The 66,521-nt window shown below is 40.1% G+C and overlaps 1 protein-coding gene across 3 annotated transcripts; it reads right to left on the bottom strand.

Annotated features, from left to right (window-relative positions):
- Window positions 1-32,502: 32,502 nt before the first annotated feature.
- On the bottom strand, window positions 32,503-62,704 carry LOC143648621 (interferon alpha/beta receptor 1-like). Of its 3 annotated transcripts, none has more exons than XM_077118869.1 (11): window positions 62,509-62,695; window positions 56,963-57,086; window positions 50,800-50,978; window positions 45,414-45,571; window positions 45,150-45,291; window positions 44,146-44,260; window positions 40,177-40,376; window positions 39,916-40,070; window positions 37,479-37,629; window positions 36,753-36,898; window positions 32,503-35,522 (listed from the first exon to the last, which is right to left on the bottom strand). In XM_077118869.1, the coding sequence occupies exons 1-11, from the start codon at window positions 62,579-62,581 to the stop codon at window positions 35,295-35,297; spliced, it is 1,671 nt and encodes a 556-aa protein (XP_076974984.1). In that variant the 5' UTR covers window positions 62,582-62,695; the 3' UTR covers window positions 32,503-35,294. The 3 variants fall into 3 exon arrangements, with proteins under 3 accessions (XP_076974984.1, XP_076974985.1, XP_076974986.1); XM_077118870.1 differs by lacking the exon at window positions 62,509-62,695 and adding an exon at window positions 62,247-62,369; XM_077118871.1 differs by lacking the exons at window positions 32,503-35,522; window positions 36,753-36,898; window positions 37,479-37,629; window positions 39,916-40,070 and having other exon boundaries at window positions 40,364-40,394; window positions 62,509-62,704.
- Window positions 62,705-66,521: the final 3,817 nt, after the last annotated feature.

The following is a 66,521-nucleotide window of genomic DNA, read 5'->3' as shown; positions in this document are numbered from 1 at the left end:
AAATGCTGCTGTTTGCCCCACCTTCTGCCCGATTCTGTATCCCTTCCTTCAAGATATGTCACTCATTAGCCACCCAACTGTGGCCAAGTCCCTGACGAGCTGCAGTTTGCTGATCTGTGAAATGGACTCATGCTTATTAACTGCCCCGAACAGGGCCTGGCTCATGACAAAGGCTGGTTTCCCATTGTCTCCTTCATCTTTCACCAACGCTGTGGCTAAAGAGTGCAGCGCTTCATGGAGTGACCAACCGTCCCGGTGTGCTGAGGACAGAGGGGATTCCTGGGGTGCAAGACTTTCAGCACTGAAGTGGGAAAGTTCTGGGCAAACCAGGCTGAATCGGCTGCCCTCAGTCAGGGGCAGTTCTTGTGGCCGGACTGGGAGGGAGGCCTCTCCTATTCTGGGAGGGGACAATCCCAGGCTCTCGTGCCCTGATACAGACTCCCCTTGCAGCCAGCATGTAAGCGGGTGCCTAGTAACTGGGGTGGGGGGAGTTTGGGCTGGTGGTAATGGGCAGATGGAATGTGAGATCGGGAAAGCTGGAGCAGTCATAGATCAGGGTTCCTAAGCAGTTTCTGTTTCTTTTCCAGGGCTAACCTCCTGAGTGGTTCCATCAGTTTTATACATGCGAGGCAACCTTACAATATCATACCAATGGTGGAGGGGAGCTGGTAGCTAAAGAGGACGTGTCTGGCTGGGCTAGTTGCCCTCATGGTTGAAATTAGGTGATGCCTTAATTTCCAAGCAAATAGACTAATATATGGAAGTGTCAAGGCAACCACTGGGAAAGAGTAATTAGAAGGTTCTACTCTTTGGCTTTGAGGGTCAGTGTTATTGAAACAAGCCTGCTGGATGAGGTGTGGCGTTAGGGTGACACAAGAGGGGGATCTCTGACCAAGGCTGATGGAAGAAATAAACAACAGGGGCCCGAATCACTCTAAGCACCAGATGTCAGATGGCATTAGGACAAAGGGGAGTCTGAACTGTGGGCTGAGAGCAAAATGACCTGGGAGGAGGGTTAGTGTATCAGCTTGTTAAGCTGCTGGAATGCAATATACCAGAAATGGAATGGCTTTTAAAAAGGGAATTTAATAGTTACAAGTTTACAGTTCTAAGGCTGAGAAAATGTCCAAATTAAGGCATCAACAAGAGGTTGCCTTCACTCAAGAAAGGCTGATGCCATCCAGAACACCTCTGTCAGTAGGGAAGACAGATGGCTGGCATCTGTTCTTTCTTGTTCTCAGTTCCATTGCTTCCAGCTTCTGATGCCAGTGGTTTCCTCTCTAAGCATCTGTGGGCCATTGGGGACACAATTCTGGGTTCTGGATTGCTTAACCTCTCACAGGAAGGCACATGGTGATACCTGCTGGGTTCTGCCTATGTCTAGGCCTCTGCTCTTTCTGTCGGCACCCAAGCATCCCCAAACATCTCTGTCTCTGTCAGCTCTGAAGCAACTGTTCTCCAAGCGTCTGCATCTGAGGTTTCTCCAAAATGTCTCCCCTTTTAAAGGACTCTAGTAAACTAATAAAGACCCGCCTTACATGGGCAGAGTCATATCTCCTTCTAATCAAAATGTCATACACACAACTGAGTGTGTCACATCTCTATGGAAGTAATCTAAACAAAAGGTCACAGCCACAACTGAATGTGTCACACCTCCATAGAAACAATCCAATCAAAGTTTCCCACCCTAAACAGTAGGTCTGGCCCCACAAGGTTAGACCAGGATCAGGATTAAAACATGGCTTTTCTGGGGTACTTAGTTTCAATTCAGCACAGTTTTTCTGTGTCAGCCTGGGAGGTTGATGATTCCCAAGTAATTTTGGTGCTGGGTGCTTTTGGGGAAGTGGCAATGGATATGTGAATCCAAAGTAGACAGCTCAAGCATTATTTATGATAGCCCAAAAGTGGACACCACCCAAACATCTGTCACCTGATGGATGGATAAACAAAATGTGGTATATCCATACAATGGAATAATATTCAACCAGAAAAAGAAATTAAGTGTTGAGATTTACTGCAGCATGAATGAACCTTGAAGACATTGTGCTAGGAAGCCAAACACAAAAGGTCACACAGTGCAGAATTCCATTGGCATGAAATGTCCAGAATAGGCAAATCCACAGAGACACAAAGCAGATTAGTGGCTGTAAAAGTGACTTGGGGGAGTAGGGAATAGGGAGTGACTACTAATGGGTACGGGCTTCTTTTGGGGGTGATGGAAATGCTCTGTAATTAGATAGTGGTGATGGTTGCACAGTGTTGTGAATCTACTAAAAGCCACTAAATTGTACACTCTAACCTGGTGATTTTATGTTAGATGAATTTCTTCTCGATTCCCCTAAGAGCTGGGCAGCTCAGAGCTCTGGCACTGTGGGTTTGGGCCACTCTGTGGGGACTCCCCTCGGGCTAGGTTCGGGTAATGACAGTACTCACTAAGTCATGGCAGCAGGTGTCCCCAGATGCCCCTGGAGAGCAGATATTTTGGTGACTGCTTCCACAGGTGTGTGTGTCTGATTCCTATACTCCAGGTAGGTGTGGGTTAAACAGGAAAAGACCAGAATTCTGGATGACTGGGTGTGGGCTTTTAGACAAGTGATAATTTGGAAATAGAAGGAACGATGTTCTTTTTCTATAGTTGCTGGCTGCTGCTGGCTTTGGGGAAGTGTCCTGCTCATTTCTGGGGTCACATCCGCTGCCATGTGCCCTGGGATCTCCTGTTTAACCTTTCTGGGCCCGTTTATCCATGATGGGCTTTACTCTAAGCAGAGGATCTCTGAGGCATCAGGGGGTGGGGGTGGGGGAGAGAGGGACCAGGCAGTCCCTGGCTGAGGGAGGACCAAAGAAACAGCCCACGTGTCAGTTCCTCTCCACCACACGAGGGTTTTCTGGGTCAAGGAACTGGTTGTTGCCTTGGGGTTTTGGCTTCCTGCCTCTTTTCAAGATGCGTCTGCGGCCATCCTGTTGTGTGAGTCAGAATACATCATAGCTGGAGGCGTGGGAAGCCTCAAGATTGCACAGTTCTCAGCTCTGGCTACGCTTCGGAAACACCCAGGCACATTTAAAAACAAGCAATGCCCAGGTGCTATTCCCAGAGCTTTGGCATTTCAGAAACTTGTTTTAGGCCTTGATGCTTTAGACGCTCTCCAGGTGGTTCTAATACATAGCCAGAGGGAATCACCTGGGGAGCGTCAAAAGTATTTATATGAAAAAAATCATAATTTGTAAATGATATCACAGAATTGTTCTCAGGAAGAGGAGATCAAAGGACAGGCAGCCTAAATGGAGGGAGAGAGATGTGAGAGAGCTGTGTGGGGCAGGCAGATTGGTATTATGTTGTTCTCTTGGATTTGGCGATGTCTGCGATAGGTGACCCCTTTTTGAAATTTGTAATTTTATTTTCTTAGAGAGTCTCCCGACCTTGGATAAGCATTAGTGCCCTGCAGAACTTGGATCTGCCCCTCAGCTAAAGTCTTGTTTAGGTTCAGGTCAGATATTGTGGCAAGAATTTTCCATAGCCACACTTCATGTCAGTGTTCACTCCGTGTCTGGGTGTCCTACGTTTAGGGGCCACTCAGTTAAGGGGTGACAGCCAGATTTTCCTATTGAAAAGGGACATTTTCCCCATTGTAATTATAGATACGTGTCACCACTGTGCAAGCATCCTGTTTCCCAACAAACTTTCACTGAATGATGAGCCTGTCCTGAATCAACTATTCCACTGGGAGCCCCAACACACTGATTTTATGATTCTTTCATTCTTATTGACTTTACTGGCTGGAATTAGTCTTCAAAGAAAGTGGTGTCGCATCAATTTCACAGGTGATTTGAATGTTAACCAACTATGGTTTAGAAGCACTAACCAGTCCTACCTACTCACTTACAGATCTGGATTAACAGGGGCCAAACAGGTAAAAAGATTTGCTCAAATCACACTGTCTGCAAAATTTATATTTTCTGTAGCACTGTGTCTAATTTAACTTAGGTCAGTTTATTCTAACACCATAGCTACATGGAAAATTGAATAGGGAGTGAGATCTTTTTGGTTTGTACAGTTTGGTGTGATGCCCCAATACATCCCAGAGTAATCTGGGCATAATATAAAATAGTATCTGCAAAGTTCCCTCACGGTACTGGGAGAAAACGTGAAAATATTAAGCTTCCCCGTCTGGGGAATTTCTGATATTCTCACAAGCATTGGGGACTGCCAATTTAATAGGCCGAGCCTTCAATCTTGGGTTTCACCCCTATGAAACTTTTTCCTGCCAAGGAAAAGCTAAGCCTACTTATAATTATGCCAAGAGTCATCCCCAAAGAACCTCTTTTGTTATTCAGATGTGACCTCTCTCTTTAAGTCAACTAGGCAGGTGAACTCACTGCCCTCCCCCCTACGTGGGACATGACTCCAAGGGGTGTCAATCTCCCTGGTGATGTGGGACAGGACTCCTGGGATGCACCTGGCCCTGGCAATGTGGGACGGAGAAAACCTTCTTGACCAAGACGGGGAAGAGAAATGAAACAAAATAAAGTTTCAGTGGCTGAGAGATTTCAAATAGAGTCGAGAGGTCATTCTGGAGGTTATTCTTATGTAGTATATAGATATTCCTTTCCAGTTTTTGATGTATTGGAGTGGCTGGAGGGAACATGGCTGAAACCATTGAACTGTAATCCAGTAGCTTTGATTCTTTTTTTTTTTATTTTTTTTATTTTTTTATTTTTTTTTCTTTTTATTTGCATATGGGCAGGAGGCACCAGGAATCGAACTTCAGACCTCCAGTATGGCAGGTGAGAGCTCTGCCTGCTGAGCCACGGCAGCCTGCCCTAGCTTTGATTCTTGACGAGGATTGAATAACTATAGAGCTTTTAAGGTGTGACTATGTGATTATGAAAACCTTGTGACTGACACTCATTTTATCCAGTGTATGGACAGATGAATAAGAAAAATAAATAAATAAATAATAACGGCGTATGGGTAGTATAGGATGTTTTGGGTATTACTTTTTACTTTTATTTTTACTTTTTTTTTCTCATTTTGTTTTGGGAGTAATGAAAATATTTAAAAATCGATCATGATGATAAATGCACAGCTATACGGTGATACTGTGAACCACTGTACAATTTGGATGACTATATGGTATGTGAAGATGTAATATATTTCAATTAAATTGCATTAAAAGACTCACACCATAAAGAGCCATGAAAGGCTATTTCTTAATACCAAAAAAAAAAGTTTATCTTGAAACTACTCTGAATACCAGAGCAGTGCATCCCAAACTGATGTACTTTTAGGATACCTGCCAATATTTCCTAGAACAGGGAAATAAGACTCAATTTGGAAAATACAGTTAGACTTCAGGAAAAATTAGAAGGCTGTCAGCTTCAGCCAGTAACTAAGCTGGCCACCTTCTCTCTCACTGCAATTTAATGTGAATCTGGAAATTTTGGAGAATAAAACTTAAGATAAGTAAATAAGACATACAAATATAGGAAAGAAGAATACGAAATCATGACTATTTGCATATATGACAATCTTTCTAGAACACCAGTGCTCAGATCTTTTGGTCTCAGAGTTCTTTATCCTCTTAAAATTTACTGAGGATCCCAAAGAACTACTGTTTATTTGGGTTATATATATATTTATATTTATCTTATTAGAAATTTTAGGAGAAAATTTAAAAATAGTTACTTATTAATTCATTCAAAAGTAACAAATCAACAACATATTAAAATAAACAACATATTTTGGGGAAATAAGATTCTATTTCATGAGAGAAGTGGTGCTGTTTTGTAGTTTTTCAAATATCTTTAATATCAAGCCAGATAGAAGACAGCTGGGTTCTTAAGTCTGTTTCTCACTCAACAGGTGCAATATCACACATAATGCAATTGCTGAAGAAGTCTGCTGCACACTCATGAGAGAATGAAAGTGAAAAAGGCAAATAATTATTATTCTGAAAATGATTTTGACCTTACAGACCCCTGGAAGGATTTTCGGAATCTTCCCAAGAGCCCTTGGACCACACCTTGGGAACAGATGTTCTAGAACAATGACAAGACTTGGCTAAAAGTTCTACTAGTATCAGTTCGCTCAGTAAAGTGACTGGATAAATGATCCATATATAAAAATTTCAGCTTTCTCTTGTATTAGCCTGTTTGGAGTGTCCCAGGTTTTATACAGTGTGTATGTGCATGTTCTGCCACCTCCCAGCAAATTTCAAATCTCAACAATCCAGATGTCCGTTGGCTTGTTGCTGGCAGTCTGGGCTTGCCAAGAGCTCCTTTCCCCTAGCCATTCCTTTTAGGACTTCTGGGTGGGAGGAAGAGGGCTGATGGGATGGGAAAGGCAGAGGAGTGCCTGCTGGCTGGGTCCTGTTGCCCTCCCCCCAAACATGTGCTCCTCTGTGCTGCCCACAAGCTGCTGCAGTGACAAATACCCAGACTGGTTGGCTTAAGCAACAGGAATTTATTGTCTCTCAGTTTTGGAGGTTAAAAATCTAAGGTGACTGTGGGTGGTTCAGCGGTAGAACGCTTGCATTCTTTACTGGAGACCTGGGTTTGATTTCCAAATCATGTACCCCCCACCTCCCCCCACCCCCAAAATGCAAGGTGTCTATAGGCTCAGGATTTCTCTGAAGTTTGTGGTGTTTTGGTGGTGGCTTGTTGGCAATCAGTAACTCAACCTTGCTTTACTATAATGCCATCTGCCTTCTGCTGTCTCTTTCTCTGATTGTGTCCAAATCTCCTCTGCTTATAAGGGTTCCTGTCATACCGGACAAAGGCCCACCCTGATTCACTTTGGCCTCGTCATAATAGTATCCTCAAAGATCCTCTTTACAAATGAGTTCGCGTCCACAGGACCAGGCTTAGGACTTGACCATGACTTTGTGGGCATGGGTTAGTCCACCACACCCACGCTGCTGCTGAATGCCCTGCCTGGGCCTTTCTTCCTATGTCCCCTGGGCACTGGGAGAGGTGGAAGATGGTTGGCCAAGGATGGGCAGGCGGCACATGTCGTCAGGGAAAGTGCCAGCGCCTCCTTCAGCTTGGCCGACCAGCAGATCTCTGCATTCATGGGGCATTTCTCAATGGGGTTGTGCTTTCTCTTACTCCAGTTCATCTCCCTTCCAGGAACCATCATCTGAAGTGGGGGTGCTTGGGCCTGGGATCTCACGGACATCAGAGGGGGTGATGGGGTCTGGGTCTCTCATGCAGCTCAGAGCCTTTAGTGGGGTCCACACATTTGGGTAGTTGAGCCCCCAGTGGTCTTAGTCTACAAGTCTCATCTTGCACCTGGCAAAATACTGAGATAACCTCAGACACCACCATGAAGGTAGGAAACTTTTGAGAGGTGGGAAATGATCCTATTTATTCCCCATATAAGAGGAATTGACAAACTTACTTGGAGACAGAAGAGAAGGGTGGTGTAGAAGGTAGTAAGGAGGAGACTCAACAAGGAAAAGGGCAGGTTGAGGAGGATGTGATTGTTGGGAGAGAACAAGGGAGCCTGAGGTGAGCAGACAGTGCCCGCCTCCTTTAAAAGACTCTATTCCTTCTGTGGGGTGAGTTGGGCTGGAGGAGGCTACAGGAGGTAGGAAGTAAGTTCCTTCCTCTCAGAAGTGTCTAGAAGCCCAGTACAGGCATCCTTCTGACCATGAAGGGAAACTCAGTCAACACTAGGGCCCTAGCAACCTCTTGGCATCTAAATCCAAAGGATGTTTTAGCTGTTTTCTTTTTTGACTTTCTAAAGTAATTGACATTTTCAGCATTATCCAAATATGCAACAAAAAATTTGCATTACCATCATAAACCAAAAAACAGAACAAAACAAAACAAAAGTGATTTTCATAAAGTTTATTTTCTTAGATCTGCTCAGGATTTTATCTGTGGCATGATTTTTCAAGTGTCCCCAGATTTTATCTTATGATACTAAACTGTCTAGTTTTGTCTCAGCCCCAGAATTCTCTCTTGTTGGCATGTGTTTCAGGAAATAGAAATGTTTTTACACTATTAACAGCTCATTTATTGCCCATTTTATTTTATTTTTTAAATGGCTTAACTGAGGTATAATTTACATATCATAGGGCTCACACCCCCCACCTTCAGGACATTTCAATAATTTTTAGTAACTTTATAAAGTGGTACAACCTTTAACATCCCAGTTTTAGAACATTTGCTCACTTTTTTTTCAACTCTTAGAAACATCTCAAATACAACATGTCTACTAAAAATAGAAAAACATCCTGAAATTTGAATATTTTTAAAAGTTGTATATTTGTTTAATTTCAATGCAAATAGCTTAAATTAAGTCAATAAAACTCTTATTTTTAATGACCCAATCAACTGTCCAATCATTTGTTGAGCACCACCATGTCCCACCTGCTCCACGGACCATGGAGACAAAATGAAAGTCTCTAGCATTGTCTTTACTCTGGAGCTCTTAAAAGTCACATTATCTCTTTCCTCTGGGTTCCTTTCATCTGTTTATTTTGTTCTCTCTCATCTATGTTGAAGGTTTTCCTCAAAGGTTTAGTGATCTTGGATTATCAGTTCTTATTTAAGAATGAGGCACTGAGGATATATCCAAAGAACTGAAAGCAGAGACTTGAACAGAGACTTTTTCCAGTGTTCATAGCAGCATTATTCACAATAGCCTAGGAGTGAAGCCACCTGCTTACAGGCACTAAATAATTAGGGAGCAATCAGAGAACAGATTTGATTGTATAGCCTAGAATGTCCGCAGAAAAGGATGTAGATACTGGTCTGCTCTGCAAACTCCTGAGAGGCCCAGGACTTGTAAGCATCAGTCTCCAGGCTAATGCTCTTGATATGGAATACTCAGAGTCCAAGTCCCCCAGACCTGCCTGCAGGTGCCATCTCCAGACTAGAGGCTTAATCGAGGGAAGGGTTGAGATGGACAGGCTGAGGATGCACAGATACCAAGCACCAGGGAGAGGGTGAGACCTGCCTGTGATGGGACTACTCTCCATCCCTGTGCCCTACTGCTCATTTGCCCTCCCATCTCCCCACCCCCACCCCACTGGCACTCTGCTCCCCGAAGGCCAGCAGCTAGTCCATGTCCAAGCAAGAGTTGGCAGGAATGTTCCCTGGGAAAATGGAATTGAAACACAGAGGAAACACATCCACACACTGACCCTTGGGAGTGACCCAATGAAGCAGTCAACCATTCACCGGCACTGAAGGCCACCAATTCCTAAGCCGACTTTACCCACAGTGTATCCAATCAACTGTATGCAACTCACAATTTCCCATTTTTTACCACTTTCAAGTGTGCAATTCAGTGGTGTCAATTACATTCACAATATCGCACCACCATCACCAACATTCATTTCCATCTGCTCAGACAGGAACTGTGAACCTGTTAAACAGTAATTTTCTCTTCTTCTCACTCCCCCAGGCTCTGCTAACTGCCTCTATGAAATTGTTTGTTCTAGGTATTTCATATAAGCAAGAGCATACAATAATTGTCCTTTTGTGTCTGGCTTATTTCACTCAATATGATGTCTTCTGGTTCATCTGTGTTGTGCATGCATCAGAACTACATTCGTTTTTGCAGGTGAATAACATTCCATCGTGCATAAACATCACACCCTATTTTCTCATTCATCTGCTGATGAGCACTCGGGTGGCTTCACTTCTAGGCTATTGTGAATAATGCTGCTATGAACATTGGAAAAAGTCTCTGTTCAAGTCTCTGCTTTCAGTTCTTTGGGTATATCCTCAGTGCCTCATTCTTAAATAAGAACTGATAATCCAAGATCACTAAATCTTTGAGGAAAACCTTCAACATAGATGAAAGAGAACAAAATAAACAGATGAAAGGAACCCAGAGGAAGGAGATAATGTGACTTTTAAGAGCTCCAAGACAAAACAATTAAAATGCCCCTGGTATTTTAGAGAGATTAAAACAAGAGTAGGAAACCATAAGAAAGGAATAATCAGAGAACAAAGGAGCTCTAAGGAATTAAGGCTAGAATAGCCAAAAAATAAGTAATTACATAAAGTAAATAAATAATAAATCAATCAGTGAGTGTATTAGCAAGGGTTCTCTTGAGAAACAGAATCAGCAGGAGATGTCCATAAATATAAAATTTCTAAATGTGTCTCACGTAGCTGTGGGGATGTAGAGTCCGAGGTCTGTAGGGTAGGCTGTAAGCTGGCAGCTCCAATGAAGGTCCTCAACAAACTCTCAGGAGAGGCTGGCTGGCTGAAACAGAAAGAGTGATTTCTCTTCTGAATCCTCCTTAAATTAGATTAAGCATCACTCATTGCAGAAGACACTCCCCTTAGCTGAATGCAAATGCAATCAGCTGTGGATGTAGCCAACGTGGTCATGATTTAAGTCCATGAAATGTCCTCATAGCAAAAGACAGGCCTGTGCTTGCCCAACCAGACAACTGGGCACTGCCACCCGTCCAAGTTGACACGTGAACCTGACCATAACAATCAGAAAGATAAAGGTGAGGACTCTCCAAGAAAGTAAAACAGAAAGACCAAGAGATGGGAAATAGGGGAGAAAAGAGACCAAGAGAATCAACCCAGGCAATCCAAACAGCAGGATCAACCTAGGAAGTCCAAATAATAGTTCAGGAAGAGAGAACAGGGAAGACTGCATTCCAGGAAGACCTGGTGGCAAGTGCAAAGGCCCTGAGGCAGGAGAGTTCCTGTCGTGCCTGAGGACCTGCAGGGAGGCCAGCATAGCTGGAATGGAGGGAGCAAGGGGAGTGGGTGAGACCAGAGAGGCTATGAGGGTCCAGAAGCAAGGTACCTTGCAGTTCATTAGAAGGGTTTATTCTGAGAAGGGAGCTGTGGAAGGGCTTGGAGTCGAGGAGTTACATGAGTTGGCTTACACTGCTGGAGTGTGACCTAAAAGGCATGAGGGAGGGCATTTTCAAAATAAAAGACACTATAAATATGAGGAAGTGGGTAAGCCAGCCAACAAAGCATGCCAGGAGCTAACGCTTCTTCACAAATGTTTGAAACGAAAGGGACAATACGAAGCTGTACACATCCTAAATCCATACTTAGTCAAAGCTGATGATCCTTAAAAGTGATGAGGAAGAGAAGAGCCGCGTGGACCTACAGGGTCCACTCAGCATTTGTAGAGGGGAGAGCAGCTAGGAAGCGATGGCGATTATCTGCCAAGAGATGGAGCAGGGTGCTGGCTGTGGTTGGATTATGGAGATATTTGGAGGTAGAGGTTGCAGATAGGATGTGGAGTTAGAGGTTGCAGACAGATTATGGGAGTTTTCAACCTTAGCCACGGGAAAAAGGGATCCCCGTTTACTGCAACAGGGCAGACTGATTTGGTTTTCAGTCATTATCAGCAGTCCTTACTTGCTAACTGAAAACATCTGTTTTAAGAGACTGCGTCCAAAGCACTTGATTCAATATTTCTTCTGGATCATTCTGCCAACCATGAGCCACTCACTGGGCTGGAAGCGTCCATGGTGGCTTATCCTGGCACCAGCCCTGTGATAGTAAGTGCAAGCAGGCAAATTTTATATCTATGATACACTACTTTATCCTGATGCTATAACTGTGATGGTTAATTCTTAGGGGGCACTTCTTCTGTTTGGAGGCCCAGAGGAGTGATGTTTGTCCAAGCTCACACAGCCTTTGGATGGCTCGGACTTGAACCCAGTTCCTGCACCTCACAGCCCCCTTTTCTCTTCCAGATATTGTTTTGTGCCTAACTGCAAAACCGAGCACCGTGCCGCCTCTGGAAGACGTGCTTGGTGATACTTCTGACTTATCCATTCCCATACCCTCCAAGATGGTGAATTTAGCAATTTCCTTTTTCTTATGGTAGTTGAGTGCTTGCTTTTTAAATTTAACACATGAAAGAAATCAGCTCCTCCGCCTGGGAGAGGAAGTGTAACCAGACGCTGCCGGCCTAGCCACGGGGAAATTTTCAAAATAAAAGACACTATAAATATGAGGAAGTGGATAAGCCGGCCAACAGAGCATGCCAGGAGCTAACGCTTCTTCACAGATGTTTGAAACAAAAGGGACAATACAAAGCTGTACACATCCTAAATCCGTACTTAGTCAAAGCTGATGATCCTTAAAAGTGGTGAGAAAGAGAAGAGCCGAGGGGACCTGCCGGGCCCGCTCAGCATTTGTAGAGGGATACATGTGTTCAGCCTCTCCCCTCCCCGCTCCTCTTTCTCTTCTTGTTCTTCTTTTGCAACTTCCTTTCCCTGAAATGACAAACAACAGCAGAACTAGGAAGACTCAGGGCTGGGCTCACAGATTTATTCTTGGTGACTGCTGCGGTGCAGACATGAGTTACAGTAAGAAGATGCAGCAAGAGCTGGTGCCCGGCCAATGTCAGAAGGCAGCTCGGGGGGCCAGCCCTGGTTAGTTTTGGAGGAAAATGAATTTGTAGACAAATGATTCATTTTACCAAATACCTTTCGCAAAACAAAACAACAACAGCAAAAACAAATCCAAACTCATTTATTATTTTCCATACACGTATACAATTTTAGTGAAATCGAATGAATCTTTTCAGTTCAGGGTAAATATATATATGCAAGCTCCGTAAGTAATTGGTCATTTCAGACGAATTCTCCCAATTTCTAAGCATCCTTGTCCTATGAATTTAGTTACTATGAAAGGATAATCAGTATTATAGATGTATGATACTTCTGAAGGGCAATTTGACAATATGGATCAAAAGGCTTAAAAATGTATATGCTTTTCTAGGAGTGTATCTTAAGGAAATACATAGGAGAGATGCAAAATTAGGTACTGGGAAGTTCATTGCAATATTACTCCAAAAAGTAAAAAATTGGTGATAAACTACATGTCCAAAAAGAGGGGACTGGCTGAATATCTTTGCACACATCTGAAAAGCAGTCTGTGTTGGGTACGACACTGTGGGCAGGAAAATGGCATTGTAGACATATTTTGACATGAAAAGATCTTCATGATATCTTGTTGAGTGAAACTATCAATTTGTGAAATAGCATGACCTATAGCTATTGTTTCTTCTGGAGATAATATGAAAAATATTTAACCAGTGTATGTGCAGGTATGAATGAGTCTGAATCTCAGCTTTGAACTTACCTTCTGTCGTCATAGCCATGGCCAGACTGTGTACGTGTATCTGTCTCTCTATATACACATCCATCAGTCAGTTACTTATCTTGGACAGGTTTCTACTATAACGTCAACTCTGCCTCCTAGTGGTGTAATTCTGGTATTTTTTTCCTTCCTTTTTGTTATACATATATATTTTTTTCTTCTGATCTTTCTCAGTGAACATGTACTGATAATAATTTAAAAAAAAATACATTCTCGAGTGATCTGAGAACTTAATGCTTCTACCAAACTGACTGTATCAAGAAACAACAAATTACTGAGAAGCTGAAATTCTATTATTTTCTTCCTTACCCCCTGGTTTTAAGAATTTTATACACATGATAGTGGCACATATTAAGTTCTAAATGCAACTGCTGGTTCAATATAATGGAAAGACTAGAAAATATTTGCTCAGGTTCTTTGTTATGATTTATAAGAAATCCATTGGAAACTCACTGGAACAAACAAAACATTATTATTATTTTTAATTAGAAAATTAATTCAACCTTTCTTTGGAGAAATTGATACTACAAGTGAGGCTTTGTCTCATGAATCAAAAGTTCTAGATAAACTAGATCACTGTACTTCCTAGCTTAGCCCTTACCAATCTGTGGCAGAAAAACGAGGTCCCATTAATTTTTAGTAGTCACATTACCATAGCTGGAACCCGCTCCCTGGTAACTCTCTGGTAATCAGTCTTACTGCAGAGTCCCCTTCCCCCAATATTCTTGGGGTTCTCCTTGGTGCTCCATGCCCCAAAGCCCATCTTCGGTTGTCCCTCACTGCCTGGACCGGACACCCAGGCACAGAGCCTGCTCTCTGCCCTCCCACCTCTGTGGGCCACAGCTCACGTTCAGCAGGTCCCCCCGCTATCTGCTGTACCATTTACCCGTTCAATTGAATGTGGGAACAGACCTCTCCCTTAGTTTTCCAAAGAGAAAACTGAAAGAATATTGCAACTTCCATAGGACTTGGTGGAAGGGAATCCCAGCCCAGGTTGTAACTTGTAATGCTACTAGATGCTAGAAGCTCTTCAGCACCTACCTTTAGGCTGCTAGTCTCTAACCATCTTGTTGGGGGGGGGGGGCAGCCCATCTCCTGAGAATCAGAGAGCCCTTGAGCAAAGTCTTCCAACCTAGAGGGCAGGCACCCACACATCTTAAAATCAGAGGGAGAAGAGCCTCCCTGATCAGGTTTTAAGGATTTCTCCCCAAGTCTTCATTTTCTGCTCAAGAGTCACCATTCCCTGAGAGTCCTGACAGCACATTGCCATTCCCTCCAGAAAAGGTCCACAACCCCTCCGATAAGGCAAGACCTGGCCCCATGGTTCCCCAAAGCTCCCTGCTTATCACTCAAGCCAGTCCGTCTAGAGTTGTCCCAAGCCCTGCTGGGACCTACTCTATCTCCTTCAGCACAAAATAAAGATGTCTTGCAGCAGCCCTGGGGCTGCCGGCCTCTATCTGCTGTGACCAGAAGTGAGACCATAGCCTTCTGCCTCTCCAGGAATTAGCAATCATTTTTAATAACAGTAAATTCTAAATTAATGTGTTATAAAGAGAAATTTCTCCCAAAGAAGCAACAAAGTCAAGGGTTTTTAAATTTATTTTTTATTATCAAACCAAAGCAACATATAACATGAACATTCTTAACATACGAACATTCCATGTATGGTGTGCAATCAATGACTCACAATATCATCACATAGTATATTCATCACCATGATCATTTTTTAGAACATATACACCACTCCAGAAAAAGAAATAAAAAGAAAAAAACTCATACATACCACACCCCTTACCCCTCCTTCTCATTGACCACTAGTATTCCCATCTACTCAATATATTTTAAACTTTGTTCCCCTTATTTTTTTCTGTACCCCTTACTGCTCCCTTTCATTGTTCGCTAGTGTTTCTTTTCTTTTATTTTTTTTTTTCACAATCACACAGTCGCATTGGCGAAGGCTATATCATTATTCAGTCATCTTCAAGAAACATGGCTACTGGAGCACAGCTCTACATTTTCAGGCACTTCCCTCCAGCCGCTCCATTACACCTTAACTAAAAAGGTGATATCTATATAATGTGTAAGAATAACCTCCAGGATAACCTCTTGACTCTGTTTGGAATCTCTCAGCCACTGACACTTTATTTTGTCTCATTTCGCTCTTCCCCTTTTTGGTCAAGAAGGTTTTCTCAATCCCTTGATGCTGAGTCCCAGCTCATTCTAGGATTTCTGTCCCATGTTGCCAGGAAGGTCCACACCTCTGGGAGTCATGTCCCATGCAGAGAGGGGGAGGGCAGTGAGCTTGCTTGTTGTGTTGGCTGAGAGAGAGAGGCCACATCTGAGCAACAAAAGAGGTTCTCTGGGGGTGGCTTTTGGGACTAATTTTAAGCAGGCTTAGCCTGTCCTTTGTGGGCTAAGTTTCATATGAACAAACCCCAAGATCGAGGGCTCAGCCAATGCCTTGGTGGACTGGGACACTTCTAAGGCAGGGTCTCTTCACTTTGAACGATTGGTAATTTGGACTAGATAATACTTTGTTGTGGGGAGGGAGCTGTTTGGTGCACTGCGGCATGCTGAGCAGAATCCTTGGCCTCTACCCCACTAGATGCCGATAGCACCTGCACTCTCCCCATCTGAGCTGTGACCCAAAAATGTCACCAGACGTCGCCAATGTTCCCTAGGAGCTGGGGTGGGGAAGATCGCCTCGGTTGAGAACCACTGTTTTAAGGCAATTAATTCTCAGTTTCTCAACTTCCATGAATGCTCTTTCCTAAAACCCCTCTACTGAGGACAGAACAGTAGGGATTCACACTTCTGTTCGCAAGCATCCTTCTCGCAATTCATAAAGAAAGCCACATCAACCTTTCTCTAAGCCAAACTCTGTAAGTGAAATCATTGCCCTCCCTGACATGACATTCAGGGATGACAGCCTTCCTGGCGGGCGTGGGAGATGACTTTCAGGGATGAGTCCGGCCCTGGCACCATGGGATCAACAATGTCATCCTGACCAAAAGGGGGAAAAGAAGTGTATCTAATAAAGTTTCAATGGCTGAGAGAGTTCAAATAGAGTCGAGAGGTTACTCTGGAGGTCACTCTTATGCAAGCTTCGGTTGGACATTGCCACCTACCATAACTTGCCAAACCCAACCAAAATCATTCCTACCAGTCCTAAAGAACACCTAGGGCAATATATAGGATTCTGCAAAGGTCCCATGCAGTAGGGTAACTTTCCGGAAACCTACAACCTCCAGATGGGTCCCTGGACCAGATAAGTCCTGAAACCTTGAGGGTCCAGCCTCTCTAGAACATCAGCTAGTTCCATCTCCCTGTCCCATATTAGTGACAGCCCCTTCCAACATGAAAAAGTTAGAATGGCCAAAGCCCAAATACCCCTAAAGAGGGATATAAAGATCAAAGGTGATGTTGGAATTCTGAAGGTAAGGTTTAACAAGCAAATATGATTGCTGAATCATTAAGTTGATATCTCTTTTAATCTCCAGTCTCTTAGAGCAGCTACAAGTAAAAACCTAAAATGGTAGAATTGTAACCCATACCAAACTCTGAAATCTGTTCTATAACTAATTGTTGCTCTGTGCTTTGAAATTTATTGCTTTTTTGTATATATGTCATTTTTCACAAAAAAGAAAAAAAAAGTCGATTGTGATGATAAAAAAAAATATTTATTCCTTCTAGTCTCCTATATTCTGGAGCAGCTAGAAAGGAAATTCTGAGATGATAGTATGGTAGCCCATGACAAACTCTGGGATTTGTCCTGTAACTACTTGTTGAAGAGTGCTTTGGAAACTATTACTGTTTTCTTTCTTTGCTTTGTATACATGTTACAGTATAAAACAAAAAAAGAAGTTAATAAAAAAAGGAAAAAAGGAAGCCACATCTCTTTTTCACACCTCTGGAATCTCATTAGAGTGCCCTTGGCTGTGAAAATCTCTGGGGCACCATGTAAGGGACAATTTGAAATGTAGCTGCTCCTATTGAGAAACCGAATGCCATGAGCAGTTGGGTTTCAAATCCTTCCGGAAGGCTGGTGTTAATCAGTTACTTCCTTGCAAAGATATGGAAGAAGGACCTAATCAAAGGTCATCAAACAATTTTTGAAATTTATTATTGTGGGAAACTTCATATGCTCATTATTAGAAAAACAGTCTCATGAACTCATATTACTCATCACTAATGTTGCTTAAATAAGCAACATTAAAATTAGTTTTTTTTTTTCTTTAACATGGGCAGGCATGGGGAATCGAACCTGGGTCTCCAGCATGGCAGGCAAGAACTTTGCCTACTGAGCCATGTGACCAGCCCTAAAATTAGTATTTTGAACTTTTATTACAATTATGGGAAATTTCTAACATGTACAAAAATAGAGAATAAAGGGTAGTAAGTGTCCATGAACTCATCACTCAGTGTATTAGCTTTTAATTGCTGCTCAACAAATTACCATAAACTTAGCTGCTTAAAACAGCATTCATTAGCTCAACTCTCTGTGGGTCAGAAGTCCAGCATGGCATGACTTCCCTGCTCAGGATAATAGAAGGCTGAACATCAAGGTCAGTGGCTAGACTGACTTTTCGTCTGGAGGCCCTGAGGAAAAATCCTCTTTCAGGCTCATTCTTGTTGTTGTTGAACTCAGTTCCTTGTGGTTGTAGGACCGAGGACATCTTCCAATCTGACTGCTCTCAGCTCTACAGTCGGTCTGCATTCCTTGCCAAGCGCCCACCTCCATCTTCAAGCAACAACAGTGCATCGAATCCTTATGCTTCAAATCTCTGAATTCTTCTTCTGCCAGAAGCCAGAGAAAACACTTCGCTTTTAAAGGACTCAGGTGATTAGATCAGGCCCACCCAGAAAAATCTTATCTTTTAAGGGTGACTGTGCTACATAACACAACCTAATCTTGGAAATAAAATCCATCATGTTCACAGTCCTGGGAATTATACAGAGTGTCTACACCAGGACCCAGCAAATCTTGGGGCCCCTACTAGAATGCTGCCGGCCACACCCAATTTTAGCAGTTCACAATCCATGACCAATCTTGCTCCATCTCATTGAAGACTGGGTTTGCTGGGAAACAGGCTCTGAGACAGAGGCTAGTATGGAGGAAGTTTATTAGGGAGAACTGTCCAGATTAGCCTTGTGCAAGGGAGAGGAAGAAAGCAGGGCTGGGCAGAGGGCACTCTACCAGAACTCTTAAGTTGGGGCGGGCTTCAGAGGTGTCTCAGAGTGCATGGCATTTACTTCAGCAGCCAGAAAATGAAAACTCTCCCTTTTCTCCCCCTTTCCATTTATTCTAAAGAGTTTGTCTTGTAGAATTTCTCACACTCTGGATTTTGTTGGCTGTATGCCTATGGTGTCACTTTTTCTTAAAAAAATATATTTATTGACAAATCTTGGCTCACAATATGGTCACATAGTTTTATATTTATCACCATGATCATTTTTAAAAATAAAAATAGAAATAAAAAGAAAAAAGAAAAAACTCATACATCCCATACCCCTTACCCCTCCCCCTCGTTGATCACTGGTATTTCAATCTACTCAATTTATTTCACCCCTTATCCCCCCCATTATTTATTTACTCATCTGTCCATACCCTGAATAAAAGGAGCACAGTCCTCTTAATCACGCAGACACTTTCTAAAAGCTTTATTGTTATCATTATACAGTCATCTTCAAGAATCAAGGCTACTGGAACACAGCCCTACAGTTTCAGAGACTTCCCTCCAGCCCCTCCAATACACCATAAACAAAAAAGGGATATAGATATAATGCATAGATATAATAACCTCCAGGAAAACCTCTCGACTCTGTTAGAAATCTCTCAGCCACCGAAACTTTATATTGTCTCATTTTTTTCTTGCCCCTTTTGTTCAAAAAGGTTTTCTCGATCCTATGCTGGGTCCTGGCTCATCCCAGGATTCTGTCCCACATTGCCAGGGAGATTTATATTCCTGGGAGTCATGTCCCACGTAGGGGGGGAGGGCAGTGAGTTCACCTGCTGAATTGGCTTAGAGAGAGGCCACATCTGAGCAGCGTGAGAGGTTCGTTGGGGGTGATGCTTAGGCATAACTGTAAGTAGGCTTAGCTTCTCCTTTTCAGGAATAAGTTTTATAGGGGTGAATCCCAAGATCGAGGGCTTGGCCTATTGATTTGGTTGTCCCCACTGCTTGTGAGAATATCAGGAATTTCCCACATGGGGAAGTTGAGTATTTCCTTCTTTCTCCCCAGTTCCCCAAGAGAACTTTGCAAATACTTTTTTATCCACTACCCAAATCACTCTGGGATGTATTGGGGCATCACACTAACCTGGACAAACCAACAAGATCTCACTCCGTATTCAAGATTCCATGTTCTTATGATGTTCAACTAAACTGACCATACGGGTTAAATTAGGTAATGCACCACACAAAATATAAATTTTGCACCAAATAAACATCTCTCTTTGGTCTTACACAGAAATTGAAGTTTTAAAATATGGATCATAGCAGTCTTTAGATTGTATTCTGATTTACCTTAGTTCTATACAGGTCGGCTTCATTTACATCTCTCGTCAAAGTTTGATCACTTTTTCAACTTTTTAAACAGTTCCTGTATGGGGTACTGCTGACTTTCATAGCTTCAGAGCTCTAACTCTGAGTGTCAGGTGTTGCATAAACACCTGAAGTTTCTGGGAACGACAAGGTTATATACAAGCAGCTCAGTACCTCAGAATTTAGAAAGAACAGTTACAACTCCTGAATATATGTGACTGCTGTCCGAGCTTACAATCTGGACCCTTTATAACAGGTCCCAACCTGATAACCCATGCTTTCGACTTCAGTTCAAATGTCGTCACTTTAACACGTTCTTCTGTGTCCTATATTTCCCATAAACTGGTACTTAGACTGAGAGGCTTGTCTGATTTAATTTTATTTTTTGGTAAGATTTCTTTGTCAGTGGCTAAGTGGGTGTCGTTCAGAAGAGATGCCAGGTCCAGTTGCCTTCCCATGATATCAGCAGCATCAATGACCATTGCACACATCAGGATTTCCAACCCTCAGCACTATATATATATCTATGTATATAAATTTATATGTATGTATATAAATTTTTGTGTGAAAAATAACATATACAAAAAAGCAGTAAATTTCCAAGTACATTTTAACAAGAAGTTATACAACAGATTTTAAAATTTGGTATGGGTTACAGTTCCACATTTCATTTTTTTTCTTCTAGCTACTCCAAGTCACTGGAGACCAAAAGAAATGTCAATATATTGATTCAGCAGTCATATACTCATTTGTTAAATCCTATCTTCTCTATTATACTCTTTTTTCCCTCTCTTTTGTGAAAAATAGCATATATATATATATATAAACAATAAATTTCAAAGTACATCACAACAATTAGTTATAGAACAGATTTCAGAGTTTGGTATGGATTACAATTCTACAATTTTAGGTTTTTATTTCTAGCTGCTCTAAGGCACTGGAGGCTAAAAGAAATATTGATATACTGATTCAGTGCTCATACTCATTTGTTAAGTGCTACCTTCTCTGCATAACTCCACCACCAAAGATCAAAACTTTGATCTTTCTCCCACTCTTTAGGGGTGTTTGGGCTGTGGCCATTCTAACTTTTTCATGTTGGAAGGGGCTGTTGATAATGTGGGATCGGGGGATGGAACTAGTCAATGTTCTGGAGAGGCTGGCCCCTCTGCATTTCAGGACTTATCTAGTCCAGAGACCCAACTGGAGGTTGTCAGTTTCTGGAAAGTAACCCTAGTGCATGGAACCTTTGCAGAATATTATATAATGCCCTAGGCGTTCTTTAGAATTGGCTGGAATGCTTTTGGTTGTGGTTTAGCAAGTTATGCCAGCAGCAATATCTAACCGAAGCTTGCGTAAGAGTGACCTCCAGAGTAGCTTCTTGACTCTGTTCGAACTCTCTCAGCCTCAGATACCTTATTTGTTACACTTCTTTCCCCCCTTTTAGTCAGGATGGCATTTTTGATTCCACGGTGCCAGGGCCAGGCTCATCCCTGGGAGTCATCTCCCATACTGCCAGGGAGACTTTCACTCCTGGATGTCATGTCCCACGTAGGGGGACGGGCAATGATTTCACTTGCAGAGTTGGGCTTGGAGAGAGAGAGGCCACATCTGAGCAACAGAAGAGGCCCTCCAGAAGTAACTCTTAGGCATGCCTATAGGTAGGCTAAGCTTCTCTGCTACACACATAAACTTCACAAGAGCAAGCCTCAAGATTAAGGCTTGGCTTATTGATATGTCCTAATGTTTGACACAGTATTCAGGGTTTCCGTGGTGGTAACGTTTAATAGTTACATATTGTTTCTCCCAATCTTCATGAGACTTTTCCAGTACTTTTAATTATCTGCTAACATACCTTGGGATGTAGGCATTACATTAAACTATACAGGATTAAAAGCTGTCATTCTTATTCTGGGCTCCCTGTGTTTGGATTGTTTAAATGATCCATCCAGACAGGTTGAGTTAGATTATGTGCTACTGAAAATTTAGGTTCTGGACAAAATAAACCTTTAAAGAGTAGGCGGTCTCAAAGAGTAGGCGAAGTTCTAAAACACAGGCAATTGTCTCCTTTACCCCTGTATTCTGAATTACCTTAATCCTGACCTGATCAGATCGTATCTCTAAATGCCAGATTATACATATATAAAACAGCCCCTCAAAATCCAGAAATAGCAATTACCAGTGCAGACTAAATGTGACTGCTACAAGAGCTTACAGCATAGGCCCCCATTTTCTTATAAGTATTTTCTAAAAGAGATCATAACATATTTGCTCTTTTTGTTTCTGGCTTATTTTGCCTCACCAAATGTCCCACATGTTCATTCACATCGTTGCATGCCTCATAACTTCGTTCCTTTTTGTAGCAGCACGATGCTCAATCATATGTATACACCATCATTCGCTAATCTCCTTCTCAGTTGGTGCCCACCTCCACCTGTGGACTTCATGTATAATGTCCAAAGTCAACAGTCCATCACTTTTAGATAATTTCTTTGTCCTGGCACTATATTTTGAACCAGATAATTCTTTATGGGGTGGGGGGAGGGTATGTCTTCTGCCTTACAGGTTTTTTTTAGCAGCATCCTTGGCCTCTACCGACCAGATGCCAACTCTCATCAGCCCTTGGGTAAAACAGGCTGTGACAGGCAGAAAACGTCCTTAGGCGAAGAGTCACAGATGCTGGCATTGGAAAGTTCCTTCATTTTCAGAAATATTTGGGGCCAAGGAGATATGGAGAGGTACCAACAGCATCTGCTAGCATCCACGCTGAGCCCCCCAGAACCACTGGTGCCCCACATTTATTCACTTCACACTCTGATTCTTCCAGGAGAGTGCAGATCTCCATTTAAAAAGAATAAAAAATGCACAGCATAAGGAGACTAGCAAGACAGCAATGGTCCTTGTGTTGCAGAGATCTCAAGGCCTGCAATACTCATCTTCTCCCTCCTCTTCCACCCCTCCTTGATTCTCCACACTCTTGCCCAGCACTTCTTCTGGGCCAGGTTGCTTGCCTTTTGGGATAGCCCAGATTTTATCCCTGAGGGGGCTGCACTCCAACTACTCTGCTTTTGCCAGGCTCTACTACTGTGTTTGACCACTCACAGTCCTCACTGGGCATGGAAGCACCATGCTGTGCCAGGTGAACTTGCTCCCTCTTTGCCCCATTACGTAGCGGCTACTCTATTACCTTGTGATAATTGGGGTGCATAACTTTGTACCTCATGTCTTTGTCTACTGGTGTCCTGCATGAGGAGCTCAAAATAACCAAGGGGGAGCTTTAGGTTTAGGGGAACCCTTACTGTATCTCTTGGTGACACATCCCCTTGTTCCTCTTCCCCAACAAGAAACTAGGACCTCTAGTCCAAACTTCTGGTCAGGTGGTGGGGACAGGAGGTACAGCTTCCTCAGGGAGGTGCTGGGAATGATAGTGAGGGGAACCTCTCTCCTTCCCCTTGTATGTTATCTGTTGGGAACCCCAGCACCTCACCCATCAGAACTTGTGGCCGGCTATGCCTTTGCTGGAGTTGGTTGCTTGTGAGTGGTGGGCCATGTGTCCGTTGCTGCACTTCATCTTCTATAACACGAGTCCCTTGGGCTAGGGCAATGTATCAGTTAGGGCTGGGTCAGAGAAGCAGAACCACTATGAGTGATATGGAATAAGGTATTGTGCATGCTAAATGTCCCCCACAGATGCCCATGTTAATCCCTAGAATGTGTGACAAAGGGGAAATAAGGATGCAGGTATAATTAAGGTTGCTAATTAATCGACCTTAGAAAGGAAGATCATCCTGGACTTTTTTGGTAGGTCCCATATAATGACAAGTGTCCATAAAAGTACAAAAGGAAAACAGAGGAGCCCAGAGTGATACTATGTAAGAACTTGACTTGCTGTTGCTGGCTTTGAAGGTCAAGGAAGGAAGGTGACCTCTAGAAGCTGGAAAGGGCAAGGAAGCAGATCCTACCCAGAGCCTCCAGAAGGAGGGCAGCCCTGCTGAGACTGTTACCTTGGCCTCAGCTAAGGGACAATTCCAAACCACAAACCTTACCAATTTGTAAGATAATAAATTTGTGTTGTTTTAACCCACAAAATTTGTGGTAATTTGTGAGCCTAACAATAGAAAACCAATATAGGTATTTATTATTTAGGGATTAGACCCTCAGCAGTCATGGCAGAATATTATGGATATAGCATAGAGTTATTAAATGACTTAGCAATTCTGCTCAGGTAGATACTCAAGAGAAATGAAAACACATATCCACAGAAAGATTTGTACACAAATGTTTACACTAGCATTATCCACAATAACCTGAGGGTGAAAACAACCTAAATGTCCATCAAAGGACACATGGATAAACAAAATGTGGTCTACCCATACAATGGAATATAATTTAGTCATATAAAGGAACATAGCACTGGCATTTGAATTGATACATGGATGAACTTCGCGAACACTATACTGAGTGAAAGAAGTCAGTAACAAAAGACAACATACTATATGATTCCACTTGTATGAGAGTCCAGAACAGACAAATTCATTGAACTAGAAAATAGACAAATGATTGCTTAAGGTTGGGGTATGCCAATTTGAAACTATTATGTACCCCATGTTTTAATCCTGATTCAATCTTGTGGGGGAAGCCATTTCTTTTAATTCTGATTCAAAATCATAGGCAGAAACTTTTGATTAGATTATCTCTATGGAGATATGATATGCCCAATTGTGGGTATGACCTTTTGATTTGATGGAGATGTGACTACACCCATTCAAGGTGGGTCTTGAACAGTCTACCAGAGTCCTTTAAAAGGGGAACCTTTTGGAGAAATCTCAAATGCAGACACTTGTAGAGCAGTTGCGTCAGAACTGACAGAGACATAAATGTTTGAAGATGCTTGAAGTGCCAACAGAGAGAGAAGATACTTAGACATGGGCAGAGCCCAGCAGATGTCGACCATGTGTCTTCCCATGAGATGCTTAGCAAGTCAGAACCCAGAGTTGTGTCCCAGAGGAACTAAGCCCACTAACGCTTAAAGAGGAAACCACTGGCATCAGAAGCTGGAAGCAATGAACTGGAAACAAGGACCAGCAGAAACTGAATGAGATGACTCAGCAGGACAGAGCTGCAGACCCAGCTATTGTCCCATGCTGTATGTCCCATGTCTGGAGCTGGAGTCTGAAATCAAGGCTTTGGCAGGGCCATGTTCTCTCTGAAGGCTCTAGAAAAGGACCCTTCCTCACCTCTTCATAGTTTCTGGCAGTTGTTGGCAATCCTTGGTGTTCCTGGCTTGTGGCTGCATGATTCCATTCTCTGCGTAACTTCCTATGGACAACTTCCCCATGTGTCTCTGTCTATATGCCCAAATCTCCCCTTCTTGTGTGGACGACAGTCTTATTGGATTTAGGCCTCACCCTAATTCAGCATGACTCCATCTTAACTTCATTACATTTGCTAACACCCTATTTCCAAACAAGGTCACATTCACAGATACAGAGGTTAGGACTTTAACACATTTTGGGGGGGGGGACACAGCTCAGCCCATAATAAAACCATGGCACGGGGCCCATGCATAGCTTCTCTCATAGCTACTCCATTCAGGGGGCATTGTGCAAGCACTGAGGGGGTTGAAGGCAGAGGTTGACTGGCCTCCACTGGATTAATCATCCTACTCATTGGGGGGTTTGGTGCCTCCTCCATGGAGAATGCTTTCTAGTGAGCCTTGGCACAAAACAGAAAGTGCACAAAACATTGTGCACATCCCCATGTACACATACCTCTTCCTGGACCTCTTTGTTACTGATTTTCCATTTTTCTCATTCTAGGCCCCAAGCAATTAGCTACCGTCCAGGAGTCTATGAACATCTTTACCTTAGACCGCTTCCTTCTTCATGCAAAGTGCACAACCAGGGAGAGACTGAAGTTCTCCTATAGATTTCCCTTCAGCTCTGTCTCTCAAGGTCACCTGGAGTGGAGGCAGCATTGCAATAGCAGTCTGCTTTCAGATCAAACTAATATATGGAATGGATATACCAACAGACCAAGCCCAGATATTTTTCTTCTCTCAAATGTTTGTAGGCCATAGGTATAAGATGGAGAAAAGTGGTGAGAGGTGTTGATGTAGTAGGTGGCATGGTGTTGACAAAGTAGGTGGCATGGAGGCCCAGCTGCCTGTTCTTGTTCTTGTGCCCTCCAGACTTGCTTGGACCTAATCTCAATGGCTCCACTGCCATTCTGTGTAGAAGGATTGCTGAATAACTGCTCAACCTTATGACTTGCCTAGCATGGAAGATCGGCAAAGACTGTGAATTCAACCTTCTTTGTCACTACAAAATTCTCACCAGAGGATCCGGCTGGGCTTGATATTCAACACAGTCTTATTTATTGCTGAAAGAGATGAGGCCTCTTTAGACAAAGCTACAGAGGTCTTCTATCATTTAGTCCATGCCCTGAGCATGTCAGTTTCTCCCACCGCACTTCAATATCAGTTAACCCCACCAGCCAACCCCACCATCTTTATAATTACAATTGTCCCTAATATCTAATAACTCTCGAATGCTAGAGCTATTGAATAAGACAGCGCATCCCTATCTCCTGCAGCCCATCCCAATTCACTACAGGTGAGTCTTAGTTATTGTGGTCTTCAGTAAGCCAGATGTTATCACCATCCCATTCCTCACTTGTAACAGGTGCTTGTTGCTGTCAGATGAGGGAATCAATCCCAGAATCCCATCCTGAGGATCACTTCCTGGGAATACTCCTGATCCCAGCCTTTTAGTTTGTGTTATCCCAGATGCAGAGCCCAAGACAAGGATTTGAGTGCAAGTAATTTATTAGGAAGGCAATCTCAGGAAAACCCAGCAGAGATGTGGGGAAGTGAGGCAGGACAGGGAAAGGAAGCCAATTCCAACGCAAGGAGCTGGGGTGTTTGTCCACCAAATACCACAGGACCCTGGTTGAAGGCTGCTTGTAAGAGGCATTGTTTCTCTGGCATTTCTGGCCTGGGCAGAGTGTAGGTCACAGCAGAGAGTTGTAGGTGCTGACCACTGAAAGTTGGGCAGAGGGGATGTGGGCAGGGGTGTGTTACACAGCCAAGGAGAGTGATGGACAATTTGCACATATGAGAAGCTACATTCTCATAGTCAAAGGAAAAGAATGTAGAAGTAAAGCCATATATATTGGAATTTCATACAAGAGCCTCTCAGTGTTGTGGAACAAAATGATTATAGAAACAATTTTCCATGCATATTCATGAAACTAGATTTCTTATAAACTATTTAAAATTTTCAGTATAGTTCCCCCAAGCTCTGTTTCCTATATCTTGCTAGCTTTACCAGATTTCTAAAACCAGATATAGTGGTGGCTTGTCCTTCATTTGTGGGAGCAAGAACCATTTGTACTGGTTTTGCTCTGGCCACAGTCTGAGGAAGCATGGTTAGCAAGCAGGGAAGCTTCTTGGGGCCAGTTAAGGTATTGCCAGTGGCAGGAACAAAGATATATTCAAGTTCGCTTAGTTCATGACAGTTTATTGTAAGGACACACAGGGAAGGAGGGAAGAACACTCAGGAGTTTTACCAGTGGCATAGCTCGGCTTTGGTGAAAATGACAATAGGTTTTCAATACACAAAGTAGCCTCTCAAGGCCCAGGAATAACATGCTCTGGTCATTGTAAGTACTTTTGAGCAAACTGAGTAGATGGAAAATATCATAACATCCTGGAAAAATCCTAGTATGGGGTTTTTCAGATGGAGGTTAAATCCAATTCTATGATGCCAAGGTGCTGGGCAGAGCTTTTAGGACAGCACTCACAAGTGAAATATCTGATGATGACATTGGACAGTGCTTAGCTTAAGGCAGAATTCAGAATCTGTGACTGCTATGCCAAATATCAAACAGACCTCAGCAGGATCTGAAAAAGATATCAGTCCACAGCTGCCTATGTATTTTAAATACATAGCTAAAATACACACAACATAACTGTTTTCTAGGCTTATATTCCCTAAGTATTTCTGCATTCTCGTTTGTTTTGTTGATTTGGAAATCAACACACTATGTATTCTCCAAATTCTGTCCATCATTGCCTCTACTTAGTTTTTGTCTACCTAAAACCTTATCAAGCTTGGCAACTAATCTTCTTTGTGATTTCTGAATCCTTTATTTCTATTTACAAAAGCCACCAGAAGGCAGGACAAAGGTTAAATGCTGAGGTGAGAAGGTGGGGAAATTGCTATAGTAATCAAAGTAAATGTCCCAAGATAATATAATAAGTTTTCTGGCTATTATACTTGCAATATTAACTCTCAACCATTGTTTTAAATTGGTAATAAATAAACTTTTGTGTAATGTAGTTGATATAAATTTCTGTATAAAGCATTATTGATATTGGTTTGGGGGTTTGGGAAGATGCAATTGTGCCTTTTTATTTTTTATTTAAAACTTTTATTATTATTATTATATATTAGAAAACTTGTAGGTTTACAGAGAAATTGAGGAAAATAGAGTCCCCATATACTCTGTCTCCACATCCACACAGATTTTCCTATAATTAAAACTTTGCATTGGTGTGGTAACCTTGTTACAACTGATGAAATAATATTATTACAATCACACTATATTAACTGTAGCCCATAGTTTACGTTAGGATTCACTGAGTTGTACAGTCCTATGTTGTTCTTAACTTTTTATTCTAGGAACATATATGAAACCTAAAATTTCTTCTTTTGACCTCATTCGAATACATAACTCAGTGCTGTTAGTTATGCTCACAATGTTGTGCCGCCATCACTACCATCCATTAACAAGCCTTTTCCATCACCCCAAACAGAAACTCTGTGCCAATTAAGTATTAACTCTCCATTCCCTACCCCCATCCCATCCCCTGGTAACCCGTATTGTAGTTTCTGACTCTATGAGTTTGATTTTTCTAATCACTTCATATCAGTGAGGTCACACAATATTGGTTCTTTATGTGTCTGGCTTATTTCACTCAAAATGATGTCTTTAAGGTCATTCATATTGTCTCATGTATCAGAACTTCATTCCTTTATATAGCTGAATAATGTTCCATTGTATGTTGTGGTAGTTGGGTTCAGGAGTCAACTTGGCCAGGTGAAGGTCCCTAGTTCTGTTGCTGTGGACACGAGCCAATGGCATGTGAACCTCATCTGTTGCTGATTACATCGGCAGTCGGCTAGGAGGGGTGCCTGCTGCAATGAATGACGTTTCATTTAATTGGCTGGTGTTTAAATGAGAGCTCAATGTAGCACAGCCCAAGCTGCTCAGCATACCTCATCGCAGCACTCGCAGCTCAGCCCAGGCCTTTGGAGATGCAGAAAGAAATCACCCTGGGGAAAGTTGTTGGAACCCAGAGGCCTGGAGAGAAGGCCAGCAGAGATCACCCCCGTGTCTTCCTGCGTAAGAAAGAACCTCAGTTGAAAGTTAGTTGCCTTTCCTCTGGAGAACTAATGAAATAAATCCCCTTTTATTAAAAGCCAATCTATCTCTGGTGTGTTGGATTCTGGCCGCTAGCAAACTAGAACATATGTATTTACCACATTTTGTTTATCCATTCATCAGTTGGTGGACACCTGGGTTGCTTGCATTTTTTGCCAATTGTGAATAATGCCACATGAACATCAGTGTGCAAATATCTGTTTGAGTTCCTTCTTTGAATTCCTCTGGGTATATACCGAGAGGTGGTATATGTGTTATATTACAAATATACTTGACTTTCTGAGAAACAGCCTGTCTCCCACAACAGACACACCATTTTACATTCCCACCAACAGAGGGATATCCTCACCATAATTTGTAGTTTTCTGTTTTTTCTTTTTAAAATAGTAGTCTTTCTAGTGGATGTGAAATGGTATCTTGTTGTTGTTTTGATTTGCCTTTCCTCAATTTGAGCATCTTTTCATGTCTTTTTTTTTTTTGAGAAATATCTATTCAAATCTTTTAGCCATTTTTAAATTGGATTGTTTGCATTTTTGTTGTGACCTTGTAGGATTTCTTTACATATCCTAGAAATTAAAACCTTATTGGATATGTGGTTTTCAAATATTTTCCCCCATTCTGTAGATTGTATTTTCTGCTTTCATGATGAAGTCTTTTGCTGCACAAAGTTTTTAACTTTGATGAGGCCTATTTATTTTTTTCTTTTGTCACTTGTGCTTTGGGTGTAATGTCTAAGAAACCATCACCTAAATCAAAGTCTTTAAGATGCTTCCCTATGTTTTCAAGAGTTTTGGTTCTTAAATTTAGGTCTGTGATCCATTTTGAATTAAATTTTATATATGGTATGAGATAAAGTTCCACCTTCATTCTATTGTATATGGAAATCTAACTTTCCCAAAACCATTTGTTGAAGAAGTCCCAATTGAGTGAATTTGGCACACTTGTCAAAAATCAATTGGCCTTGGCAGGTGAACTCAACTGCCTTTCCCACTACATGGGACATGACTCCCAGGGGTGTAAATCTTCCTGGCAATATGGGACAGGGCTCCCAGAGTGAGCCAGGACCTGGTATCAAGGGATTGAGAAAACCTTCTTGACCAAAAGGAAGAGAGAAATGAGCCAAAATGAAGTTTCAGTGACTGAGACATTTCAAACAGAGTCGAGGTTATCCTGGAGGTTATTCTTATGCATTATATAGATATCTCTTTTTAGTTTATGGTATATTGGAGTAGTTGGAGGGAAGTACCTGAAACTGTTGAGCTGTGGTCCAGTAGCCTTGATTTCTGAAGTCAATTGTGTAACTATATAGTTTTTGCAGTGTGACCGTGTGATTGTGAAAACCTGTGTCTGATGCTCCTTTTATCCAGGGTATGAACAGATGCGTAAGAAAACATGGATTAAAAAATAAATAACAGGGGGGGTAAAGGGTAAAAAATTGGGTAGCTTGAAATACTAGTTAATGGTCAATGAGAGGGAGGGGTAAGGGGTATCGCTGTATGAGCTTTTTCTTTTCCTTTCTTTTTCTGGAGCAATGCACATGTTCTAAAAATGATCACGGTGATGAGTACCTAACTATGTGACCATATTGTAAGCCACTGATTGATTAAAATGGCCCTATATATTCTCAAAGAACTAAAGGAGAACAAAGAGCTAAAGGATACCAAGAAAATAATAGATGTTCTGGGAGGGTAAGTCAGAGACAAGTTTCCTGGTTTAGCATTTCAGTCTTCCCCTTGAAAGATTGATACCAACATTCAGGCACCCCAGTATGTGCACAGGGGTTAGTCTGCTCCCTCTGGAATAGGGCCAGGGACCTTCAATGGGAGCACAGACCAGCTCCACACCTTGTCGGAAGGCACAGAAGAGGGACCAGCAAGGATGCCAGGAGCTTTGCCTAACATTTATAAAGCTACATTTTCTTGATTGGCCACTCACCCAGCTACTGCAACCCTTTAACTATTTTGGGAGTTTTGAGGTAGATGGCTCTGCTAGTTTTTGCTAGATGTTCAAACATTCTCTGGGGTAATGACCCCGTTTTAATATCTGATGCCGCCATCTTGGTTGATCCCACAGTGGTACTTTGAAGCTTACCATTACTGGGGATGCCCGATAAAGTACAGCACAATCAATTAATGTCAATTTCAGATAAAAATAAATAATTGTTAAGCATACTTATATCCCAAATGTTGTATGGGACATATTTACATTTAATACATTGTTTATCTGAAATTATCAGTGGGGCAGAAATATGAGTTCTGTTTGTGGTAAGTCATGTAGGAACGTTCCATAGGGAATCATGTATTTTTATAGCATAAAATTCATCATCATCTCTTCTTATAAATAAACCACGGTATTCAAAAGTACACAAAAAAGGCACCATCCTATTTGTCAGATATCTAAGGACGAATTCTAATCTTCTGGAAAAATGGACCATCTTTTTTACTATAGAGAGGAAAACATTTTTTTTATCCATTCAATTTGCCTGCTGATTTCTTCCTCTACGATGGGTCTAGAAAATTTTTGTGGAGAAGGATGTTAGAGTCACAGTGAGACATATACTTTTACTATTTCCGCTCCCTTCTCAAGCCCTTCTTCCAAGTCAGTATATCTGCTCTGCCAACTTTTTCTATTCTCTGTCCTTATCATTAATTCCCACTTCTTCCTCCTCAAGACAGCCTCACCTAGAATGAGTTCTAAGTAGGGACAGAAACACAACAATAGGAAACTGGCACATCCTTTGCATGAAAGATGGTATCAAACTTTCTCTTCTTGCCCTCCCCTCAGACGAAGTAAAATTTTCTACCAATCTAAACACATAAATCCCCAGACCTGTAATTCTGTGATCACTTGAAACCCCTCAAAAAAAGTAGTGATGTTTGCTACTACATTCAGTAAGAGGGCCTGTCTTCGGCATCAGAGATGAATTTATTTATTAATATTGGCTTCCTAGTCAACTTGGAAAAAGAATTTGACAAAGCTTATTAAAAAGGACAAATCTCAAAGGGTTTCCAGTTTGAATATAAATCGTATCCAACGTCACAGTCAAATGTGTCTGGCTGGCAGGAGTTATCTATTTCGGTGTGGGATGGAGCAGCCTCCTTAAAATGAAATTAAAGCAGTTTAGTTCAAGAAAGGAAGGGGCATGTGATACACTACAAGCTTTCACCTAAGGCTATCCTCCGGCCAAGTCTTAGGTTGAGGGAGTGAAAAAGCAAAAAGCAAGCACACAAGCCACTTCTAAGCTCTGTGGGCCAGGGAATACAGCAATGGCTCCTTCAGGACCCTCAATCCTGGCAGTGGAACATCTGGCACAGGCAATAGACCCTCTATTACGAATACCTTTTGAAGGCATCAGTGGCAGCACCTTTGTTTAAAAATGTATTAAGCACAATAAAAAAATAAGAAATTTTAGACCCAGTGTTTATTTATACAAAATTGTTTACAGCAGTAAGGTTTAAGACAAAAATACAAACAAAAGATGTAAGCTGACTGCATAAAAACTCTGAAAACAGGATTATGTCCTTCCACATCCAATAAAACATACAAACATAGTCAGAAATACTGCACTTGATTCCAGTTAAATGTCATTCATTCAATAATATTTTCTGCAACTTCTACAGGCGAAGTATTGCACAAAGTCCCTTCTTTCACACAGCTTACGTTCTAGTAGGGGGAAGACAAAGAACAAACCAGACAAAATAAATAGAGAACATGACAAGTAGTCAGAGGCTATGGGGAAGTGGGAAGAAAGGAAGCTTCTCTGTACACCCCCAAATTCGTAAGCACATCCCGGGATGGGTTAAAGGTCCTAGCTTAGGAAAAGATACAAACTCTAAATTAGATTTTTAAATTACTTTTATAGGCTGCAAATTCTGGCAAGACTCTAAAGTTTATAGTTCTGAGCAGCATTTAAAATATTCTAATTAGAAACGACACTGTGAATACTCTGTGGCCACACTAATAAAACAAAGCCCGTGCGGATGCATACGTCTTACTATTTATACACATATATACTACATGGTATTTAATATATATATCAATACAACTACTTATGGCTGTAATGATATAAGCCTACCAAATCAAGTCTTAGGTTGTATCCAGCCTTTCTAAGAACCATCAATATTGTGATTCTGAAACAGTTCACTGAGTCCTCAGTGTATGGTATTTTCAAATAAACCATTTTTCAGAAAAAGTACATCAAGAGTAAGCACATACTGCTTAAGCAACATGTGGACTTAAGAATGAAATAAGGCTGCCTTCATGTCTAGAAGACAAGGAGAGTCAATAAATAAATCTGCATTTTGCTGCTACTGTTCTTGTGTACTTGTTCCTGAAACAGATGGTCTTAGAAATTGAAAACATACATTCCCAAAAGTTAGGGAGGGATCTAACAATTTCACTGGTGTCTTTCAGTTGCAATGTCTGTTAAAGGCATTGCTTCTTTTGTCCAGCTTAAAGAAGCTCTTTACCGTAGGAAATCTAGGGCCTGAAGCAGTGCATAGGCCCATTCTACTGGCACAGTATGAAAGCCGAGGGTGGCCGTGGGTCATGACATATTTCTAATCACTTTAAGGCAAATTCTGTAGGTGACAGGGTTTTTATAAACCCGAGGTCAGGCCAGAAGATCTTCTCTAAACCAAAGGCCTCCGGTCAGAAATATCAGAGGGTAAGCGTGTTCCGGGTCACTCTGGGGATCCTCCAGCAGATAATTCTCTCTCCTAGGAGACCCCTGAGCCTCCTTGATAGATAGCCCATTATTCTCTGCTAGAATGACTCAGATAGCTGGGACTACAGGTCCAGGAGACCACATGGCATTATGTGCATGCTTGCACGTTCTTAGTGTACCTGCCCTCCCGAGGGCAGCTGATTTCAACCTTTTCTTCCATGAGGTCAAACCTGTGACCTCAGCAGAAATTAGAAGCAAGACCAGCCTCAGGTTACAGACACTTGCCAGCATGTCCTCTGTGTCTGCACTGGTCCCTCCAACAACTGGAGTTGAGAATTTTGCCCCAGATGCCACACCATAACTCTCAAGACTTTCTTTTTAATAGGACATTTAAAAATAATCCCAAGTATCAAGTAATTTAAAAATATGCTATGGTGCCCTTTGAAAGTATTATATAACTTTTAAAAATAGATTTTTCTCTCTAGGTATATTTTTCACCTTACCTTGACATTAAATAAGCTGCACTTTCTTGAGTACATACAGGATGAGCAAAAGGGGTATTTCAACAGAGCTAGGCAGTACAAAGAAGTTAGTCTGGTATTCAAAATGACACAGATAAGCCATAAAAACAAAAAATCCCATAGTATGGGAATAATTAAGAGCTGATGTACACATATTTTTCCTGCTGAAGTATTTTACTTTTTACTCTATTTTATTATGAGCATGTTCTGGTCCCATGTCTTCTTGTAAACATTATGACTAACCTCTCTATGCTCCCATATCTTAAAAAAATAGTAGCAGCTTTCCTAATTAGATAGTTACCTATTTATTTCCCATTAACTTTAATGACTGCAAATTCTAAACGGAAGCTTTTGTTCTGTTACTAATCAGGAAATTGCAATGCATAGAAAAAGCACACCTAGCTTTAATACTAACCCATGGAAGGAGTAGGTAACTGTGAGGCAGGACCCTATGGTTCTTGGGATTAATAGATAAAGGCTTAGAGAGCTTTTAAGGATCATTTTTTGGGCATCGAGGGCTGTTTTCTAGGGTAAGCCACTTTTCAGAAAACCAAGTGATGATGGTATCCAAGCTTCCCTAAATAAATTTCCTAAGGGCCTACCTCATGTCAAATAAAAGACTGAATTTCACAGTATCTCCCCCAAAATAATGAAATAAAATACTGGGAATGGAGACTGAAGAGGTGACACATGTGGTAGGAACACATGATAGCAGCTGACAGGGACATAAATATCCTCCTTAGCCACAAAAAATGACCAGCACCGTGTACTTATACATCAGGGGAAAGAGGAGTGCCCCTCAACTTATTTCATCAAAGGCAGGTCCAAAGACTTTACGAATGGCAATGAAGGTAGAAAAATTGTTAAATGTTTACCGATATTTTTAGGACCTATGATATGAAGAATTCTTTTTATAGTTACTGAGAGGAGTAAGGAGCTCAGCCTTCCACAGCAAAATTCTCATCAATCTGCATGATATTTAGACTTCATTTCTGGTCACATGGTCTCCCTTCATAGAAGAAGTTGTTCACTTGTTTTATCTTCACTGTTTTCATCCTCATTAGAATAGTTTCCTGAGTCTCGACTAGTTTGCGAATTGTATTTTTTGTGATCTTCATCAATTTGAGGAGTCTCTTCTTCTGCATCAATAGTGCTTGTATTTTCAATTATAAAACATCTTTCGGTTTGTTCCTCAGAAGTGAAAAGGAGTAGATTCTTTAGTGGGTTTTCAGACAAATACTAATTTTGAAACGGGAAAGAAAAGAAACAGTTTAAAATAGTAAAAAACAGTTTTTCGGTTCTAATACTTCTAACTTCTTATGCTCATTATTTAGAAAATCTATTCTTTGCAATGCATATTGAAACATCAGCGAAGAGCATACCAACTGCATTATTTCTAGAAGTCATCATTAGTGGGCTCACTTACATTTTACTATCTTTTTGGTGACTACATCAAGAGTACACGAGAAAGGTGCCCTGTGCTACCAGGGGCAGGTGGTGGAAGAGCATGGGAGAGGAGGGGAAGGAGAGAGCACTGGGATTACAGATATTTTATTTTGAAATAATTTTTGTTTTTTAAATCCAACCCACGAATATCCAAAAGAAACACGTGATGGATTTTTTTCCTCCTCAACCACAAATAATTTAGCTGTTGTAACTAGTTTACTGTTCCATTAAAAAAATAATTATAACTATTAAGAGTATACAAGAATATTTAAAAACTCAGGGTTATTATGAGTTAAATAGTTAATAACAACGGAGCATTTTTACAGGGCTGAGCCTTCTCCAGCACTGAGCCTTACTTCTCACAACTCTACGGGACAGCTATTAATGGCCCCGTTCTGCAGCCGGGCTATCTGCTCAAGTACTCTAAAATGACATGCTCAGGGTCGCCGAACAATACATATTACAGCTGGTCAGCAGAACTCCTGGTTCTTGAGACCTCCAGAGCCTCACCTTGAAGCTTTAGCGCCTATCACACAAGCTGAGCAACATGACACAGGTCCTAGGGGAACCTGTTACTCCCCAGGCAGAGGTTCCATGCTTAGGCTTCAGCACTTAGTGCTTTCACTAAACATGCTAACCTCACAGAAGGGCCAAGCAAAAAAACTGTCGGATTATGAAAACAAACACCGTATTTTTAGAGTTCATTTTCTGTTATTTCATCCATAGGATATACTTTCTACACTGACAATGTTTTAGTCTTTTGATATGTTGTGAAGACTCACCCAGGCTTTAAATGCTAAAAGAAATGCTACAGTAGCTAAAGTGTCAGAAAAATAGCAGGTTAGGGACAAATCTTATCATTCCATGCTATTACATTAAATACCTGTTTCTAAAGTTAATATACTGAAACTCTAAAAAAAAAAAATACCCAAATCAGTCTGTATTATTCTGGGGATATCAAGATAACATATATTCTGTTGAAATCAGTTACACTTCCTGTTGGTTTTAAGAAAAATAACATACCTCATCTATACTGGAAGGAGGTGTACATGATGGAAAGAACACATATTTGATACATTTCAAGAGGCTCTTCACAGCATAAATGACAAATGGGGAGGAAAAAAATGTAACACAAATTCCAATTATAATCCAGATTATGGAGGTATTTCCTAAAAATAAATACATGATGTTTAGTATCAATACGCGTCTTGACACCCAAATGCTTTAACAATGCTGACAGCGTGTATGAAAGACTAGCCAGGTGAAAGGAAATAAAAACATCTATCGAATAACAACTTTACGTACAACTTATTCTCTAGCACTTCTACAACATAAAATTTACAAAATTAAAAAAAACTGTATGATTAAGGATATCCTACTCAACACAAGAAGCTGTAAAATGTGAGACTACAACTATTCCTACATAAATTTACATTTTGAACTAAGTGATTTTTAATACATTAAAAAAATTAAGTCCTATTAAATGCTAAACCCCAATAATGAAAGGAAATTATGTGGCAAGTGGATGAAATATAAAACATTCAAAAAAAATGAACTGAGTACAGCATTAAAAATATTTTCTTAAAACTAAAGATTCTAGCTTGATGTTTGATTCATAAAGTTCATTAAGAAAACAGTTTATGTGTATATTTGCAGAAAATAAATATTTTACAATTAATTTTCAAGTGTTAAATTTCTATTAAGGTGAGTTACATTTAAAAAAGATAAGACATAAAGAAAGATTCTGACCTTGTTTTGTTTTCTCACATACAGTATCACTAAAAACACTGCTTTTATTCCATTTTTCAAATTCAACAAGTGCTCTGGCTTTGACACAATACACAGTCAGTGGTTGCAAGTTCGGAAGAGTGAAATCAGTTTTACTCTCTAGCATTTTGCTCTACAAAAAATAACGAAATCATTGATAAAAGTTTAGTCACCTCATGAGTAATCAGATAGGAAATGTCTATTTTCTGAATTCCTTAAATATTCAATCTAAGATTGGCCTCTCACACTTATATGTGCTTAAGAAACAACTTGTGTTAGATAACACTTAAAACCAAATCAGCAAATTAAAAATGGTGCTGCTCAAAAAGCACATGATATATTCCTAAGACAACTCGACTTTCTGCTGGTTGGGTTTAACCGCAACTGTTTTTGTTTTTTTTTTTAACTCTGGGTAGTGGATAAGAAGAGTTAAGAGGAGGGTACAGGCCTGTGTTCAGGCACCACTGCCATGTGAGCTTAGGTGAATAGTTTAGTCTCAGGGCCTCACTGCCTGATCTATAAAATGAGGATAATCACTGGTCCTGCTGGTACTGGTCAGCTACTACCACAACGACATTGTGTAACAAAACCATCCCAACAGTCGTGGCTCAAAACAATAACTATTTCTTTTCTTCATTCATGAGTCTCCAGTTTGGCTGGGGCAGCTCTCATGAAGGCTGTGGGCCAGGTTTTGATATGCTCCACCAGTCTTGTTCTACTAGGATCAGAGATTATCGAGAGGAAGTTTTTTCCCCTGGCAAATGGCAGAAGTACAAGTGCCAAGCCAAACGACACAAGCACTTTGCATTTAAGGATGGCTCACAGCACATCCACCCCGTTCCACTGATTAAAGCAAGTTCCAAGGACAAGCCCAGCATCAGTGAGGCAGGGAAGAATGCTCTATCCCTAATATTTGCCCATCAATAATTTATTCTATTATACCATTTCGGTAGGTTTGTTTTCAAGAATGACTGAGACAAATCATGTAAAATGCTTAGCATAGTACTTGACAAATAGTAAGTATTCAATAAATATTGCTTGTTATTATTCTAATTATTTATGTATTAGCCTACACAGGATAGAACAGTAAACAAAATTTACTGAATTTTTACCATTTGTCAAGCAATGTGCCAGGTATTCTCATTTTTGTTACCTCATTTAAACCTTATAAACATCCTTTTGAAAACTGTAGGTACTATATCACTGCCATGCCACAGATATTACTTTATATCACTCTATATCGCTTTAGAGAAGGGGAAACAAAGTCTTAGGCACCTACCTAAGGTTACATTAATATCACAGCTTGATATGCCAATTTAGGTTTGTCTGATTCAAGTACAACTGAAAACTGATCCTAACTCCAAACGGGCTGAATCAAGCTGTGGTTATAGTATACTCAGGTCATTATAATGAAAGCAGACAAGTCACTGGAATTTGCTTAGATTTCCAACAGAAAATGAAGTGAGGTTACAGAATTCACCAACTCAAATGCAAAAGATTTTTAAAAGTTGATTTCTTAATTTTGTATTCCACAAGAGAAAAGAGATCTAGGAACCAGGCAGATTATCTGATGGTCTATAATATCTTTGTCAGTGTTTTTTTTTTTTCTTACATGGACAGGCACTGGGAATCGAACCTGGATCTCCAGCATGGCAGGCGAGAATTCTACCTGCTAAGCCACTGTCGCACCACCCTGTCAGGTTTTTTTTGAATTTTAGTGTTTGGACCAGTATTTCTCATCACTTTTTTCATTATTGTTCCCCGAGGAATATTTTTTAGGTAATTTTTTTTTTCTAATCACTCTACCACAATGAGCTCTGGAGGTTCACAAACCATTGCAATATTGAAGATTTCTTTTGTATTCTAAGAACTGGTTTTTGCCCCCGTTTAAGTGATACTGCTCCTACTGAAAATGTAGGACTTGGACTGTGGTTCAATTGGGGTCATTTGCCCCCAAGGGGACCTCAGACAACGTATGGAGACATATTTGGTTCTAACAACTGGGAGGGGGTGCTACAAGCATCCAGGGGGTAGAAGCCAGAGATGCTGCTAAATTTCCCACAATACAACAGGACAGACCCCACATCAGAGAATTATCTGGTCCCATATGTCAACAGTACTGAAGTTGAGAAACCTGGTCTTAATGAATACCTAGGAAACATGCTTAAAATGCAAATTCTTGGGTTCTCACCCCAGCAATTCAGACTCAGTGGAACAGGGCTCAAGAATCTACTTTACTGGGGGGCTTGGAACAGATGATCCACAACTCCTCCACACAAAACCTAAATACAAATGTCATTCATATATCTGAGTTAATCACATAGTCTTAAGAACTTATCTAAAACCATAACTTAAGGCTTTGCTTATTCAAATCAAAATTGTTGTAATTCTAAATGACAAATACAGTGTTTTCTTTTACCTCAGCAGTTGATGTGTTTTCCCAAAAAACAATTTCATATATTGTTGGGTAATACTGGTTCACAGATGTGTTTTCTGACTCTTTTGGACCACTGAGATAGATATGCAGGGAACTGTTAATGGATTTCACGTTGATGACTGGAGGTAGTACGACAGCTAGAAAAAAATTGTAGTAGACAGTGTTCAACTTAGACCAGAAACAATTTTTAAAGCTTGTACCAAACTGGAGAATTACAGTCTCAAGTAAACACTAGTTGCTTACCTAGTTTATCAGTATCAAACTTTTTCTCTTCAGACCAAAGAGATGTGTTATTCCCATTAGATGCTTGTACACGGAGGAAGTAAATTCCTTTTGGGAAAATATCCCGAGGAAAGATACACTGGGTAGTTTTGGTGTTTTTACATTCAGGTATTTGTTTCCATTTATTTGAACGGTTCCAAAAAAACTTTTTAAAATAAGCCCTTCAAGGAAAAAAAATCCTTTTTAAATTAAAAAAAAAAATTAATTAAAAAGCTTTAAATGTTTTGAATTTAAACATTAATTCAGTAAACATTTATTGAGAATATATAATATGTTAGACACTCTGCTAGGGGCTAAGGGAACAGAAATAAGCAGTCCCCACCCTCAAGAGAGTCGCAATCCACTGGAAGAAATGTATCGAATACAATAGAAAATCAGAGATTACCTCCAGGGTGTGATAAAACAGTGGTGTACTAGAGCTGGCTGTTGCACCAGCTTATAAAAACTGGCAGTTAAATTTTCAGGAATGCTGTTAATAAAGTCTTTACTGAATATTAAATTTCTTAAACTTACAAATAAATAAGTTACATTAAAAAACAAAGGTAACGAGTACTTAAAATTCATCTTGTCCTCATCTAATCATCAACTATGCTCTTGTGATTATTTACGTCCATGTATCTACATGGTGTGTAAACATATATAACGGAGTGCTACTGCACCTTTTTTTCCAACTCCAGGGTCATGTTCAGTGACATCATGTTAGTATACTGAAACAGACCTTGGTGGGAGTATTTAAATCAGAATAAAATCAACAAACACTACAAACAGGGCTTTTCCCTTCAGAAAAGTCAGTAGTTAAACATATAATGGCACAATACAAGGATAAGTGCTATAGAAGAGATATAAATCAAAGTGTTATGAGAACAAATCTAACCAGAGAATGGGTACCTAACTGACCCTAGCAAGGGTAAGTAACTTGCTCAGAAACCAACAGCTAAAATCATCTCAGCCCAAGGCTGTGACTGTTCCCCTGCCTCTGGAGTTCAGTACATCACACACAGTGCAGTCCCAGATGTCTTCTTTAGATACAGACTTTACGTTACCTACTCCACCCCACATTCCCAATGCCTACAGGATAGTCTGAGGCTAAGCCTAAGTTTACCCCAACCTTATTTAACCTTCTCTCTCATTGTGCCCCTCCTCCCCAAATACTCTGCTACTCTAGAAGCAGGTCTACGCTCTGTGGTAGGTAAAATTCTAAGATGGCATCCGAGAGTCCTGCCCCCAGCATACACATCCTGCTTCGTCCTCTCCCCTTGACTGCAGGGAGGATTTGTAAATAGGATGGATGTCAGTCCTGTCGTGGTTAGGATTTCTTCTATGACAAAAGTGAAGAGATTTTATGAATGTAATTATGTTCACGTTGAGTTAATCAAATGGGAGATTAACCTGGGCGGACCTGACCTAGTAAGGCAAGTCCTTTAAAAGAGGGTCCAGACCTCCCACAGGACCTAAGACACCCCCACCCCACTCCACAGGAGACCACTGTCATCAGCCAGCCTCTGCTCCTCCACTGAACCATGAATATAAATGCGGTTGTATCAGAGGACACGCAACAGAACTCAGTGGAAGGCAGAACTCAGGCACGGGAGAAGTACAATACGGAGAAGAAGTCTGGCCCATTTCAGGAAGGCATGCAACAGGAAGCACACTCCCACCTTGCGCTGCATCGTGCAGAGGAAGTCCAGTAGCCAGCAACATGAAATCAAGCACTTCGTTTACTTCTACCTGAGCCAAGCAGTTATTCCTCTGTTCAAAACTGGTTAAAGCATGACTGTGCCATTCACCCAGTGAGCCATCCAAAAACAAGGAAAACAAGGACTGCAGCCTAAACTCCAAATAGTAGAGGCTGAAATCCTCATCCTCGTGAAGGGAACACCTAGATCTCTGAACTTTATTGTGTTTCTTTGTATAGGGCATTCTCTATATTTTGTGCTTACAAAGCAATTAGCAAAACAGCATATATAATTATATTTAATTTCTATGCCATACCTCTCCCTTGCCCTATGCTTTTTCTTTCAACAAAATAAATCTGTTCGAGATGTGTATAGGGGGAAAAAAAAAAGAGGGTCTAGAGGTCCAAAATGTTCCCCTGATGGCTTTGAAGAAGTAAGCCATAATGAATTCTATCGTTCTAAGAAATGAACTTTGCCAACAGCCTTATGAGCTTGAGGGAGGACCCGAGCTTTGGGTGAGACCCCAGGCCTTCCTGACACCTTGAATGCAGTTTGTAAGACACTGGATATGAGAACCTGAACAGAGGACCCAGATAAGCCACACCTGGACTCCTAAACCCTGGAAACTAAACTGTGAGATAATAAATGGGTGTAACTGTGAGATAATAAATGGGTGTACCTGTAAGCTATGAAGTTTGTGGCAATTTGTTACACAACAGTAGAAAACAAATACACTCTGACCTAATTTTAAATCTCTTCATATTGCCAAGTTTGTCTGTGTCTAGGATGCTGTCCCTCATCTATTAAAACCAAATTCAATAATCAAGGCTTTGTTCACATCTCATCTGCTCCCCTAACTGGCCTCTTTGGTCTATCCAGCCCCTATCCATATTTTCAATCTCTATAATCCTCAGAAATACCATTCCTCAATCCTAAATCACACTGTGCTGTGCAATGTCAACTAACTGCCTCATATTTCTAGAGCCATGTGTTCTATTATATCTATGTTTACATCTCCTCCAGTGCTTTGTAGAGTGTGGTAGGTCCCCAAGAAAGTTAATATACAAATGAAAATGAGTCCAGCCATCGGAAAGACCAATCTTTCTCCTTTCTGTGGTTGGTTCTCTTATTTAACATGGTTCTGAAAGTGAAGTATGCACAAAAGATTAATTTCTTGGTAAGTTCGTAAGTTCATGTGTGACTATATATGCAAACACACACACACATGGACACACATTGTGGGACATGTATTCACATGAATCATTCCCATCCTAAAATCCATCCTTGATTCAAAACTAACACAAAAGGATGGAGAGAAGGCAATCACGGCACAGTCGGCTTCCCTTCCCCCATCCCTTTTCTGTTTCCTTTTATCCTTTCTTTTCATTCTTCCTTTCTTGACTTAGCTGCATTTTCCTTTGGTCCCTCCACTCCTGTCTTCAATATATATCTTTCTTTTCTAGCTCTTTTCTTTCCATAACCCATTTCTCCTTCCACTTGAATTTCCTCTTCTCTTTACTTATCCCCTACAATTTACCAACCAACACAAACTATATCCAGATCACTTTCATTTACATGGCACACAGACTTTATCCACATTTGGCTAGTATCTACTCAGTCAGCCAGATGGAGAACAGTTCTCTTCAACCTTCTTTAATTTCCTACTGACGTAATAACTAAAATATTTGTCAAAACCACTAAAATAATAAAGAAAATTGAAAGGCTAATATTTTGAATTGAACAAGTAAGAATGAATGCAAAGACTCATGGAAGAACTGCATTCTGAAGAAAAGATTAGATTAAAGAGTCAAGTATTTTAGATTAGGGAAATATACAACCAACTACTTACATGGTTTTCTTAAAAGAGCTGGTAAGTACCTTAGATATTATCAGAATACCCTCACTTTACACAAATGAAGAAATTGAGACCCAGAGACATTATGTGATTATCTTTGTACCATCCAGCTAGTGGTTGGCAAAGTTGGGACCAGTATTCAATCTCCCGAGTCTCTAATGATTACAAACACCTTTCAATCTGTCACGGTGCAAGGAACTGTGGGGGACTGAAGTGAAATGAAAAGATACTCAAAATAATGAAAATAAAGCAGGGAAAAGGAAATGTATAAAAGGGAATTTACTGGGCGGGCCAAGGTGGCTCAGCAGGCAGAGTTCTCGCCTGCTATGCCGGAGACCTGGGTTTGATTCCCGGTGCCTGCCCGTGCAAAAAAGAAAGCAGGAAAAAAAGGGAACTTACTGAAGCCACTGAACTTGAAACGTCGTATTTTCATATGAGTAATCCCATTTAAGAACATAGTTCTGATTTTCGACATCAACTTCTACATTTTCCGGTGGAGGCAATTTATTTTCAACTAGAAGCCAAAAAATACACAAAAAAAACATATATTTTTACTCAAGTGAGATAATATATGGTAAGAATTTCTAACAGCAGTGACAAGAAGATAAAACATTTACATTTTCTCTTCATAACGTAATAGTCAAATAAGTTTATACTGTATATTCATACTATATAGTTATTCAAAAGAATGCGACACATCTATATGCACTGACACAGAAAGACATCCTCAATATCTTAGGTTTAAAAAAAAAAACAAGTTGTAAAATATGTCTGCTATGATCCTATTTTTTATTTAAAAATAAAAACCAAAAATCTTGGTAACAGTCCAGAAAAAGGGATAGAAAATATACACAAACTGTTAGCAATATTTATCTCTGGTAAAAGGAACTGAGGACGAAGGATGGAAGAGCAAAGGAAAAATTTACTTTAAACCTTTCAGTATTGTTTGATTTTAAAAATAACACATACTGCATTTAAAATTAAAATAATAAACAAACCCTAGTTCCTAGTCTTGACACTGATCACTGGCAAAATGTTACAGACTAACATATCCGAACGCTTTCATATCCTAACAATATTACAACACTGATAAAGGTATACTTTATAGAAGACTGTTCTATTAGCAACTACTTCCCCGTTTTGTGGATTCTGAACAAATAAAAGCAGTTTCTGTCATTACAAAATATTTGTACTATTAAGTAAAATTAATTTTCATTACCATTTATTTCAGAAAAAATTCCCAAATAACAATTTTGGCTTATGCAAATACTGTTATAACTAGTGCTTTTAACATCTATTAAACCTTCATATAAAGTTCATTAACTAGGGGGAAAATGCCAAGATTGATACATTGTCAATTTATATATACAGTTATTGAACATAAAGCAAAACTCCTTTTTTACCTGTGGTATTTATACAGTACACTGGACTATACAAACCGACTTTTCTCTGCAAACGTAGTCTTGCTTTAACTTTTAAACAATAAGTAGTCTCTGGTGAGAGTTTATAAATCTTATCTCTGGAATAAACAGGTTCAATCCTTTTCTACAAAATAAAAAAAAAAAGGTCTACTCTTTAAAAAAGTATAAAATCAAATTTTAGAATTAATTCACCTCATTTTTCTCCCACATAAACAAAGGTTAAAAAAAAAAAAAAAAGAAGCTTACTTCTACACCTGAAGAATTCTTCCAGAAAACTAAGCTGTAAATGAACTTTGACTTATCCATAGCCCACATGACACTATCTTCTGTTCCAGGAGAGGAGATGGTAATTACTATTGCCTTATCCTCAGCTTCTAAATGTACTTCTGGAGGACCAATCTGAGCTATAAAAAGTCAAAACAATTATTACATAATACTATCATGCAAAAACATTCATTCAATAAATATTTCTGACCACTTGAAAATATCTGGCATAGTAAACAGATAAGACCCTGCCCGTATGTGGCTTACACTGGTTTTACATTTGAAGAAACCAAACCACTGAATAAACAACTACATATAACATCACATGTAATATAAAGAAAAATAAATATAAAAGAACAGTGAGTGAATGATAGCAAGTACTGTTGTAGATAAGTTGGTCTGCAGAAGTCTTTCTGAGAGTGACATTCATGCTGAGACCTGACTAAAGGGAAGGAGCAAGTCATACAAATATCTAGGGAAATAAGTACTCCAGGCTGAGGCAATAAGGGCAAAGTCTCTAAGACAGGAATGTGCTTGGCATTTTCTGGAGACTGAGGTGGCTAGCAGGGCTGAAGAGCAATAAACAAGGCTGAAAGGTGATGAAAATGAGACTGGAGAGGTAGCTAGATACCAGACAGCCAAAGAAGCACTTTGTGGTCATAGCTGAATCTGTGAAAAGTCAGCGGAGGATAGAGATTGGAGGGTGCCATGATCTGATTTACACTCTGGCAAGCTCATCCTAGTGAAGGTATGAGGAAACAGGGAGACCAGTAAGCTACTGCAGGAGTTCAAGTGAGAAATGAAAGTGGCTTGGTAAAGGCTGTAGCAGTGGTGGAAATGAGAAAAGATCAGACTCAGAATATACTTTTTTCTTTCTTTCTTTTTACGTGGGCAGGCACCAGGAACCAAACCTGGGTCTCCAGCATGGTAGGCGAGAACTCTGCCACTGAGCCTCCGTTACCTGCCCTGGACTCAGAATATACTTTTAAGGTATAGCTGACAGAATTTTTTGATGAACTGGATGTAGGATATGAGAGAAAAAGATGTGTCAATAATTCCAAGGCTCTTGGACTGAGCAAATATATGGGTAAATGGTAACGTCCTTAATTAAGATGGAATATACTGTGGGGAAAACAGGTTTTAAGGAGAAGAGCAAGAGCTTTATTTGGATTTGACTTTCAGATACCTGAGAGAGAGTAGCAAGTTGGTGATACAAGTCTAAAGTTAGTCAGGTGAAGGAATGGAACTGGAGGTATAATTTGGGGAGTCAATATCATTTGATGGTATTGACAGCTGTAAGATAACCAGCAAAGTGAACATAAAAAAGGAAGAGAAGAGGTTCAACAGCTGAGTCCTGTGGGCTGTTCAACATTTAAAGATCTGGAAGAGGAGGAAAAACTGGCAGAGGAACTGAAAAGGAGCAACCAATGAGGTAGGAAGAGCCTGGAAAGAGCAAGGCCAGAAGTCAAGGGAAGGAAGTGAGCGCTAATTTCATCTGTGCCTCAGAGGAGCCAAATCAGAAGAGGACTGGGATTCCAAATGGATTGGGCACTGTGGGGGTCACTGGTGATCTTGACAAGAGTGGTTTTAGTAAAGTGATGAACAAAGCTTGATCACAGAGGTTTGAAGAGGGAAGGGGGGAAAGCAGAAGAAGGAAGTACAGATAATTCTTCTTTTGAGGGGTTTTGGTATAAGGCAATGGTTCTCAGGCAAGATGGTGTCTTATTGAGATATGGAATTTAGTTCATCCTCCAGAGCAGCCAGTAAATAGCCAGGAACGGTACAGAACAACTGCTGAGGGAACATCAGTGACTGGACATTCAGCAAACCCCAGTCTGCAGTACGTCGAACAGCTGAGATCCCACACAGAACTGAAGGCTCCCAAGCCCTGGAGGCCAGTGCCTCTCCCCCATGGGCAGGCTGATTTCCCAAGGGGAAAGGAAACAGACTATACTAGCAACAAGGGTTTAGCTCAACCAAACTCTAATAGCAGAATTAATAAACAAATTCTGACTACTGAAAAGAGGCCCCGAGGATAGGTAAACTTGGAATAAGCAATAAAGGCACTAGGAGTTTTTGCCCGGGTAGAGAGGGGGCAGGGTTGATGGAAAACAAAAACAAAACCACGAGGCTTTTTGAGTCAGACAGCACAAAACACTGGAAAAGGGATGGACTCCAAGAAAAGGGGGCACAAAGAGTGTGGAAAAACCAAGAGCCACTACCAACCTAGGCTCCTGAAACTGAGGAGCAGGCATCTGGCTCTTAAAAGGCTTTTTTTCTATTCCTTAACAGCTCATTAGATGGGCCACTCTTTCCTCTTGAGTTGTAGGCCTGTTTGATCTGGGAAAATCTGACTGCGGTCTATAGTATCTGAGGGGACCTTCCTCAAAAAAAAGAAAAAAAAAAAGAAAAGGCTCCATATAGGCAGGGAAAGTTTAATACAACCTATGCTAGAGGTCTAAAATAAGCTGAACTGAATGTCAAAGAACAGACAGAGAACAAGGCCATCGAACAAGGCCATCCAACAAGAAAATCCTAGGCAAAACAGAACAAATAATTAAGAATTATTTGTTCCAAATAAATCCAGAATAAACTAATTAAGGAAATCAAATGCTTACATGCCAGCAAAAATAATGAGTCATACTAGGAAAATCGAAGCTACAGCCCAGTCAAAGGAACAAGCCAACACCTCAAATGAGATACAGGAGTTGAAACAAATAATTCAGGATTTCGAACAGACATGGAAAATCTCATCAAAAATCAAATCAACAACAGAAGGAGAATGTAAAGAAGACACTAGACGAACAAAAAGAGGAACTCAAAAGTGTGAAAAAACAAATCACAGATCTTACAGGAATAAAGGGAAAAAGCAACAGAAACCTACAATAGATCTGAGGAGGCAGAAGAAAGGATTAGTGAACTAGAAGACTGGACATCTGAAATCTGACACACAGGGAAAAGAATGGAAAAATATAAGCAGGATTTCAGAGAACTGAATGACAACATGAAGCACATGAATATATATGTCTTGTGTGTGCCCCAGAAAGAAAAGAAAATGGAAAAGGAGGAGAAAGACTAATGGAGGAAATAATCACCAAAAACTTCCCATCTCTTATGAGACATAAAATTACATATCCAAGCAGTGCAGTGTACCCCAAACAGAAAAGATCCAAATAGACATACTCCAAGACACTTACTAATCAATAAACTTTGTTAAATGTCAAAGACAAAGAGAGAATTTTGAAAGCAGCAAGAGAAAAGCAATCCATTACATACAAGGGAAACCCAATAAGACTATGTGTGGATTTCTGAGCATAAACAATGGAGGCGAGACAACAGTGGTATGATATATTTAAGATTCTAAAAGAGAAAAACTGCCAACCAAGAATTCTACATCCAGGAAAACTGTTCTTCAAAATGAGGGGGAGATTAAAATATTTTCAGAGAAACAATCATTGAGACAATTTGTGACTAAGAGACTGGCTCTGCAAGAATTACTAAAGGGAGCACTACAGGCAGACAGGAAAAGGCAGGAGAGAGAGGTCTGGAGAACGGTGTAAAATGAAGACTATTACTAAAGGTAAAAAGAGAAAAAAAATCAGATATGACATATACAATACAAAATACAAAAAGGTAGAAGTACCGCCTTTACAGTAATAACACTAAATGTTAGTGGATTAAACTCCTCAATCAAGACACAGACTGGCAGAATGGATTAAAAAATAGGACCCATCTATAAATTGCCTATAGAAGACTCACTTTAGACCCAAGGACAAAACCAGATTGAAAGTGAAAGGTTGGAGAAAGATATTTTATGTGAACAACAACAAGAAAGGATCAGGGTAGCTACACAATATCTGACAAATAAGACTTCAAATACAAAACAACTGAAAGAACAAAGAAGGACACTATGTATTAATAAAAGGAACAATTCAACAAGACACAACAATCGTAAGTATTTATGCACTGAGTCAGAGTGCGCCAAAGTACACGAGGCAAACACTGAAAACACTGGAGGGAGAAATAGACACCTCTACCATAATAGCTGAAGACTTCAATTCCCCATTCTCATCAATGGAGAGAACATCTAGACAGAGGATCAATAAAGAAACAGAAAATTTGAATAACACAATAAATGAACTAGACTTAACAGACATTCACAGAACATTATAACCTACAACAGCAGGATACACATTTTTCTCAAGTGTTCATGGATCATTCTCAAGGACAGACCATATGCTAGGTCACAAAGCGAGTCTCAATAAATTTTAAAAGATTGAAATAATACAAAGCACTTTCTCAGATCATAATGGAATGAAGCTGGAAATCAATAACAGGCAGAGGGCCAAAAAATTCACAACTATATGGAGGCTAAACAACATACACTTAAACAACGAGTGGGTCAAAGAAAAAAACCACAAGAGAAATCAATGAATATCTCGAGGCAAATGAAAATGAAAACACAACATATCAAAATTTATGGATGCAGGAAAGACAGTGTTAAGGGAAAATTTATTATCTTAAATGCGTATATTAAAAAAGAAGAAAAAACAAAACTCAAGGAATTAACTGTTCACTTGGAAGAACCAGGGAAAGAACAGCAAACTAATTCCAAAGCAAACAAAAGGAAAGAAATAACAAAGATTAGAACAGAAATAAATTAAGTTGAGAACATGCAAACAATTGAGAACATCAACAAAATCAAAAGTTGGTTCTTTGAAAAAAATCAATAAAATTGATGGACCCTTAGCTAGTTTGACAAGAGAGAGAGAGAGAGAGGGGAAACAAATAAAATCAGAAATGAAACAGGAAACATAACCACTGACCCTGCAGAAGTAAAACTAACAATAACAAACCCATTAAATGGTACCAAATAGTTCTTAATAAAAATAGCTACACTTTCCTAAAACTAAAAAGTTACTGAAAAGAGAGGTACTTTTATATACTATTTTTCAAAACTCTTTAATCTCTGGCATAATAGAAGACAAATAGAGTCTATAATTACTTCTGCATTCAGTTACCATGTCACCTGACAAGGGAATTCTGGAAAATTCCACTGTAAATATGTAAGAAAATGAGAATGAAAAGGGAAAAATATATCTTAAAATTATTATGAAAATAGTTCCATCCTTACCAACCCCCTGAAAGGGACCCTAAGGGTCCCCAGACCACACTTCAAGAACCACTACTACAAGAGAAGCAGAGAAATGTGGTAGTTGCATGAAGGAAATATACTTTTAAGGGAATCGTTCTTTATTTTTTAAAGATTAAAGATACTACATGATGAGAATGAATGGACTCGGGAAGTAAGCTGTTCTTATACTTAGTAAAGAATTAACATTTAATTCAGAGAGCAACTTTTTCTTACCTTTTAGAAATGGTATAAATGGGTCAACCTCATACCATGGAGAAGTACTGTTTCCCTTTTCTGCTCTCACACGCAATTTAATTTCTTGATAAACTTTTAGATTGGCAGAAGAAAAGCTGCATTTGGTACTAGTAATATATTGACACCCAGGCAATTTTATCCAATTATCCATCCCAGATCTTTAAAACAGAAAAGCATATGAATGAATGAGCAAATGTATAAATACAAAGAAATATCAAGTAAGTTTTCTGCTTACAAACATAATAAAGCTAGTTTAAATAGCCATCTCTTCTACTTGAGTTAATGTCCTATTGACATTTTAGTTATATCTTTCCAAACTTCTTTACTGCCTATATACCAAGTTATTATTTATATAAATGGAATAAATGGACATAGTTAATTTTTAAATACAGTTCTATATATAATTTCATGGATGACTATATTAGGATTATCAAGGAAGTAGAGAAAAAAATGAACCATAAGGCAAAAGTAGATTTAAGGTCATTTTCATCAAAAGCACCTGTGTGACTTCTGGCATTACTTTGTGCTTCTGGACCTTGGCTTTCTTACCGAAAAAATTTGGGAACTGGATTTCATTATTCCCTTCTGACCTCCTCCTATGAATTGATTTACCCACTCTGAGGTTGACCTTACAACAGAATCAATACGATATCAGGTCTCCTCTGCCCTCCCCCAAACCAAATGACCCTTTCTGCTGGCTAATCTTCATAATTCCTTTCATCCCATCATTAGAAGCATAAAACTTAAAAACCGTTAATATAAACTAACAAATTCCTCAAAATGGAACTGGTCAATCAAATTTTAAGTGATTGAGATCCCACTCTTTTTCAAAAGAAGTGAACTGCCTAAAGCAGAAAGGGCATGTTGCTGCAAAGAAGAGAGAAGAGACTGGGGAACAAATAAGGGATAATAAACTAGAATTCATTTTTTCCTATTTTTTTGCCTACGGTAAACTCTGTCTACCTAAAGCAGGCAGAGAACCTATCTTCTGAGAAGGCACTTTTGTCAAGCCTAATTCTAGCACTGGCTGGTTTTTTGTTTGTTTTTTTTCAGTAATATTGGAAACTTCATTTTTTTTTTTTGGCATGGGCAGGCTCTGAGAATCGAACCCAGGTCTTTGGCATGGCAGGTGAGAATTCTGCCACTGAACCACAATTGCACTGCCAGAGATTCTTTTTTTGTTATTGCTGTGGGAGTTTCTTTTTTAAAACATGGGCAGGCACAGGGAAATGAACCTGGGTCTCCGGTGTGGCAGGTGAGAACTCTGCCACTGAGCCACCGTTGTCCGCCTGTAGACTTCATTTTAAAGATACTTTAAGATATTAGAAAACATGATGCTATCCAAATAATTTTGTATTGACCTAAATGCAAGTCTACCCTACTTTTAAAACAGGAAAACATTTATCAAAAATATACAACAGCATACAGAACGTGTTGTTCCTGGGTGGTTCCCCTTATACTTTACCTACCTAGTTTTAAGATTAGAGTTGGAATTAATGATATCTTAATTTAAACATAAACAGTACTGGGAAACTCAAAATGTCAGTATCTATTTTTAAAAATCTAGTAACTATTAATGAGTGAACTTTGAGAATTGAAGTTTAGAATACAGATTATCAGGAGATAGAAAGAGAATAGACAATTGAGCAGTTGGTGCCAAAGGAATGCAGATTGTGCAACAGGACTGACTGTAAAAATTCAGAAATGGACAGCACAATATTATCTGATTGTAGCACAATAATATTAGTACAATGAATGAAGCTGAATGTGAGTATGACTGAGGGAGAAGGGCTGGAGATACATGAAACCAAAAGGAAAGACAGAGGATAAAGACTGAGATGGTATAATTTAGGAATGCCTAGATAGAACAACGATGGTGATTAAATGTACAAATAAAAAAACACTTTTGTAAAATGGAGAACAAATGAATATCAACATTGCAGGTTGCTGAAAACAGATGATATGGGGGCAAGGGGGAAGTACAATCAATATAAACTAGGGTCTATAGTCAACAGTAACATTATACTGTGCTTCCAGTGAATATAATAAAGGCATTATGCCAAAATTAAATGTCAACAGGTTAGGGGCATGGGGGAGTGGTAGGGATTCTTTGTGGAGTAAAAGGAAATGTCTTCATATAGATGGGAGGCGAAGGTATATCTATACACTTAGGTTGGATTGTATGATGTGTGAATAAAACTGTTAAAAAATGAAGAGAAAGAAACAAGTGCTAGAGAAATTGCAGAGAAAGAGATGTACCTATTCAATGTTGGTAGGCAAACAGAGGTGCAGCCCCTTGGAGGGCAGTGTGGTGGTTCCACAGGAGGGGAGGGATGGGTTTGACATATGATCCTGAAACCTGTTGCTCAGTATACACCTGCAGGAACTGATTGTGGGGATACAAATGGACATTTGCAGACTGGTATTTATGGTGGCAGTGTTCATGATCCACAAAGGATGCAAGGGGCCTAAAGGTAAAACTGAGGAATGGAACGGGGATCTATGGTGTATACACAGAATGGACTACCGAGAGGCCTCAAGAAGGAATGAAGTTGTGAGGCATGCAACTAGGTGTATGAACCTTAAGGAATGAAATATCAGGAACAAAAAGACAAATATTATCATGCCTCAATCATATGGACTAATTATAATATAAAAACTTGGTGAAGTAAAGTCGAGAATATCAGATTGGGGTCTATTGTAAAGGAGCTTAAACTGTAAGCTCTGACAGCAGTCACATATATTCAGGGGTTCTAACTGTTATTTCTAAATTCTGAGATACTGAGCTGTTTGTTTATAACTTGGTTGTTCCCAGAAACTTCCGTATTTATGTGACACCTAAGACTCAGAGTTATAGCTCTGAAGCAATGAAAGTCAGCAGTACCCACACAGGAACTGTTGAGACAGTCATCAGACTTCGAGTATAGATATGAATGAAGCTATCTGGATAGAACTAAGGTATATCAGAATACAGGAAAAATATTTTAAAACTTCAACTTGGGTGTGAGATCAAAGGGAGAGATGTTTACTTGGTAAAAAATCTATACTTTGGGCAGCATAATTCCTAATTTAACTTCCATGGTCGGTTTAGTTGAACACCACATGGAATCCTGAATAGGGCAAGAGATCTCGTTGGCTTGTCCAGGTTAGTGTGATGCCTCAAAATATCCCAGAGTAATTTGGGCAGTGAATAAAGAAATATTTGCAAGGTCCCTTTGGGGTACTGGGGAAAAAGGAGGAAATATTCAACTTCTCCATTTGGAGAATTTCTAACATTCTTGAGAGTAGCGGGGACAAACAGGCCAAGCCCTTGATCCTGGGGTTCACCCTATGAAACTTACTCCTGCAAAGGATAAGCTAAGCCTACTTATAATTATGCCTAACAGTGAACCCCAGAGAACCTCTTTTGTTACTCAGGTGTGGCCTCTCTCTAAGCCAACTTGGCAGGTGAACTCACTACCCTACCCCCTACATGGGACATGACTCTCAGGGGTATAAATCTCCCTGGTAACATAGGACAGAACTCCTGGGATGAGCCGGAACTTGGCCTCAAGGGATTGAGAAAGCCTTATTGACCAAGAGGGGTGAGAAAGTCTTCTTTTTTTTTTTACATGGGCAGGCATCGGGAAACGAACCCGGGTCCTCGGACATGGCAGGCAAGCATTCTTACCTGCTGAGCCACCGTGGCCCACCCGAGAAAGCCTTCTTGACCAAAAGGGGGAAGAGAAAAGTGAGACAAAATAAAGCTTCACTGGCTCAGAGATTTCAAACAGTCGAGAAGTTATCCTGGTGGCTGTTCTTACGCATTATACAGATATCCCTTTTAGTTTATGGTATACTGGAGTGCCTGGAGGGATGTATCTGAAACTGCTGAGCAATATTCCAGGAGTCATGATTTTTGAAGATGATTGTATAAAGATACAACTTTTATAATGTGACTGTGGGATTGTGAAAACCTTGTGTCTGCGACTCCTTTTATCCAGGCTATGGACAGATGAGTAAAAAAATATGGATAAAAATATATAATAGGGGGACAAATGTTAAAATAAATTGGGTGGATGGAAATACCAGTAGTCAATGAGAGGGAGGGGTAAGCGGTTTGGTATGTAAGAATTTTTCCTTTTTTTCTTTTTTGGTAGAGTAATGCAAATGCTCTAAAAAATGATCATGGTGATGAATACACAAGCATGTGATTACATTGTGAGCCACTGATTGTACACCATGTATGGAATGTATGTGTGTGAAGATTTATCAGTAAAGATATAAAAAAATAAAAATAAAAATAAATAACCCAATAACTCTTTACTTTTGTCTTTCTACTCTGCTCCAGATGTAACTATATGCTCTATTATAACTACTTTTGCATATAAGGGAATTACTGCAGCTGCAGTTATACTTTAATATTTTATTACCTTAAAAACAAAAACCAAAGAACTTTTTATCATACGATATTTAGGTCAGAACAGAATATAACTTAAACTATGAATGTGTAACTAATATAATAGTCATTTCATAAAATCAGTTTCATTATCTTTATTCCATCTCGGTCTCTTCTGCTCACTGATACATTCTTAGTACCTAGAAGAATGCTTGGCATAAAAAGCCATTTGTTTTATGAAAGAATGAATGCTAAATGTCACATCCATCATAAGATATTCTAGATGTAATCTGTAAACACTGATTTTTTTTTTAAGACGGCATTTGTTCTTCAGGCACTGGAATCTTAATATGCATGTGTCTGTGTATCATTTATTTGTGGTGTATGCAGAATACCAGTGGCATATGTCCTACATTGTGACATACTGTATGAGAAAATACCTGTCTGCTGCTGCTATTACATTTCAATTTATCACTTACTGCCACTGCATACTTTATAACTATTCAATACTTACAACAACCTTCTGAGTCAGACACTTTACTATTGGGGTGTCCCATTCCACTTTGCCTACGGCAGTCTTGGTTTAAGCTCGGTGTTGCAGATCATCTAAAATTAGATGTCTTTTTTTCTTAAAAATATCCTGGACCAGTTATCAAATTCATTAAACAGAAAACATAGGTGCCTCTTACATTTTTAAAAAGTATTTTAGTTTGGATGATAAATTATATGATCATCTTAGTTTCCAAATTCATTTATTAGATAAGGAAACTGAGATACATAGAGAGTAACTAAAAGAAGATGATTTAAGCCAAAAGCAGCTTGGCTCAAGTTTGTAACCCATCCCACCCTGCACTACGCTACACCACACCACACCACACCGTCTCCCCAAACATGCTGTTGGCATATTTTTGCAAGGTAATTGTTTATAAAGCTGGCAAAATAAAAAACAGGGTAAGAATACACTGAAATAATGCATTTGATGTTAAAAATGAGAAGGGAAGAGTAGAAGACTTTAAGGATAAGAGAATTTAGCATAAGTAACAACTTGTGAAGGAACAAAAATATGACAGCAGTGTCTGTGGCTTTGTTCTTTTTTATAAAGGTAACTTTAATTATACGCATGATATTATATACCTTTCTCTCTCTCTCTATTCCAAGACCTTTCAAATGGACCTTTTTTGGTTATTCTCCCATATCCTCAAGACATGCTCAAGTTTGGACCAGTTTTTTTTTTTTTTTTTTTTTTTTAAAGAGAGAGGGAGGAAGGGAAGGAAAGACAGAGAAGGAAGGAAGGATGGAAGGAAGGAAGAAAGGGAAACATCTTTAAACATTTTCTTGTTTTATTATATTTTGTTTGTTTGTTTGTTTTTTACATGGGCTGGGGCCGGGAATCGAACCGGGGTCCTCCGGCATAGCAGGCAAGCACTCTTGCCTGCTGAGCCACCGCGGCCCGCCCCTGGACCAGTTTTTATTTGAAAATGCTAGAGCATCTAAAGCAGTCAGAGAAGATAAGGCTGTGAATTAGAGAAACTGTCTCCTACCTTCAGCCCCAAATCTCTTTTGTTTCAATGCCCAAAGATGAAATTTGATTAAGTCTCTATTTATAGAAAATAAGTTATTAATAGTATGTAAAATAGTTATAACATTTTTAAATTAAGGAAAAACAAATGTTTCCTAAATCTGAAAACAAAAACAAAAAACTCATGGTGTCAGAATTATAAAAATTATTCAGAATTTCTGGCAAATCAACAAATAGAGACTTACATTTGATAATCTGCTGAAAAAGTCACATTCTTGACAGACTCATTGCTTCTGTTCCACTTCAGGATAAAGCTGTCATCTATGATAGAGACCTCTACATTGTGGGGAGATTTTAGATTGTTTCCACCTATAAAGGCAACAACAACGAAGAAAATAATTATACATGCATTATATAGATATCAAAAAAGTTATTCTTCCCTTCACACCACTGATTAAAGAATGAATATTTTTAAATACAACAAAGCATATAAAAATCTAAAAAAATTAATTACTCTAAGCACAGGGAGGCTCCTAATTATTTACATTTCTGTATGAGAGAGCAGGAAAAAGGTTGAGTCTTTTTCATCTATAAAAGTAAGAGTTATCTTTTACTGAAAAAAAAGCAAAAACAAAAAAAAGCTCAGTAGAAAAATAGGATTTTTCTTTGATGTAATACCGATGCAAAGGGTACAGGGCTCAAGTGTTTAACAGCCTTGACTGCTACGTTTAGTGGTGGTTGCTTCATATAGTTTGATATAGATCTGAAGAGATGTGATTTCAAACTTGACAGCTATTCATAGGAACTGAATAGTCGCAAAACAAAATGAAAACAGATGTATGAATGTTTATCCCATCAGCCAAGCACTTCCAGAACCTGAAAATGCCCTGACTGCTGATTCTATCAAGTCTGAACCTCTATTCCTAATACAAATCCACCAGTTGGCTCTCCTCCCTCCTCATTCTTCCTTTCCAGCCCTTCCAAGTTGCAGTTCACCTCTCTGCCTTGCTGTCTTGCTGAATACCCAAATACCTCAAGGCCCAGCTTAAGTTTCATTCCTTAAAGAAAACCTTACCCCAATACTGATCTTGCTCTTCTCTTACATGCTATATAACTTAATCTGTACATCTGTAACCAAGAAAAGTAAGACTTAACAAATAATTATGTCTGAATCATCATATAGGTGCCTTTTTCTTACTTTCTAGTATACCGTAGAAAAGCCAAAAAGAAAAACCTGAACTCGTTGAAACCTACTGAATTGTAAAGTGTAAAAACCTTTTGACGGGGATGGTGTGGGGGTGCAAGGGTAGCTCAGTGGTAGAATTCTCGCCTGAGAATTCAGTGGGAGAACTCAATTCCCGGCACGCCCCCCCCCCCCCCCAAATTCAACAAATGGTGTGAAAATAATGGGACAGTCACATGGAAAAAGAGTGAAACGTGACCTCCACAACACAGCATACAAAACAGAACCAAAAAACCTAACTGACCGTGCTTGTACCCCCTTATTCTTAACTTTGGAGTCCTATAATCGTGACACCCCCCCTCATGCTAATGAATGCACTTAAGTCAGACCTAAACTACCCGTTGGCTACAGTGTTTGTACTTGTTATGTTAATGGTTATCCTACATTAGTTCTAGCTTAGCTCTGCTCATTTGCATTTGTAATTGCAGATGTTTATACTGCTATTGTGACAATTCTATCTCCCCTTTTTAGAATCCATAAAAATTCTGAACAATTATGATTCCTGGAAACAGATTTAGGCCCAAAGCCCATATCTGATCTCCTTGGTTCACCCTGCAAGAAACTCAAACATTGGCTGGTAGGCACATCAGGCACAGAACCCCTCTTTTGACTGGTATCAACTCAACTTCATACTCAAGTGGATGTATTCACCACAGTATCTGGCATACTGTAGGCTCACAAATATTTGTTGAATGAAAGACGTATTTTTAGAATTTGCTTTTTGCTTTAACACAAATTTCCAACCAGACTACAAGTTCCTTAAGGACACGGTCCACATTGCTTCATACAAACTTGCAGTTTTCAAAGTACTTAGCCAATATAAGTATTGGGTTCACATGAACTTCTTCAAAATCACTGAGGACTGAAATTTCAGTAAGATATTACAACTTTTTACATTTTAAATTTATTTCTGGTGTCCACAATATTTCTAGCCTTTATTTCTGCCTCAGGGTGAGCATGTTTTTGCACATTTTCTATCACAGGACTCCTTGTGTAGAACCTCCTTTACTGGGACTGCTTCCTGTCCTTTGAGTTGGAGACATGATATTGTGGTATGGGGTCTAAAGAGGAGACACCTAAGAAAACATTCTCTGATTTTTTTTTAATTTGGGGAAGTACCCATCAAGTCTCCCGCCCTCAATTTTCTGTTTCACATTTGTATTCTCTGAGACTTCAACCCTGAATAGAATAAACTCCCTTATCCCATTTATCAGGATTTTATAAATTCAATACAGCCAAAGGGCAGAAACTGGATTTGGATTTATGGGGGTGTAAGGAACCAGAGGCCAGGCCCTGCCTCCTCCTCCATTTGAGAACAAATCACACAGCCACCTACAGGAGACAGACAGACCTTAAAGGTCAAAGAACGTGAAGTCTTCCATTTTTGCAGACTTCCATTTCCCAACCGACTGCCACTGAAAAGGATAATTCCCCTGTCCCTAGGTCCCTAATTAAAAGTCATGGCTAATTTTCTGTCTGGTGTGTTCTGTGGTCTCAGGAGCTATGCTGGGCTGGAACAGAGGGTTAACAAAAGACTTGATAGGATTTGCAGGTTTTGGAATATTGTGATGCTATCAGTTAGCCCATTACCCTTTAAGAGATTTTAATTATAAATGGAATTTTAAGTTTACTTCCTTTCGTTTATTGTTATCTTATATTTCATAACACCGCTGTAACGGGTAACAATACATTTGCTCCACTTGGTCTTTTTTTTTTTTTTTATCAAACCCTTGTCAGCTTAGTCTCTTGTTAGTTTATGTTAAACTATTTACAATACTGCTGTAAACTGTAAGCTAGTTTACACACTTCCAATTAACCACAAACAATCTATCAATATCTGTCAATGTTACCATCTCCACTTCCCTTTATCTAATCCCATAAAACTCCAAACCCATATGACATGGGGAAACAGACCTGAGGCCTTTTTGCCTCCTTCACCTATACAGCATGCTCTGTAATAAGACTTTTTCTCTGTTTGAAATTCTGATGTCACAGATTAGTTTATATGCACTTTAGGCAGAGAATCCGATTTGGTAATTTAGGTAATATCATGTCCAAAATATCCTAACTCTAGTAATTCTAGGCCTTGAGCTAAGAAGAAGAATTCTGATGGGGTAGAGCCAGAGATTTTCTCAGAGATGAAATTCTTCTGCTAAAGGAAAGAGATCTTGGAGTCAGAGACATTTTAGCATTTGGGAAAACAACGAATAAACCTTTAACAAAACTGATAAATGGACAGGGACTTAGAAACAAAGTTATTAAACAGAATTATAGTTTTCGTGGATTTTATTCTATTAGCATTAAAGATTCCACTTAATAATTTATTTTACCCTTTTAGTATGTAAATTATATAAGTGGGCACTTAATCTAATATTTACACATCAGTATGATTGGCTTTGCCAACATTTCACATTCATATTGATGACCAGAAATGGTTTACTATCTCTTAAGTTTGATGTAAAACAAAACACAAACATCTATTCAAATATAAATAAAACTTTCTGCTCATACTTTGGATTATTTTCTTAGGATAGGGTCCCAGATTGAATTTACTAGATTAAAACGTATGGCTATTGTTAATGACTTTTGCAACAGAGAGCAACATTGCAATGTCAAATTCAAGTTATTATATGTGGGTTGACACTTTATTTGGCTTTGAACGTTAATTATTCTGTGGGGGGAAAAGTAGATTAGTCAACTGATAGGTAACTAACATTTAAGCCCTTAATAACTAGGGGGATAATCAACAATTTAAATAGTTTGACCTTTAGGAAAATAGTCCAGCCTGGTTAAGTTCCAAGGCTCTGATGCCAGTCTCCTATGGTTTGATTTCCCACTCTGCCACTGGTACCTGTGTGACCTTAAGTAAGTTATTCAATCTCTCTGTGCTTAAAATCCCTCATCTGTGAAATGAGAGTACTGGAGCCAGGACTGTTCTGAGAGCTAAATGAGTTTACATACCTAAAGCAACTTAGATGAGTACATGAATTTACATACTTAAAGTAATTTAGAATAGTACATGGAGAAATTCAGATTTAACACATAATTATGATGACTGAATCACCACACAGGTGCCTTTTCTTACTTTTCTAGTATATTGTAGAATATACAAAAGGAAATACCTGAAGTTGTTGAAACCTACTAAATTGCAAATTCTAAAAACCTCATGACTGGTCCGGCTTGTACCCCAGTATCCTGTTTTACAACTTTAGAGTCTTATAATCACAGAAACAATTCCTTAATGATAACAAGGAAATTGAGTCAGTCCAGAACTACTGATTTGCTTATTGTAATGGGTGGTTTAATTCCAGCCTAGTGCCAATCCTTTACATTTGTGAATTGTAGCTACTTATATTTGATACTGTAGTAATAATAATGCCATCTCCCCTTGTTTGAGTCCATAAAAACTTTAAACCCCTTATTCTCAGGGAGACAGATTTAAGGCCTAGAGGTCATCCGATCTGCTTCTCTTTCCGAAACCCGTGCCATAGCTGAGCTTTTAGGTGCATGGGGTAGGAACCCCAGGTTTGTTCAGTATTAACAGTGTCTGGCACATAGTTAAGAGCTCATTAACACTGGTTCCGTATAATTTGTATTTTAGATGCTCTCCTCCTGCCTAGATCAAAATTAGTTTCTTAATGCACATGCTCCTGGCATGCCAATTTTATGCGAAAACCTGGGACAATTATTTTAAAACATGAGTGTGATGCAAGATTTTCATAAACAAAAGACGTCAAAGAAATTATCATGAGTTGCTCAAAGACCTTAGTACTCATAGACTACATTTGCAGCAGACTACAAGAAACATGACATCACATACCATATACGGACACTGTTTTCTGAGTAAACGGTTTAAGTATTTTGAAACTGCCGGGCCGCTTCACCCAACTCTCCTGATTCCTGCCCTCTGCTGGCCCTGCTCTCTCCTATACCGCTCCCCGCTACAAAATGACCTCACCCTTTCAGTCAACTTTATAATCAGGGCCATTCAGTTGAGACATGCTCGCTAAGTATTAAAAAAGCCAGCAATCTGGCCCGGGGGCTGTTCCAGCCTTTGCATTTTGGTTGTGTACTTCCCTTGTATTATTTTTTATTAGACTGCACGGATCCCGAGGGCAAAATAATTTTTGCAACAATCAGCCCGCTCCCGCGCCTGACTGCGTCTATTAAACGCTCGTTTCAGAAACGAGCGTTTTCGGCTATAATCGAAAAAAATGGTTTTCGGTTATAGCCGAGAAAGTGGATTTTTCAGAAGGAAGCAAATGAACGCGCATGTTCTCGCCCACCTAGCTTCACCCAGGGCGCCGGTCCTGCAAGGATTTTGGATCTCACTTGGTCCTGTTTGTTCTTGAGCCCAAGTCGGTTTCAATCTAAGCAGTACGGCCACGGACCCCAAACCACCGCGGCACGGGCCGCCGCCCCCCACGCCCCCACCCCCACGAGGTTCCCGGAGAAGACGCTGACACCGCCCCACCTCGGCGCCGCGGCTGCCCTCACGACCGACACGGCCCTCGGCAAGGCCTGAGCCGAGACCCTCCTGTCTCTCACCTGCGGCCGCGAGCAACGCCCACTGCACCCCGAAGAGCACCATCAGGGCCGTAGGGCCCAAAAAGGCGACCATCGTCCGCGAGGCGCGGCCGACCACGCGGGTCACATCCTCGACCTTCTTGAGCTGGCGCTATGAAGCGCCTCTTCGCGCGAGCGCCGCTCCCTCCGCGCGCGCGCACGCCTAACGCCCGGGTTCACGCCCGCGGCGGCTGAAGGAGGGAGCGCGCGCGCTCCTTGCGTAGCGCCCGGCTATCCCTCCCGCTCCTCGCCCTCCCAGTTCCGGGTCAAAGATTATTTGCCCTCCTTCTTCCCGGAAGATTTCCCCACCCGGAGAGGTCTGAGCCTCACAGGAACGCGAACTGTTGCTAGTGCGCGTGCGCAGTCGTCGCGGCCCAGGTGGTCCCCTCTCGGTACTTATCCGGCTCGTAGCGGTCCGAGGGGCGTGGGCATGGTGGTTCGCCCTCCGTCCTGGCCTTCCCCTGCCTGGGTCACGGCCCCGGGAGGGCTTGGAAAACCGCGTAGGGGCAGCTTGGGGATTAAGGTGGGCGGGAAAGTGGAAAATGCCTAGCGGGCCGGGACATTTCCTGAGTGCTGGTCGCGGTGAGTGAAGGGCAGGCGTTTCCAGAGTTGAGCAAAGCGTATCCGGTGATTGCTACGTGGGTGACCTGGCCGACTGGCTCGCGGACCCCTTCAGAAGTGGGGGGGGAGGCACGAGGTCTTCACAACAGTTGTCTCTAAATTGTTACTGTCAGAAAACACGGTTCTAAACAGTTAGGCCCGCCTGATCTGGCATCACACAGAGAAACAAGTATCTTGGTGAAAAGCTGAGTTGATTGAAAATGTATCGTCAAGGAACTGGAGGAAAACACTTGCAAGACCGGTTCAGAGTGGGAAAGGTGCTTTGGGATTTTATAACTCCGAACAGACAAAGAAATGGCAAAGATTAAGAAGAAAGCAGCAAAAACAAAAAACAACTGAGTAAAAGTCACAGGATTCATTAAAATTGGGTAATGTTTGTTTGCTTCATTTTGTTTGGTCAGTGTATCCTGTCAGCTGGTAGGCCCTTTCTTTGTTGACCATTCAGGCCTTTGATCTAATCCTTCAAGAAGAGGAAGTCGCTAATGTTAGTTCATAATGACCTTTGATTCCTGCCTGCAGAGCAAGAAGGAGAGTCTCTGGGAACAGAGCAAGTTCTTTCAGATTAGGTCAACAGCAAACTATTTCAGCAAGGGCTTTTTTCTCCCCCATTACATAGCTGTAAATTTATCAGCATGATCATATTTAGAATATTGCATCACTCCAGAAAAAGAAAAACAAAAAATTCATACATTCATACTCTTATCCCTCCCTGTGATTGACCACTAGTATTTCAATCTACCAGAGAACAAGAACCTTTTCTGAAATAATTCAAAGCTATTTTGTGAAGTTCTTGTACCAAATAGTTTTTTAATTTTCAATTTTTTAATGCTATATATTCACATAGTCATCCAAAGTGCACAGTCGCTGGTTCACAGTATCATCAAAATAGACTTTTTTCTTTTTTGTGAAAAATAATATATACAAAAAAGCAATAAATTTCAAAGCACATTGCAACAATTAGTTGTAGAACAGATTTGAGTTTGGTATGGGTTACAATTCCACAATTTTAGGTCTTTTCTTCTAGCTACTCTAAGATAGTGGAGACTAAAAGAAATATCAATATAATGATTCAGCGATCACACTCTTCATTAAACCTTACCTTCTCTGTATAATTCCACTGTCAATTTTGATCTTTCTCCCACTGTTTAGGGGTATTTTGGGCTAGGCCCATTCTAACATTTTCATGTTGGAAGGGTGTTGTAGTCTACTAGCTGCCAGAATGTGATGTACCAGAAACAGAATGGCTTTTAAAAAGGGGAATTTAATAAGTTGTTAGTTTACAGTTCTAAGGCTGAGAAAATGTCCCAGTTAAAACAAGTCTATAGAAATGTCCAAGCTTAGGCATCCAGGGAATGATACCTAGGTTCAACCACACCAAAGATGTTCAGGGTTTCTCTCTCAGCTGGAAGGGCTTGTGGTAAAGTCTGCTAGCTCTCTCTTCCGACTGCTTGTTTCATGAAACTCCCTGGGAGGCGTTTTCCTTCTTCATCTCCAAAAGTCACTGTCTGGTGGACTCTCTGCTTCATGGTTCTGCAGTGTTCTGTGTTCCCTCAGGATCTCAAGCATTTTCCAAAAATGTTTCCTCTTTTAAAGGATTCCAGTAAAGTAATTTTTACTGGAATTGGGTGGAGACACTTCTCCACCTAATCAAGTTTAATACCCACACTTGGTTGAGTCACATCTCCATGGAGATAATCTAAATAAAATTTCTAACATACAGTACTGAATAGGGATTAGAAGAAATAGCTGTCTTTAGTAAAATGGGATTAGGATTAAAACATGGTGTTTCTAAAGTATATAAATCCTTTCAAACCAGCGCACAGGGTTTGGCAATAATATGGGATAGGGAGACGGAACTAGTTGATGTTCTGGAGAGGCTGGCGCCTCTGCATTTCAGGACTTATCTGGAAGTTGTAGGTTTCTGGAAAGTTACCATAGTGATGGAACTTTTGCAGAATTTTTTTTTTAATGTGAAATATACATACAAAACAATAAATTTCCAATACATTTTAACAAGTAATTATACAACAGATTTTAAAGTTTGGTATGGGTTACAGTTGTCACAATTATTCGTTTTTAATTTTAGGTGCTCCAAGACACTGAAGACCAACAGAAATATCAATATGATAATTCAGCAGTTATACAAATGCTATCTTCTTTGTTATACTCCTCCTTCTTTTTAAATAATATATGTACATAAAAGCAAAAAAATTGAAAATACATTGCAACAATTAGTTGTAGAACAGATTTCAGAGTTTCGTATGGGTTATAATTCCACAATTTTAGGTTTTTATTTCTAGATGCTCTAAAGTACTGGAGGCTGAAAGAAATATCAATATAATGACTCAGCACTCATACTCCTTTGTTAAACTGACCTTCTCTGTATGACTCCACCATCACCTTTGATCTTTCTCCCACTCTATGGGGATATATGGGCTATGCCCATACCAACTTTTTCACGTTGGAAGGGGTTGGTGATATTATAGGATAGGGGGATGGAGCTAGTTGATGTTCTGAAAGGGCTGGCCCCTCTGCATTTCAGGACTTATCTAGTCCAGGGACTCATCTGGAGCTTGTGGATTTTGGAGAGTTACCCTAGTGTGTGGAACCTTTGTAGAATCTTATGTAATACCCTCGGTGTTCTTTAGGGTTGGCTGGAATTGTTTTAGTTGGGGTTTGGCAAGTTTTGATAAGTAGCAATGTCTAACTGAAGCTTGCATAAGAGTGACTCCAAAGTATCCTCTTGACTCTAATTGAACTCTCTCAGCCACCGATAGGTTATTTGTTACACTTCTTCCCCTGCTTTTGGTCAGGATGGCATTGTTGATCCCACAGTATTAGGGCCAGGTTCATCCCCGGGGGTCATCTCCCATGCCACCAGGGAGACTTTCACCCCTGGATGTCATGTACCACATGGGGGGGGCGGGGAAGGCAATGATTTCACTTGCAGAGAGGCCACATCTAAGCAACGAAAGAGGTCCTCTGGAAGTAACTCTAAGGCATACCTATGGATAGGCTAAGTTTCTCCACTACATACATAAGCTTCACAAGAACAAGCTTTTGCCTATTGATGATTTGGTGTCCCTAATGCTAAACGTGTGTGTGTGTGTTTTTTTTAAGTTAATGAAGATTATACTAAACATTTTCCAGCAAAAGGATTATATTGAGTATTTTTTATTTATCCAGCTATCAAAACCTTTTTGATCATAGAGCTGTATCAGTAAACAGTATGAGCCCACCATTCTAATGTTTATTTAAATACTTAAGCAATAGGTTATATCACTGATTGTATAAAATAGACAAAGGAAAATTTTGGAAGAATCAGGAATGACCTAAACATTAAACACTTCGTTGTTAATTATAACAACTTAATA

The sequence above is a fragment of the Tamandua tetradactyla genome, chromosome 10, assembly GCF_023851605.1.
Source record: "Tamandua tetradactyla isolate mTamTet1 chromosome 10, mTamTet1.pri, whole genome shotgun sequence".
Classification (NCBI taxonomy): Eukaryota; Metazoa; Chordata; class Mammalia; order Pilosa; family Myrmecophagidae; genus Tamandua; species Tamandua tetradactyla.
Note: the sequence above shows the minus strand (reverse complement) of the source record. Positions and strands in the feature narration are given on the sequence as shown.

What these genes read in the sequence shown, in the direction of transcription:
- LOC143648621 (XM_077118869.1), bottom strand. Translation starts at nt 62,581, where the DNA reads ATGGTCGCCTTTTTGGGCCCTACGGCCCTGATGGTGCTCTTCGGGGTG. An exon ending in TTTTCAGCAGATTATCAAAT is followed by an intron (nt 50,979 to 56,962) that starts GTAAGTCTCTAT and finishes TCTGTTTTAAAG; the next exon opens with ATCTGGGATGGATAATTGGA. An exon ending in AGAATTCTTCAGGTGTAGAA is followed by an intron (nt 45,292 to 45,413) that starts GTAAGCTTCTTT and finishes TTTATTTTGTAG; the next exon opens with AAAAGGATTGAACCTGTTTA.